Source organism: Poecile atricapillus, chromosome W, assembly GCF_030490865.1.
Source record: "Poecile atricapillus isolate bPoeAtr1 chromosome W, bPoeAtr1.hap1, whole genome shotgun sequence".
In the NCBI taxonomy this organism is placed as follows: domain Eukaryota; kingdom Metazoa; phylum Chordata; class Aves; order Passeriformes; family Paridae; genus Poecile; species Poecile atricapillus.
Window position 1 is genome coordinate 11,126,691 of NC_081288.1, and position 72,089 is coordinate 11,198,779.

At 37.6% G+C, this 72,089-nt stretch overlaps 1 protein-coding gene across 2 annotated transcripts; it reads right to left on the reverse strand.

Moving 5' to 3' along the window:
- Positions 1–17,350: 17,350 nt before the first annotated feature.
- Positions 17,351–49,609, reverse strand: LOC131591814 (guanine nucleotide-binding protein G(i) subunit alpha-1). 2 transcript variants are annotated; one of them, XM_058862884.1, is made up of 9 exons: positions 49,146–49,609; positions 30,242–30,284; positions 30,023–30,164; positions 25,493–25,650; positions 23,871–23,999; positions 21,700–21,829; positions 20,340–20,493; positions 19,263–19,467; positions 17,351–19,150 (listed from the first exon to the last, which is right to left on the reverse strand). In XM_058862884.1, exons 1-8 carry the CDS (start codon positions 49,261–49,263, stop codon positions 19,277–19,279), a joined length of 1,065 nt encoding a protein of 354 aa, XP_058718867.1. In that variant the 5' UTR covers positions 49,264–49,609; the 3' UTR covers positions 17,351–19,150; positions 19,263–19,276. The 2 variants fall into 2 exon arrangements, with proteins under 2 accessions (XP_058718867.1, XP_058718866.1); XM_058862883.1 differs by having other exon boundaries at positions 19,252–19,467; positions 49,146–49,608.
- Between the last annotated feature and the right edge of the window lie 22,480 nt (positions 49,610–72,089).

Here is a 72,089-nt window from a genome sequence, read left to right on the forward strand (position 1 = left end):
TCCAGAGGTGCTTTCAGAGCACCCTACCATGCTCCATATCCTCCCTCAGCTTTCCAAAGCTCTGACATGTCCGGGTACAGGCACGGGGTAGGGCCAAAGGCAGCCTTTGCCTGTTGTCTGTGTGCAGAAGCACTGTTTCTTGGAGACTCTACATAATAAAATTACTAGAAAGCCAGAAAGGGTTGAATCCCACCTCCTATTCTACAAGGCAGAGGACGAGGGCAAAAAATATTTCTTCTGTAACATCACCCACATTATGGGGAAGGCTTGGCTTATCACAAGAGCCTGTGTTGTCTCAAGAGGAGTCAGGAGTTTGGATCTACAGGAGCAGTATGGTTAGACCTACAGGACAACCTTTGGAGCTTGCAACTCTCCCACTCATCTTCAGTGGCATTTACTAGTGAGCAGCAAAGTTAGGTCAAAAAAAACTCAAACTTTGTTGGTCTGAAGAATTTTTAAAATAATTTTGTTCTTGAGGTGTGTGGAGTAGTCAAAGCAGAAAGGAAGGCTGCTGGGAAGAATTAAAGCAGATCAGAAAAAAAGGAAGAAAGAAAAAAGATGTTCTATTCCTTCACCAGTGCAGTTGTGCTGTTTTGCTTCAGCAAGATGTTTGTTCCTGCTGCGGAATAGGATCTTAATTAGAGAGAGGAGAAACAAGGAATCCAAATACCAAAATTGTTTAAGTATATCAGTTTTAGGGAATGTCTAGTCTAGAATATTCCAAAGAGCATTTGATCTTTTCTTCTCCCTCTCGCTCACAGACAGCTGTAAACCTAGGTCTGAAAAAACAAGGGTTTAGCTGCAAAAAGAAAAAGATTAGTTTTAAAAGCTGCTTTATGCCTCTTATTTTTGATTACCAGGCATGTTACTTATTTGCTTGGAGTACTTACTTTTACTTCGTTAAAGTATAGGTCCAGATTCATTAACATACTGTACTTGCTTTATTCTACCCCAAAGAAGAAAAGCAGCCATAAACTCTACAGAAAAACACTGATTACACTTGCTTTGTATGGAAAAAAATGAGAAAAAACAGCAAGAATGTATCAGCCAGCATGGACATAAAAATCTGTTTCTACTGGTAATAGATAATTTGCCATCCTAAAATTCTAAGCTTTAAACTGCAGATGTGTGTCATTGCTTCTGATGTAATTTCCATCTTTGCTACAACATCGAGATATGTCTTAAAAAATATATAGTATGATTGTAGTTCATGTTTTTTAAAGGTCACTTTTATCACATTTCCAAATTTGTTGATGATTGAGCTTAAACACCAGGGGAATGATTCCAGTAATGGCTTTGTCTGTTCAGTGTCTATTTCTCTCTACTTCCTGAGGGAAATCAAATCATGAGGAATATTTAAGTCCCTGGTCACATACGTGAAAAGTTCATAAGAGACTTCTGTATGTATTTTCCTAAGAGCAAGGAGATTCATCTCATCTGAATTACTCTGTTTATAAACTGTTACATCCAAAGCACACAAAAGTCAATTCAAGTGTTCTGAATAACATTATTAGACTTAACATCAGGCCTTAAAGTCATTTATAGAAGAACAAAGATGTCCTTATATGCCTGGATTTTTACATTGAAAGCCATTGAACTTGTTCATTGTGAATAAAGTTGATGATTTGAACATTATTTGTTGTACTTTCAACTCCAGATACAAGTCAAAGACATCTTGAAAGGCCACTTCATCATTTTCTCCTCATCTCCTTTACTGTTACACATTACAGCCCAAAGACACTGTCAGGTCTGTATGCAGCAAACTGGGGGAGTACACACAAGATAAATGTGTTATTCAGCTGTTTTCTCTATTGTTTGCAGCACTTTCCCTGAGCTGTTAATGGAAATGTCTGGGTACTGGCTCAGCCAAACCAAGAGCTGATTCCTTACCTTCCTCTCTCTGCTGGATCATCTACACTTTCACAGGAAGTAGATGATGAAAAGTTCTCAAAACTCTCTTTATGATTTAATATACTCACCTTTTAAAAAATGTAACATCTTGCAGATTTCAGTCATCATTAGCAATGCAATGTAGAGGTTGTTTAACTAGAACTGTCCCTTCACTGAAAGTCTCACAATATTTTAAAAAGTTTGGGAGGTTTTTAATTACCCTAGAGGTGAAAAAAAGAAAAAAACAAAATACAGTTTTTCCTCTCTCCTAACAGATAAGTGTCTTCATACCAGTTTCAAGATAGTGTTTTCTTTAGGAAAGACACAGTCAGCAGATCACCAGCTTTCAGTGTTCAAGGAACAGAAATGCATTTTTGGGAACCCTTCCTGCTAGACTTCAGCTGTGCTGCCTATTTAATGACATGATTTAGTCATGCAGTATTCCCTCCAGGACTCACCTGAAAGCAGCAATATTATGTTTAGAGGACAGAATTACAAGCAAACCTACCCTGAAGTAGTAATGATACCTGGCAGTGCAGTGCACATGATTTCCATCACCTTTGAGTGTAGTTGAAAGTATTAGACTGCAAAGATTGAGGAGAGTTTCCAACAGACCAGGTGCAATCTTCACTTTGGGCTTATTGGATCTCAAATCCCCAATACTGAATCAGTCTCAATCACCCTGAAAGCACCCTGAGTTAACAGCTTGTGCAGATCTATCAGCAGAAAGGGGCCTTCACTGAATACTCATTATTGCACTCTAACATTTGGATGCTGAAACCCTGGGAACTTCCCTTTTGTTCTCACAGTTTCTAAAAGAGCAGATCTTTTGCTTTTGACACTCAGAGCCAATGTAGCTTGTTAAAGAAGATGAACAGAGTTGGCATCAGACATGCAGAAACTCTGAGTCCTCATGTTAGACAGAACCAAGTCAGAGCTTCACCCATCCATATTCAACGTGACAGGACAGACATATCTCATTTGATCAGAACAATTATACAAAATATGAAATGTAGATATAAGGCCTCCTGAAGAGGGATTCATACACAGATAGGTTTTGGCTCTTTGCTCAGAAAACTTGCCATAATCTACAGGATTTTTGTCTTGTGTGTAGGACAGTGATAACCTTTAATTTCTGAACTTCTTTTTTTGCCTGTGGATTCTGGATCCCCCCTGTGTGGTAGGTACATATATCACCTACATGGATGATATGGGATACATTGACACTGAATTCTGAAAACAGGACAATCTTTCTGATTTTTACAATAGGCTGATGCATTTTCCCAGTGACCCTTTTCACTCTCTTCTCTTTCAGTTTTTCACTCATAGGGAGGAATAGCTATATATTTATTTTAAGAAATTACTTTGAATGAATATTAATATATTTATATTAATAAATTCTGCACCATGAGTAAACTAACACTGCACTGCCAATAATTTCTGTTACGTAAGTATTGTAACATTTATTTATAAAGAATTTAAGGATTAATAAGATTCATATGAATCTTGATGAAATGTTTGCATTAAGATAAAACACTTCACAATAATAAATAAATAAAATTCACAAAAATAAAATGGACACTGCGAAAAGGTAGCTGAAAATTATCAATACAATGAGGACAATCCTTTCTCTTAGAGCCAAGTACACATGAACATCAAACACTTCAAACAGTGTCAAAAATGTCTATTGCTTGGAAAAAAGGAAGTAAGAAAACAAATGGAATTCATTTGGGTTGGAATTTAATATTTTCTGAAGTAAGGCTTCTGTTGGGAATCTCATGTGCAGCTATTACACACTTAAGCAGACCTGACAAACCTGCTCAGGGGAGGGGGGAACAACCCCAAAACCCCAACAAACCAGCAAAAATAAGAAAACAAACTGGAATTTGGAATATAATTTATAATCTTCCTGCTAACACAAAAATATCATTGCTGTGAAAGTAATCTCCTTAAACAGGCTAGTGGTTTACAAATTTCATTTGAAATAAATACCTTTAGCTTGAATCAAGGCACTTCAAAAGATAATTTTTCATCTGTTAAAATTTAAATTATCACTATTTTCTAGAAAATAGGAGATTAATTAGAGAGACACTGAACATCTTTTATTGGGACACTAGAGTAGATTTTCTTCTTTTTCTTCTTTTTCTAGTTTGCTTGGTATTGCCGATTTTTAGCAACAAATAATTTTGAATGCCCAAAATTTGTTGTTTACATTATCAAGTGATTTCATTAACTGAAAAAATGAAGGGAATAGGACATGAAAAAAAAATTAACTCTGTTGACATAAGGAACACAACATTAATACCTGGGTTTATCACCAGCTTTATCACTTAAGGAAAGGCTATATGGTTAGGTATACATATTTTTTTTTCCAAATTACAACAGATGTCCCTGAAAAAAGCTCAAATGACCCTGCCTTCCAGTTTTCACTGCATGTTGGCTCAGCCTCATCGCTAACCAGAGGTCATTTCTCTGAAACACAGGATTGTGGAACAAAATCACTACTCCTGCTTTAAGGCCTAACCCTTGTTCTAGAAGGGTGACATCATTGCCAAGCACCAGTAAACTGAAATAAGACTGAGCTGATTTCCTGTTACTTTGTGTACCTCCCTGAAAGATGCACTTTACAGTCCAAGATCACTGCCTTGCAGGAAGAGGATGCTTATTTTTAGCAACATCCTTGAATGTTTCGACCAGTGTGCAGATATAGAAGCAAACAGAACAATTGCTAAATCTCATTGCTCTGGATTTTTTTGTTACTGAAGAACAAAGTTAAATAGGATACGATGGTGGATTTATATAACACAATCAAATACCAAAGACTGGAAAGAAAAGTATAATCATCTTATGTTCTTTATTAACTTTTTAATTAAAAAGGAAAAAATAAATAAAATAACAAAATAACAAATTGAGGTCACAACTTATTTTTTCAAATGGGATGATTCATATCTACAGTTATGCAAACATTACAAAATTCAGACTATGCAACCAAATCCTGTGGTAAGATGTAGATCAGCTTCAGAAGATTTGACTTCACAAACCTCCAGCAACAAATCTACCCTTTTCCTTTTCTTCCCACACCAACAGCATCTGTTCTGTCAAGGTATCTGCCATAAGATTCCTGAAAGGAATTCCATACTATTTCACTGGAGTTTTCTTGTCCCATCAGTTCAGAACCAGTATTTCTTGAATTGAGACAAAGACAGAAGTTGCAGATTCTCAGATTTGCCATTTGGCATCTCTGAATTCACATCTCTGTGGTAGTCTTCCTCTGCTTTGGGAAATTTTAAGTATTCCATATGCTATAACTGCATAGATTCACTATCTCTGGGGCCATTGAAGGACTTAAACACTCCAGCCCCATTATGGTAAGGAAAAAACCAGGAGCAGCCCTGCATGGCTTGGGTTGTGTTTGTGTGGGCAGGAGGATGTGCCAACAGCAGCTGCACTCATGGTATGGGATGAAAGCAAGCAGCTGTGGGAAAGGGACATCACAAAACATGAGTCACCCAGTATGGAACACCTGATTACTGCACCACTGGCCTCTTCTCTGGCCTCCACACTCCACCTTCTTCCCACAAGACTTCCCAAGTTTCTAAGGCTGCTTATCCTCTACCAAGACAGCCCCACCATGTTATGGATCCCAAATAATGACCTTCCCAGAAGGAATATCAGTAGATTTTCCTGCAGTGCCCATGCCAGGTATTTTGCTGCCACCAGGAAGAGAAGCAGATGCCATAGTTCCAGATGTGGCTGAGAAGAGCAACTCCCAGCAGAAGGGCATGTTTCCTCAAAGGATGATGTGGCTACTGTGATTAATGACAGCAAATCCTTATACCAGTGCAAAGGCATTAATCCAATCCCTCCTGAGCAGACAACAAGGGAAAAAACAGGAATGGACCAGTAGTATCAAGCCCTTCCCACAACAGACCCAGCCCAACACTCCCAAACCAATTGCTTTTCCTACAGAAAAATTAATTCCAGGTTCTTGTCTCTAGGCTGTTATGAAAACAACTTGATTCAGACTACACACAGGGCACTGCCATCCTCTCCCTCTCTACACTAAAGGACATTTAGCAGTAGTCAGTAAATCCCCTTAAAAGTAAAATAAAAGTAAAGACCCTCTCCAAGAAGGTTTTTTTAATTGTATTGTCATCAAACTGAATATTCTTACTAAAACTTTTGAGATCCCAGAAAGCTAAGCATAGATACTGGCAACACTGCATGTCTTCAGAATAAATCAGTTCCTCACCACAAAAATATCTGAGACTTTACTGTCACCTATCCCCAGGCTTGCACATACAATTCAGTGTGGGTCATCAACAGCAGGCTGATTGTCAAAATGTTGCAAAAATAAAAGAGAAGAGAGAACAATAGAAAAACAGACTGTCTGATGGGCTGCATTTGAAGGAAGGTTATGGACACAGAGAAAAGTGCAGTTCTTTGGTTGTGTTTTCTAATCTGGATCCCCTACCTCAGAAGACGGCATGGGAGGACACTTTTCTGGCTCTACAGGTGTAGCAGGCATCCATGCACGTCAAGTAGGGTGCCTTTAAGACAGCTGACAACCTCATCCCAGTCTCCTCCCCCCACAGGCTGGCTGGATCCTTATTTTAAAAAACGCCTTAAGAAAAAGTTTGTTTGAGTGTTTTGATGGGAGCGTTTTCTGCTCCTACACCTCTTACAAACATTAACTTTTTTTGCACCTAGAGCTCCTGAGGGGCACTCGGTCCAAAAGAGCAGCTGGTTCAAGGTAACATCCTGTGAAACAGAGACTTGGGCATTGCACCCTTAGCAACAGGCATTTCACTTGAACAAATCTGCTTCTTGTGCTGCTTGCTATCAGGTATAGCCAAGGTGAGTGTGGGACAAGTGACCCACGAGCACAGGGGGATGAGAGACACACTCCAGAAAGAGCCAGAGCTGGTGCTGCAGCTGAACCACAGCACAGCCCAGGCAAGCCACTGCAGAGCACAAGGAACAACACAGACAAGGCAGTCTGCAATACTTGGAAGGAGGACTTAAATGCCCTCCCTGATGCCTTCCCTACAGAAATTAGCAGAGACACAACTCTCCATAGATTCTTTCTATTTGCGAGGCATGTTACAAGTGCTCTGTTTTCCTCTAATGGATATAAAAAGCATGTCACGCTGGAACAGGTCTGGCAATTTCAGTTTCAGCTACCAGATGGTTTTAGTGCCAGCTTTTATGAATCCTTGAAAAGATATTCAATTTTGCTTTAACCGGATTGCTGACAGATCATATTGTAAAGCATTAGTACATAACATTTACTACCTTGCATCTGGATTTGAGAACACTATATTTGAAGAGAAGTTATGAAATCTATTTTCTATGGAGAAGTTAATACCACTCTGAAGTCAGCTATTTTTTATCAGGGAGAAAAACTGACTAATTTAAGATAAGGTTCAGATAAACATGTTTTCTAAAAGGACATAAGCACACATTTTCTGAGAAAAAGGTTACAGATCTAGTTTCTAAAGTAGTATTTTACTCTGTCTCTTTGGAAAGTTTAGACTGCTTTTCTAACATGCCTTTAAAGAAAGGCTCAGTACCTTTCCAGGATATGAGGATAATTAAATACTAAATAAGTGATTTTTACTACATCACTGCAGCTCAGAGATCCAGATCTCAGAGATGGCTGAGGGATAATAGTGCAGTTTTAAAGCTATCTAAAGAGAAAGGCTGAATATGACTATCTCATATTCACTTGCTCTGCCACAGATTTCACGTGCAACCTCAAGTAAGAAATTTATTATAATGAGTAAGGTATACCAGGAAATGGTCTTTCAGAGATTCTACAGAAGTCAGTTTTGGCTTGTTTTCACTAACAGAGTAATACTTCATGCAGTTTCTATCAGTGGAAAAGAAGTTCCAGTTTGTTCTTACAGAAAATAACACATGATAGCACATGACAGCATGAAAAGGGAGACTGTTTTACAGGTAGAAGAACCCTTCTCACCTATACTGCACATGGTATTCTTTATATAATCATACATAATAAACAAAAAACTGAACTCAGAATAAAAGGGGGATTTTAAAATATATAGAACCATCCTGTTGCTAGTATTACATAATGTTATGTTTATCACAGCATTTGGATTTTATTGCATGAGACTAAACAGAGACCTCTAAATGCTCACTGGATACTAAATACCATGCTAAAAAGTTCTGCTACTAAACCATTACACATCAGACAATATCCATTATTTGTCCTGCCATGTTAAAAGGTGGTTGCTCACTTGACCTACTGGCCAGCATGGGGTTTTGTGGTCATCACGAGTAAGTCAGCACTAGATTAGCTGGTCATCCTCTACCCTTAGTGGAAGCAGAATTCAGCTGTGTGGGACAGATAATGCTGAACACAAAACTCCCGTCTGTGTTGCAGCAAAGCAATGGGCAGCAGTGTCAGGCATGTTTTAGCATTGTATTCTAGTACAGTTACAGTACCTTTTTCTTGTGTCTCGAGAGAAATTCCCAACCTCTGATGCTGGTTTTGAGTGATGAAATGTGATGTGTTCTGATGCTTGTGAGCTTTTTTCCTAAAGAGGATTTGTATCCTTTGTATCCCTGGTCTTGTATCCAGACCAGACTAACATCTCAGGCTTTTTACTGCAGTGAAACCCTGTCTGACTGGTAAATCATGATGTCCCCTGCACATGCTGCAGACTTCTTTGGCTGTGATTCACTTTGTGGAATGACTTCTTACATGTCCCAGATAACTGTGGGGAACTGAATACTACCCATGTCTTACTCTCATTAAATGTTATTCCAGATAATTCACCTCAAATGATCATTTATGGGGACAAAGAAAAAGAGGTCTGCATTTGTGGTCAGAGCAGGTATTCGTGTAGGAAGTCAGGCAACTTCCAATTCAGAATGAGTTTGTTCACTTTAAATGGGAAAGATCTAGAAAGTCTGGTTTTGGCAGTCCTCTAACTCGTCTTGGACCATCACTGCTTCATCCCTGATTAAGCATGGTTTCACACTTGGCACTCCACTGCCTTGGGTCAGGCTGACCAGCTGTGTCTCCCACCATTAAAACAGCAGCCAGGCAGGAGTTTTTGTTCCAACAGCAGGGTAAGAGTGACTGAAAACAACACTTTTCAAAGTGCTGACCCAAATAAAGCCACATGATTACAGTTTATAGTGGGGTATAAAGCATTTAAGAACAAAATACAGCAAGTGCTAAAAAAAACCTTCCTCGATCATACATAAGACATGTAGCTCAGGAGTAGCCTGCAGGACAGCCAGAGGCTGCATATATGACCATGTAATCATCATAGGAAGCTGTTACAGAAGAGGAAGCACATAAGGATTCTACACTGCTTTAAAAGGGCTTATTCTTTATCTTTCCACAGCGTGCAGATCTGACAGCCTCTTTCCCTCTGCCTCCCCTCCAAAACACTAAATATAGCATTCACAAGACAGATGTTAAAATCTTATTTTTCAGCTATAACACATCCCACAGCCACCAGTATCCCCAGCTGCTTCCTCTTCCCCAAGATCTGCTCACTGCATTTCCTGTTACCTCCCTCTTCTAATAAAAATCCCCCTAAATCAATTCATCACTTGGCAAGTGCATTTACTGTAGCTGTAGAAAAATAACAAGAGAGGGGGGAAAAAAGCCCTGTAAATAGAAAGGTATACTGGTCACAGCTTCATGGCACTACTCAGCTTTTATCAAAGTGTGTTTTGTGAGCTAATGGCCCAAGTTAAACTACAGAGACACTTCAGGCAGCCTGAACTAAAAAATAATTTTAAAAAGCACTCAAGGCTTCAAGTACAGTATTAAAACAGAAAAAGAAAACATGCATGACATTTCTAAACTGCAGAGGAAACAATTACTGTGGTCCATAATAATCGATGTATCAGCAAGACTATAAATACTTGTGGAGTTTTTTTTAACAGTATCTTTAGGACAGCTGCAGTACTATAGATCATAGAAAAGAGTGCAACAACAGAAAAAAAAATTTAAAAAGGAAACCACAGAAGGAAAAAAGACCTCTAAATTAGACCCATTAAATATTTAAACCCATAGCAAGACAATGAGAAAGCTTAGTATAGATATTTGAGGCATTTTCCACATATTGCATAAGATCGTAGCTCTAGAAGAGAGATAGTGATGAGGGAAAACTTCCCAACAAAGACAGTATGAAATTTTTTTACAGCATTACAAACTACCAAGGCCACAAAACTACCTACCTGTCTCTCGAGCTGAAGAGCCCCCAGGGAGCAGCAGGCAGCTCAGATCTAAAGCAAAGTCCCATTGGACAAAGCTATTCAAATATCCCACGGAACTACCGAGTTCTGCCACTTAGCTCTGGCTCCTCCATTATCTACAGTCTTTGACATCAGAAGCAAACTCATCCTTGTGACAAAATACATTCTGATGATGCTGTTTCATGATTAACATTCTCTGTGGCATGACCTCCAGGCTGTTTGACAGCAGCAAAAAAACAAATCAGATATTAAAGATTAATCAATATAGGAGAATAAATGATTGTACTTTTTCACCATACTTCTCATGGCATTTCTCTTTCAAAGAATTCAGCATCACTGGGCACCTAACAAAGAATACAAGTGAAGAGGTGTGCTGACAGAATGGCTAACAAAGTACTTTTATTTTGGTATAATGAAATGCTAAAAGCATCACTTTGCTCTGTTTAAAGTACAGAAACCTGTGTAGACACATTAACTCCACAAATTTGCCTTCCAGAGCAAATCTCATAAGAAAGGTCTGCCTTAGAAGTCCAGCTTATACCTCCTGAGCCATTGGAAAATTGACTTCCTCTGAGTCTTTTTGAACACAGCAAAGATTAATGGCTCTAAACCAGAACAGTGGTTGGCAATGAGGCAAAGAAATGCCTTCACAGCAGCCTTTAGTTAGAGTCAATTCAGGCAAGGGACAAACACCTTTCAAGGAAGCTGCATGCCTTTATTCGGAAATTTAAAAGTGTTCCATTATGCAGTTAAACTCCTGCAGTCATGTTTCATCATTCAGCCTTTCCTCAGTGTGCTACCTGAACTCTTTCAGAATGAACACAGTATTCTGATTTTTGTCTGTCTCCCCCTGGTCTAATGGCATCATGAGTTAATGAAGCCATCAATTAGCTAATCTGTCTGACCAGAAATAGAACAGAAGCAAAAAGGGGTTTTAGAATTTTATCAGTTTTCTTTTCAATCAGATTTTTTTTTTTTTGTAAAAAAGTGTATTAAATTGTTAAGTAATCAACAAGCCTCTCAAGTAATGTCTAATCTTTAGGAATGGAAAATTTTGAAGCTTGTTGAGATGATTCAAACTGGTATTTTTTAGTAAAACACTCATTTTGTATTCCATCCCCATCAGTCCTACCAAAAGGGAAATTAAAAAAGAAAAAAAAGCTTTCCACTTTTAAACCCCTTTCATTCATATATAAATATCTTACATATAAATATGTAAGATATTTATATATCTTCATAATTCAAGATACACATGGAGAAATGGAAACTGATGCAACAAAAAACTGCATGAATGAATGGACTAAAAACACATTGTACAGAAAGTCCCCTCAGGCCAAATCCAGCTCAAAAGAGAAACAGCTAAAGGATGATCAAGTCAGTCTTAAGTGAGCTGGCAGCTCAAAAAATGATTAATTTCAAATTGAATTAGACATTGTGAACTATTATAAATAAGATGTTACCTCTGGTGGAAAAAAAAAGTGTGAAAGGATGATTTTATCATCCAAAGGTGAAGAGAAGGGAAGGCAATGTTCTCATAAAACAGAGCACCACCGGCTCAGGTCCTCCCTCAGGATGGCAACAGAGTTCAGCTTCAGTTCAGAGCAAGGAGCTGAGTAAGGGTCTCACTCTGAGACCTTCTATTGAACCTACTTTACTTAGTAGAAGATACAGACATTTGTTGCGAAGGAATGAATAATAAAAATAATAAGTAACTGTAACACAGATTCTAGTCCTTGCAGGAGGCCAGTACCATATAAATGAAATCAGATCAATGTGACAAAGTAAAAATAACAATTTCAGAATATTTATTTGCCCAGAATGTTAGGAAGATTTTCTCAGATTTCAGCAGGCCAAATGTAATTCAAAAACCAGACTGAGTCTGAGACTTGGCATCCCAAATTCCAGCTGAACATCCTTGCAACTTGGACCTTAGAAAATACTATTAGTGTCATTATCCCCTCACTTCTGTAGAAATCATGGCAATGAGAAATGCTACCTGGCATAGATTTCAAAAACAGAGCTGAAATGCTGGCATAGTATGATGATATAAGTGTTATAGAAGAATGCAAGTCTTAGTTACCTAATATGCAATTTTAATTTTGCAAATCATTTCCTTAGAGATCATGCCTTCCTTACTTCTCAGAAGTACAAATTTTGTTGCTTTAAATAATGTGAACTATCCTGCATTTGCCAAAGGACCAGAAAACATATTACCCCATGCCAGCTGACTGGCAATCACTTGAAAAACTTTTTTAATTCACTTGAAATGATGAACAATAAAGTGAAGCAAATTATGCATTTCTAGCAGAACTGCTCATTTCTTTCTGCAGTCCTTTTAAGGTGATGAAACAGGTAACTCCTTCCACAGCTTTCTCTGAGAGTTTGTGTAAATAATCCATCTGCAGCAGCCATCACAGGTTGGCCTCAAACGATCTTGTACTGTAATTTAGGGTCCTACATCATTGATACTATTCCAGTATTTCTTTCCTCTTTGCCAAGGATGTCAACTGTCCATGTACTGGATTAAAAACACCAGTGTTAACAGCAAGTGCTATCAGTTCTTTATTGAGATTCCACAGGAGACACAAATTCTTCATATTCTCTTCTCTTACAGCTTAAGGAAGCATCGTAATTCCAGACTGGTCTCGGGATCTCTTGGAGTTCATCTCTATTCATCTTCATTTCACAGATTTACTGGGGGGAAAATGAAGTGATATAAAATAGCTTGTTCCTGTCGCTGCACTTTAATATTTAAAACACTATAAAACTCATTTAACCTCATTTATCTTTCAGATCATCTTTGAAATGCTGCAACACTAATACTTCTGGTGGTGAAGACAAAACTCTTTCAAGACTAGCAAACTATTCCTCTGCAGCTCTACTAGCATTTCTTTCTGGCACTGCTTTTAACTTAAAGGAAGAAAGATCTTGAAGGACTGAGAATCTGCATAGAACAACATGCTCCAAGATTAAGTGTACAACATACCAACAACTGTCTCCTAGCAGCACCCAAATACATCATCTCTACTTGGAAAATTGTATTAAGCCCTGATAGTGTTCAAATACAAGCTTAATAGACACCAGAAGTGCAGCTGTGTCCCTCCTCCTCCCCCTCTCTTCACTCTGCTCAAGAGTGCTCCCTCTCTCCTCTCCAGGAGGTTCAGGGTGTCTCCCAGCCATTTCATTTTGCTGACTATCTTAGAACTCTTTCCCTCATTATACGGAAGATCAGGCTGCTTGGGCCTTTAACACATCAACAGCCTCACCCAGGAAAAGGATAAGTAGCTGAGCAACTGCACATCCCTCACTGTTATTGCCTCACAGTTAGAGCTCCAGAGAACAAAAGCAGGCAAGAGCACACCAAAAAGACAACTTTATGCCACAACACTCTCTCAAAGCTGCTTTCTTCAAATGTTGGACAGAGCTGTGAAGATCATCGCTGAATAGTTTCTTTAATGCTTTCCCAGAACACTAATCTCATATATGCCCAACTACCTACAAACATTTTGAAAATGTTTGTCTCAGTAGATGATAGAATTTATAACTTTCTTCCATTCCTTAAATCGAGTCAGAGGGCCAAAGACTGAGAACTTTACAAAGAATTAAGTTAATAGGTAGAAAAACAAGGGAAACTAACATTTAAGCCAAACCAATGCAACTCAGCTATGAAAGATACTAGCAGAATCTACATGCAACAACTTCAGAATTTGATCAAATGTACTCATCTCCATATGCAGTCCCTAACAAATTCAATTGTTCTTCAATAATCTGTCTAGAATTATGAAGGATTACAATCAGATTTTCATTAAATGCCAAAAATAGTAGAAAGGCATCATTAGAAACTGGATGTAATGAAGTATCCTTGTTGACTTACAGACCAACAGGCCAAATTCACATCTTCAGTATGTTCTAATGTTTACAACAAAATTACAATGTAGTTTTTTTTCCTGGTTGTTGTGTTCAGTTTTACATTCTAAATTATGCAGTTGATAACTACAGTCTGGGGTTTTTAAAATAAATTCACCTTTAATTGTCATTAACAAGAACAGAAATATAATTTTTGGCAATTCACATAAAGATAACAGTAGTCTCACAAAAGGAAAAGAACTGTATTTTTAAAAAGCACTTGAAAGTTAGACAAGGTATAAGTTTGTGATTTATGGAATCAAAACAGGAATAGCATGATCTTCTATTTAATCTATTTAAAAAATCCTGAATTACAGGACAAGTATTAGTATTTTTAAATCAAAACTATTTAACATTCTTAGGATGACAGTTTTACAGCATTTTTAGACTAGATTTTGTGGGTTGGGGTTTTTTTAATCACATTTCAAGAGAATCATGACACTGGAACAGAGGAAGAGTAAAAAATTTGTGACCATACTTCCCCATATTTTTTTCAGAGGAAGATGTTACTGAAGTTCCTGAGACAAATTATTATGAAGCTATGTACAAAATAAAGGTTTATTCATTTCATTTAGTCTAGAAAACTGTTTCTTTACTTTGACAAATGGAGAAAACCTAGAAGTATGATTCTATTTGCAATGTGTTTCCCTCTCAGTCACTTGTACTGTACTGTCTCAAAGCACATTCTGATTTTGTAGGCAGGAGGATACTTGTAAGAGGTAGTTGAGATGTGCTGCTTATAAGGACTTCTGATCAGACTGTGGATCACTGTGAAACTGTAAACCACAGAATTAAAAAGCTTCACCTGCTCAGGTTCCTGGTTTCCTACTTTTCTTCATGCTTTTCAATACAAACACATGCAGTTTTAAGTACACTTATTTTCTTATCAATCTGCATATTCTTACATTACCATATTAATAGTAATCTTACATCAGACATCTGCATATTCTTTATCTGCAAAAGAATGTACAGATCAGCATATTCTGCACGATTCAAGGTACCCATTCCTCAGATGTCGACACAAATAGCACAACCCGTGAGGGAAAGCACAGTGACACCACCTCTCCCCAAACTTCTCTTAGTGGGAGGACAGAAAAGGAGGAAGACTAAGGTAGCAGGGAACAGCTAGTTCTGTGAAGCTGCAGTGACTTCCAGTGACAATGTATTTGGTTTTAAATGCCTTTTGTTCCACTGCAATTAAAAAGAGTCAGATTTCAGATAGCACATTTTTATCAGTACATCCTTGCACACATAAATCTTTCTTCTGGAACAGATGCTCTGAAATTCCTTTCAGAATTGACACAGCACTAGAGAAATACAGTTCTGCTAGAGAAGTGTATTTCTACACTGTGGGGTCAATTTTTCGTCCCAATACTCAAGAGTATGACCAAAAATGGTATAGCATTACACCACCCCATATAGATCTCAACCTATTGACTGCAGTTTTAAAAATAAGCCTAACTATGCCTTAGTTCAAATAAATTACTCCTACAATAAACTGCTCAATAATCCTGATCTCTGCTGTATCAGGTAACAGTCAAAGTCGCACTACCACAAAAAAGAAAACAAAAGCAGAGCAAACCAGCCAGAAGTGCCTTGGTCTGGCATCATGACCATCTTCAAAAAGCACTGCTTCTAAATACACCAAGGAAAAAAAAGCTTGGTAAATGCATTTTTAAGTTCAGCATATTTTCATGACTTGGAAATATAACTAAGTAAAACTCTGGTCATAGTTCCCTCTATGCCAAGCCAGCTTCTTTGCAAGAACCCCAGAGACAAAACCACAAAATGGCTTTCTTGCACCTATGCAATTGAAATTTCAATATTACAGAGTTGAAAAAAACACTTTTGCAAAAACTATAAGCACTCCTTACAGCCCATGATTGATTAAGTTCTTCTTTTACCAGTCTCATCTTCCACATCCATGGCCCATGAGTGCACTTCCACAGGCTATGAATTATTCAAGGTGAGGTGCTTAAGGACTCTTGTTGCACCTTCTACAATTTTTTAAAATGAAATAAAGTCAAGGCTTTGAAGCCAACAACCCTGGCATTACTCTTTGACCCACAGGATCTTAGTTACTAATATTAAGCATAACAACTGTAAGATACATTCACACAGTAGGATAGCCAGCATCTTGGTAGGGTTCCCTTTTTGCTTGATTTGAACAGACAATTATCCTTTAATTTTCCACAATTCTGAATTCACACCAGCCACCATGCTGTTCAGCATGCTGCAGATTGATCTGTTTTGCTCCCTAAGGTTTTATGTAGATTTTAAATCATGACTCTGCTAATTGCCTACACGGAACCAGAAACAGCAATCCAGCAAATCTACATTGTTCCCATGCTGTAATCCTGGACCTTGTTTTAGTTAATGAGAGGTTACTACATTTAACATCAAATTACCTCCAGATTCCATACGTGGCATAATGAAGCCAAATAGCAAATTTTCTAAATTACCCTTCCACAGTGTTAAGCCTCTTAAAAATAACTACATGTTTAATGACAGTCGCATTTTACCAAGAGTTCAACCACTGATGTGCACAAGACCACGGGGCTGGAGAAGTCTCCACAAAGGTCTGTTTTTTTTCATGTGCTACTTTTCCAATAGCCTGAAGGAATTTCTAAGGTAATAGAGGGAGCTTCTTTGTGTCATGCTAGACAAAGCAGTTTGCCTGCACAGTCTGTGTGAAGAAATCAGAGGAATGGGGAACTGGAAGAGAGCAGAGCTCAGGCTGCTGAGGGACAAAACTGTCCCCCTTAGTGGTGTACCTGCAGTATTTCCTCCATTCTCTGCAGTGCTCTGACAGAGATTCAGGCTCCTCATGGAACAGAGATGTAGAGATTTATTACAGCTGCAGTGAAAGCTAAATGTGTGGTTCCCACCACAGCTGCATGCAAATCCTCTTGTAGCTTTTCCTAGAGAAGTGGCCTAGGCTGACAACTTTATCTCTGGAGGAAGATTGTGCAGCACTTCTACAAGGAAACATCCCCACTGGCCATGCATCAGGTCAGAAAAAAAACCAAACCCCATTATCTGTGGACTAGTAAGGCAAATTAGTTCACAACTTTGTTCTGTGTTAATATACAAATACTTCATAAACCGTTAGCTATAAAATTCCAAAAATTCTCCAGCTGAAGGTGTTAAGAAAAGTATGAACTAATTAATAAAAAAATTAATGTTTCTAGCACAAAGGTTTTACATTTACTCTTGACTTTCTATCTTCTCATTTTTACTGCCCAGTTACCTCCACAGAATGCATGCAAAAAGATTTCCATCAGCACATTTAATGAAAAGCATTTCTTTCAAGCAAGGCACAAAATTTAGATTTATTTTATTTGATTAATCCCAATTTTTGTTTTACATTAAGTACAAAAACCAGCTGGAACGTAGGTGTAAATACAATTCCACAAAGTAGTTCAGTGAGATTTGAAATCATATCCAGAACTGTAAAGCACAATTAAAAGCAGCCCAGGATATACAGATTGCTTACCATAACTGCTAAAAGAGCTCATAATGTATCAACATATATAACAACCTCCAGCAATAACTTATCTCCTTTCTAATCTTTCATTTAAAATGCATTTAGCAATTCTGTACCTAACAAAGAAAACATTAAAGAATGAGAAGGACAGGTAAGTTTTACTCAAGCAGAGGCCTAACTTAAACACATACACAATCAAAAATTAAACAACAGAACAATGACTTCATTATTTTGAACATTTCTAAGAACATAAATGCTAAGATAATATAGAAAAATAGCCACAGGCTCCAAGACTTATTTACTTCCCAAAGAACTTATGGTGTACTGTAGCTGCCTGAAATATTTTAACAATTATAGAAAATTGTATCTCCAGGTTTGGTACGTCCGTGTTTTCTAGATGACAACATACATTTAAGACAACCATCAACTTATTTACAGCTAGAAGCTTACTCCTTTTAAAATCTGTATTAAAAATTCGGTTTTGGCACTATCCCTAAGGCAATGGATGATAGGTACCTAAGACAGCAAATCACATAATGAATGCATAACCAGAAGAAAATAATTTTTAACTTATAAGAAACTGTGAGGCTATAATTAAAGAGGAAATTAAAGAATCAGCACTCCTAAGTCACTAAAACGCCCTACCCAAAACACTGAAGATTCTCGCTATAGGCAACAGGATTTTGCTTTAAACTGTGAAGCTCCCTTGTCTTGTGGGAGAATCAAATATTTCTACCCTTATTAAGTTATCCAACTAGTTTTATTACCAGAAAATAGCAAAAAGTTTAAGGAGAACATGAATTTATGTTTTAAGTAAGCAGAAAAAAACATTACTCTGAAGTCAAGCCTTTGCTGTCTATTAAAAACACCCCAAAGGTAATTTTTCCATTCACTCCATTGAGTAAAGCCCACAGCATCATTTTTTTTTTTTACTGATATAAATAGTTTTAACAATTCCTTTTTGCATTTCCATCAGCTTCAGTGATAGCTGACACTTAAACATCTATTTCCCAGTGTTGCCACATTTCCACTGCAAAGACTTCAAGCCTAGATTTAATAAACTGTGGATTTCATTTAAATTTTAAAATAATTTTGTATTTATCCTAAATTTATAAAAAGATGTTTTTTCAAAACTTAAGGCATAAAATAAGTTTATTGTGTTTCTTTAAGTCTGAGAAGGTGTGTGAGGCTGTTTAAATATCAAAAAAGCTAATGCCATATACAATATTACCAACAAAAGTAAGGAATAAGGCAGCATGCACCCTTAAGATGAAAAGAAAATTTAATTTCACAAGATGTTTAAATAATCCAAAGGCAAAGAGTGTCTGTCTCCTCTACGAGTATCTTCATAAAACATGGAAAATTTAGAGGAATGTTTTAGAGGACATCAAGTTACTAAAATATTCCGTTCAACGTTTATACAAATACATTACTACAATTGTAAGTTTACATACAATCAACTGACATCTCAGTGTTAACTAATTACTTAAATTTACAAGACAAACATAAATAAAGCTGTTAAAACAGGCAAGTACAGTACTGATCTATCATTGAGCACACTGCATTTTGTACTTCTTTCACCTTGAAAAGAATCAGATTAGAATTGTGCGAAGTCGATCTCCAAACCTAAAAATAAAATAAAAGAGAATTAAGTATATCTATGCAGGTTTTACACAGCGTGGGCATATTCCAAATGTTTAAGTCCTGTTTTCAGGCATGTAATTTACCATTTAACAACCTTTAGTCTTGTTTTCAGAAGAGGCCACAGTCTTTAAGGTTGTTTTTAATAATGACATCAGTTACAGCATCAAAAACAAACTGCACATTTTTTGTGTCTGTGGCACATGTGAAGTGAGTGTAGATTTCCTTTGTGTCTTTTCTCTTGTTCAGATCTTCAAACTGACACTGAATGTAAGCAGCTGCCTCTTCATAAGTGTTTGACCCTAGAAGAAGAAAACTGCTCAGTAAGTCTCTTCCAACAGAGGAAGAACAAGACATGCACACTCTCTTTGAAGGAAGGGATTCTTTGGAAACAGTTAACTTAAACCTGAAGAGGACAAATTCCAGAGCCATTGCTTTAAGATACCATTAAAAAAACCTTGAAAGGAGACCTTTTGGATGCATCTGTAATAATAAAAACTTAACACTCAACTCAGTTCCAGGTGCAGGAATAGTCTTTCCATTTACTTCAGCACCAGAGGAACAAGTCATTCATGACCCATCCCTTTCCTAGTTTAGGATATTTTGTGTCCTTCATTTAAGTTAGTTGCTTTCAATTTTTATGTTTTTAAAAGGTTTGGGGTTTTCCCACAGTCAGTTAAAGATGCTTGGATTATATGTTTCTCCCAAGCTTTCTAATTCTAATATGCTATCTTCTGTCTGTAATTACAATGCAAATCATATATAAAAATGCTATGACTTATTAAATGAATTCATGCTCTTTTGCTGTATATTTTCTGAATAAACCACAATATCAAAACCTATGTAAACTCCCTGTTCATAAACCTCTCATGTATCTCAGGAATTCCCACTTATATCACAGTACAAAAGTAGAAGAACATCAGAAATAAGAATGTACTAAATGAACCTGACCAGTTGCAGCAGAACATGCTATCAGTGGACCAGCATTATTTCACCTGGTTAAAAAGACTTAAGCAATGTTTTATTTGTGATCCATTAAAGCAATCCTTATCTTAATTTTTAGGTCACATAAATATTTTAGATGCCTAGAGTTATACAAATCCTTGTGACCTATGCCTCAAAAATTAGGTATTTTAACAAAAAAACCCTCTTGACATCTGCATCCTTCCAATACCTGCATATTCAGGGTAGCAAATAGTGAGAGGACTTCTTTTGATTTTTTCTTCAAAAAGATCTTTCTTGTTCAGGAATAGAATAATAGAAGTGTCTGTGAACCATTTATTGTTGCAGATACTGTCAAACAACTTCATGCTCTCATGCATCCGATTCTGTAATTGAAGAAAAAGCCATCACTTTCTATTTTATCAGACTTCAGTAGTAAAATAAGGATACATATTTTTGATTACTTAGAAATGAACCAGTTACAAAACTAAGTTTTAGCAAACAAAATCACATTTTACCGCAGGGAAATACAGAAAGGCTAAGACTACCACAGAGATCACTTCCACAAGCAGGGTTTAAGCAACTACTTTTTCTCATTTCCAGGTCTTATTTTTTAATATTTCAGACATTTTTTGTGTGTTTTGACATTTTGCAATACAGATAGTCTACAAGAATTGCTGAGTTACCTGAAATTTTCTTAACACTGATTAGATCTTCTGGAAATTGAAAATAAATTCTGCACCTAGCTGATATTCCAAAATAAGGAAAAAAGTTCTACAAAGCTAGACAATCAAGTAAGCAGGTATTTTAACTCTTACCATAATATTTAACTCTGTAGAAAAATTATCCAACATGTAAGTACTTTGGCCAAGTTCCAGTCATTTAAGTAGCAGGATGCTAGCTATGACCTTCTTTGACTATATTTGACTTGAAAGGTTCTTATTTCTCTTTCCTCCCCAAATTATATTTTATAGAAAGTTGCAGAACACAAGGAAGAGCACAGAGTCTGTTAATGATTCACATACAGAGGTAAGCATCACTTCAGACCACTCAAGATAGTAAAATGTACCCTGTGCACAGTGACACGGAAGGAGTAAACTCTTGAAAGAGGAGAAAGGAGCCGAGGGTGTTGGAAAGGAAAAGGAAGAGAAACATTTCTGCAACTAAGACAAGAGATTGGAGAAACACAGTTAGAAAGAAACAAAAACTGAAGACTGAGGAAGGAAAGGAAAACAAAATGTGGTAAAGCAGACACAGGTAAGTAAAAAAAATTCTTACTATGTACTTCTAGCATCCATAAAGAGAGAGACTAAAATGTGTATTACTGACAATGTAGCCTCGTTAATTTATGTTTCCTTTAAAACACAAAAAAGTGTAGCTAGAAGAATACTTATCTCTTATTATTCCTTCTGAGAATATGAGGAAATACTTTGGAACCCAAAAGAATGAATTCTATCACCATTTCACTGAGATGTTTTGCACAAACCCCATACATCTTATAAAAAGCAATACTTCAAAAGACCCATTTACAACTTTCCCTTCAAGCTTAGCTTCTGTCCAACAACTATTCCCTTCAACATCATGGTACTTGCCATTTCCTCGTCTTCAGCCAAGACCAAATCATAATCACTTAGTGCCACACAAAAAATAATTGCTGTTACACCCTCAAAACAATGAATCCACTTCTTCCGCTCTGATCTTTGGCCTCCAACATCAAACATTCTGCAAAACAGAAGTAAAAAGCAGTGAATGAACTTTAAAATTTTTTGCTTTCTGAATATTAACCAAAATCTGGACTTATCAGCTGTGTAAGTCTGAGAAAAATATCTTAAAAATAATGCAAAAAAAACCCCCCGTATCATCAATTACTATTTTTTTCAGCATACACCTCACTTTTAATAAAGCCTTAAAAATCTTCCTGTAAATTTTAGAGACCATGAGAAGTATGAGAAGGATGATGATGAAAGAACAAAATTAACTATTTTCAATATTATATTTAATTAACAAAGTTAATTGTAATCAGTATAATATAAAAATATACAGTTAGCTTTACTAAAAAGTCTACCATAATAAAAGATACTAATGAACAATATGGACTGTAGACTGTCAGTCCTGGTGAGTGTAGCTCCTCTCTCCACTAAGCCAAATTAGAACTTAAATCTATTCTTCAACTGACCACGTTTAAAGTAAGATTGTAAGTACAGAGCAGGTAAAAAACCCTACTGATTTAATGTTAGTGCACTACACTAACACTGTAAATTGCACTTGAAGGGATTCAATTACAGTTGTTATTTTTAGGTATCTTCAAGTGTTCCAAGTTGCTAGGTTTTAATTTGAAAAAAAAACCACAGTAAAAGTAAGTAGAGAAGGAAACAAATTGGAAGAAAAAGAAAGACCCTTTGCTTTCTCATGGAAAATGGTCAGAAACACTGAAACCTCTAACAAGGTCTTCTACTCAGGTAAACTTCTGAGAAGTGACAATACTCACTGCCCTTTTAATGTTCTCAATTTTAATTGAGATAATACCATATCAAAAACACTTGAAAGATTATTCCTGCTCAAAAAAAAGGATTCCTTAGAGGTGCTCCTTACCTTCAGAAAAATCATTGAAGGGAAGTTTTAGCATATCACCCTATACAAATGTGAGCCAGCCACCTACTACTCCTACTTAGTTCTCAAATAATTAGCAATGGCTGTACCCAGAGAATATATTTTGTACTTGCATATCTTAACAATTAATCCCCTAAATTTTAGTAATTACTTCTGTCAGTTTTAATGCTATGCTTTATAACTTTATACTGAGACCTCATTTTCCATAAGAATTAACACTTCTACAAAAAACAGTGTTCTTTGGACACAAAAGTAGTAAATAATCAGATTCAACTTTTGGACAAGTCTATAGAAACAGGATGAAGGTGACTTGCCATTTGCATTTTGGATTGAATAAATAATCAAAGCTATGCTAATTGTTTTATAGAGAAGGCTGAATTGAGGCTTAACCCGAAGGAATCTAAACACACACAGCAGAACAGAAAAGAAAAGATAATGAAAGAAATTGAACCAGTGTAGCTAGTCATAGTTGTGAATCCTTGTCTTAGTATAATCAAGCCTTTCATATGTTTGGATGATCTTAAAAGTTATTTTCAAGGTTATGTAAGAGTGTACCTCAAGCCCTCCCAATAACTCATTAAGCCTATTGCCTAAGGCACAGGTACAGGAGTTTGAATGTACAACATTACAGATAAAAATTTCCGCGGGCCTGGCTCAAAGACACATTTTACACAAGTGTAACCATATGGTCCTTGTAACAGTCCAAATAATCTGTACAGACTGGACCAATCTACAGTAGGTAAAAAGAAACAGCAAATTAAATGAGAAGATGGAGAGCCCCTTAGAATACTGAAGTCCTCCCTTCAGGCTTGGCTAAGGACTACTTTCTTAAGGTTTGCAAGGGGTTCATTACAATTTATCAGCTATTCTTTTGTGGATTAACACAAATTTTGTATTCTTAAACCCTAAAATAAGGAAACAAAACAGATTTCCACAGTATTGACTGTCCAGAAGTACCCGTATTTCAGTATTTGTCATGCATTTTCCTTCAGAAAACTGAGTCAAGCACAAGAACTTTTTTTTCCTAAAAAGAGGGGGGAAATAATCAAACTTGTGGGTAGACAAATTTGTTAAATTACACCATTGAATTCCGTATCCCATAATTTTACAGGAAATTTGATAGACAGATAACCATGCAGCATGATTTACATACTTAAAATGAAGATCTTTGAAAGTAAAGTGAGTTTCCACTATTCCTGTAGTTTTCACTCTAGTCCTGAGAACATCCTGTTGAGTTGGAATGTAGCTGGTTTGTGCTATCCTGTCCAAGTCATTCAGGTAACTAAAGGTAAAAATAAACACTGCTTTCAGTTATTCATAAAACAGCAACAAAATAATTACAAAGAATTACAGAAGTTCTAAGTCCATTTATTACACTGTGCTTGAATTTTATAAAATAGTTTTCTCTGAGACACAAGACACAGCATTCTACTCAAATTTCCAAGTTTTTTTCAAAATAAGCTTTTGAGACACAATCTTTCATCCCAGATGAAAGAAAACTTACGAAATTTATTCCAGTAGAAAGAATTCTTCTTTAGAAATTCCGAAATGCAAACACAGTTCCATAAACATCAGTGTTACTGGCACTAATTAGAACATCTTCATCTTTGCAACTTACTGAACTGCAGGTTACTTTGAACCATAAACAAAGCCCAAAATCACTCTATTTGATAACAGATATGAAAAGAATAACTCAGTATTTTGGCCAGAATTAATGTGTTTAAGAAATGCCTAATACATAACAATTAACTTTCTATTGAGAATTCCTAATTGCACATATTTTTTAAAATTAGTATGCTTTCATTGCCAAAATCCTTGTAATGTAGGCCAAGCCCAGTGTTTCCAAAAAACTATACATCTCTTATTTGTACTTTTTCCATAGTAAATAGGGAAGGCATTGTGTTCTATTTTAGGTGTAACAAGAAGTTCACAATTTTACAGATACATTTATATGACCAGAAGAACAGTTTTCTTATGAAACTTGAGTCACAGTTGTCTAAAACAACAAATAGAACACAGGAGGTTACCACAGGAGAGTATGTGAATCTCTAAATGAAGAGCTCCATATACAACTGAGAAACAACTTCAAGCATTACAAAATACTTCAGAATCATAAAAAATTGCACTACAAGGCAGGATCACTGCTACTGCCACTCTTTACCATCTTATATCTCCTTCAGCGCACTCCTTTCCTTGACTGACTTACCATTACTTACTGCCACACCATCTCATTATTGCCTTCCCAGTTCCTTAATATTTTATTTTCTTACTGAAGTGCCCTGGCATAAAAGATACATTCTAATTGTTTCTCAGCTCAACGTATTTCCAATAGAGACCATTAATTAAAAATGAAAACAGAGCAATGTTGAAATAGGGAAAAACTCTATTACAAAAAAAAAGTAATATTCTTGGTAACACCGACACAGATCATGTCATCACATTTTTTGGACACATTCAGATACTAAAAAGGTACTTTTGTCATGCTTTCATAATAGAAAACCTATTACAGCACCTGACATCCATTTTTGTCTTCTTTAAGGGAGTGAAACACCTGGTCAAAACATGACAAGTTCATAATTACACTACACCTTTTCCTTTCCAACCCCAAAGCTTTCCTGCAGCACTTTGAGCCAAGCAGACTATCTTGCTACCTTTGTCCAGATACCGGTGGCTTCCATCTGCATGGGAGCAGAACTTGTCAAAAGATGACACCTCATACTGCTTTAGCTACTAGTTAGAAGGCAAAGAGAATCTTGTCTGTCACACTGTACTTACTAGGCAGCAGAGTCATTGAGCTGGTATTCTCGAGATCTGTTGAAACAGGCTTGAACCCCACTGTCTTTCCACAATCTCTTGATAACTCCTGCAAGCTCTGAAGTCATAAATCCTTCTTCTGCTGCTCCAGCCAATACAAAGAGCTGACGAGCATCATCCTTTAGGATGTAAAAACAAGGTGAAGAGAGAAGTATTGAAAAACACAACAGAAGTATTATCACCTAAGAATCAGATTCAACAAATGCATTACCTAACCTGGTAATGTGAATGTTTGGTGAATGCAACTAAACAAAAAAATGTGAAAGAAAACAAGTTATTTTAGTGTTCTGCACTGGATATTAATTCCCATATTTTTCAACAACAGAAAAAGACTAGAAAATTGAATTTATCATTAGCTGATAAAGCTTCTGGTCTGTTTATAATTTGAGTGAGGTTTTTATGAACAGGAGTAGTAACATTTTGTGCTCAAACCTAAAGTTAGCCACATTTGCTCATAAAATACTACATACTGGATAAAATGATTACAATATAGATTATACCCTTCATAAGGGTAGCTGTATATTGAACAACTGAAGAAAACACATTATTTGCTTAATTTTAATTAATTATACAACTTTGAAAGTGTCAAATAATCACCTCTTCCCAAATTATGCATCAAAAATTAGAAAAACACTTCTAAAAACTTTTCCAGATAAATCAGCCACAAATATCCGTTGACTAATTATTCTACAGAGACCAAGTTCTCTTGGTAATGCAAACATCAAGATTTTTAAGAGCAAATGCTGGATTTTAAAACTATATATAATAACTGGCTTTGAGAGTGAGGCTAATGGAGTGCAGGATGTAAACCCACCATTCCCCTTTTATCAGCATTTGACCAGTGACATCCAAGTTTGACTGAGCAATGGAACTTAGTATTTTATTTCCTGAAGTATTTCTATTGTATTTATACCTGTAAGGCACTGAAGGAAAGACAGCAGATGGGTATAAAGTCCCCATTAGTACTCTCCTGTGAGTAGCTGCTCTACCTTGATTATTAGCAGAACAAAATCCAATGCCAAGGTACATCAGCCAGAAAAATCAGCTTGTAGCTACTACCCACAGCATGTACTATTTTTCCAGTAATTAAAAGAAACAGAACAATGAATCTGGAAAGGAGCAAGGAGAAACAGGGAGACTCAGACCTGTCAGCTGGGAACTAAAGTATTTCAAGAAAGAGGAGGATTTAAAAAGGCAACATATAAGGTTATTCTAACAAAACAGTAAGTGAAGACACATGCAAATCTGTAAAAAAAATCTGTCACTTTGCTATTCCAACACTAAGCTGTGGGGAAAAAATACACATTTTCAGGATAAGCACAAAAAGCAGTGCTTGTTCTAAAGATACTGTCCACTGTAGACTTAAATAATCAAAGATCATGTGAGCTAACAGGGAAAATGTTTACAGATGGATTGGGTAATACTAAATTTCAGAGGCTGAAAACAAAAGGCTTGCAGTTCAGTGAACTCAATCCAAACTTGAAGAGACTTAAACATATATATATATATATATATCTGTAGGTACACATATGAAGAACAGGTTGTTGATGTATAGTTGAAGGTGTCTTTTGAAAGCTAGAGTAGGTAGAAATCTAAAAGAACATTCATCAAACAAAAATACTGTATACTACACATACACAGGATAAATTGTGGACAAATAATACAAATTTAATACATTGCAATAATAATTACATAAAAAACTCAGAGCTGTAAAGATCAAAGGGTTGGATAGTCAGATTTCAGGGGCTTTAATTTGAACACTATGCCCACATCAAAGAAATCTGAATGACAGCTCTGGACTTGAATACTGTTTGTGAATGCAAATGCAAGGACCTACAACTCACAAAAGCAGCAAACCTTTAAGAAGGGACAATATTAAAACACATGATGGAAACTGCTTAGAAACTGACAGTTTTGTCACAAAAGATGGTAGGATTTTATACCTAAGAAGGTCTGATTTTCATGTGTCTCTACATGCTCTCAAACAGGGGAGTAGGGAAAGGGAAGATAGAACAAGAGAATTGATTTCAGCTTTTTAAAAGGCCAAACATTAAACTGAAAGATGGTCTCTGTTACCCCATCTTCCTTTTTGCTAAAATGGCAACTATACAGACACCACAAGCGAGGCAGTAAGCAATAATCAAGTCCTATTTCCATTATTAATCAATGCTAGATACTTTCCTTTAGTTATACTGAAATAGGACAGCTTCCTCTACAGGTGTCACTTTTGAAACCAGATTCCATACATAAGGTAATGTAAAAAAATTAACTTCACCATTTCTCCAACTAGTGCAAATCTCACATTCAGAAAGTGGCCTACAGTCCTTTGAACCACATTCACAAATGTTTCTCAAAACAGTTCCTACTTAAACTGTCCTGTAGCACAGAGGAAGATACACCAGATTTACAACTGACCTGCTGGTGTTATCTGTGCTCCCTTGATTCAATAACTTGAAGAAAAAGAATGTTCAACTCACTGCTCTACCATTAGTCTTACGACAGAAATAAGAGTATGTGATTTTCAAAGAAACCTTACCCCATTTAGAGTAAAACCCTCAGAAATTCACCTCAGAAATTTACGAAAAATAATCCAAATATAACAGTTTACACCAGAAGTTACAATTTTGAGCTATTTTTTCTGCAAAAGACAACAAAATTTAAAATAATTGAGGTATAAACATACTACTACTGACATCTAATGCTAATATTTCATAGCAATGTTCCTCTGAAAAAAAGAATTTGGACCACCAAGACCTGACTAAGTATAAAGGGATGTACAACTATTTTAAGATTGCTCCTGACACAAGTTTGCCTCATCATTTATACAGTTCTCTGAAGTCAAGAAACTCAGATGACTTAAAACTGACATCATATATAACATAGCCCTCAAAATCTTCTTGTTAGTCATTTTATCTGCCAACACCTAAATTTACTCCTCCTCCGTTTTCTCTTACTATGCATTTAGTAACATAAGTCTACCATCTGCCTCTTTCTAACATTAACTGCCAGACTCCAGAGAGGACTGCACAAACACTGAACTAACAAGCAGTGAAATATCGTCAGTGCTCTGGAAAACTTTAGTCTTCAGGGCAGACTACAGAAAACATGAGAACAAATGTAGAGAGGAGTAACCAATAAAATTGAAGCTTTTACTAGTTAGGCTTAAAACTGAAGAGACATCAGGTAGAAGTAACGCATGTACATAAAATGATGGCTATAATTGGCTGTCAATCAGATTTAGACTTCAGATACAACTTCATGACTCACTATACATAATTTTACAAATGTCTTCCTTATGACAACCATACATACTGCTTTCATAAGGTTACTGAATGAATACCGTCTAATGCTTATAAACTGCTCTTCAAGCAACCAATAAAATCTTCAAGACTGTCAGGAATGAAGAATCTACATACTGTTCCTTATTTTTAAAAACCCTCATCTCCTTCCAAATTGTAATTCCACCTTAAAGTGATGGAAAGAACTTATAACAAAATATTGCTCTGACTACCTCACATATACTTATGAACATGAACATGCTCATAAACAACAAAATTCTTCCTCCATCTTTCCTATGAGATAGCTGGCTTCAAAACTGTTACTGGTGAGCATTCTGCACTCTGATTTCTGTGGGGAGGAGATAACAGCACACATCCTGAACCAACTTTAACTGCTGTTCAGAGTAACAGCTCTGGGGATCAGTTTCAGCACTGCAACATAGACTGTACAGAGTCTTGTAATGAGACCACAAGCAAAAACACAAACTTAGCCTTCTACAGAGAAATTCCAAACTTCTCCCTGCCTGACTAAATGTGGATGTAATCAGGGTCACCAGAGATAAGAGCATAGGATTAGGACTGGAGGTCCCAATAGGCAGGATGGCAAATAAACTCATCAGAGCTTTACACGCAGGACATTAGACAAGATAAGATGGAAAAGGTACAGAGAAGCTTAGGAAAAGGTCTCATTTCCTGGGAAAAGTTCCAGGATTAGTATCATGAAAAAATAAGATCCCAGCAGCAGGTGCATGCCCATGTCTCCTTGTGCAAAATAAAGTTCTCAACACTGGAAATCAGTATGAAACAGCTCAGAGGCTGGCAATGTTTCAGGCACTGCTCTATGACCTAATAGAGGAGTGCAGGCAACACAGAGCAGAAGTGGCTAGATGCCTCCCTATTTAAGCTGTATTTTTTAAGATGTCTAACTTAAATGACCTACCTAAAAGCTCACAAGTCCATACAAATTAGAGACATAACTGTGGACTCCTTAAGATTCAGATGTTTAGTTCTCCAGATTTAGACAGAATCCAGAAAATAGTATCTAAACCAAATAGTTGTGAATCAACCCAGTGCTGACTGCTCCACAGGTCACCTTGCCATGTAAAGGCCAAAGGCATTTAGCTATCAAACAAACACGTATCTCACAAAGATTTCTGAAGGAAATAGTATGGGTATTTCAGCTGTATATCTGTGTGTGTACTTCAATACTCACAGCCCTGATTGGATCACCAAAGTCTATCTTCAACCTCCCCATTGCTCTAATGATAGCAATAATGGACTGAATGGTGTTACTGTAGACAACAGCTTTGTACTGTTTACATTCATCTTCTGAATAACCAGCTTCATGGATAATCCTATGGAAGAAAAAAAAAATAAATTCTCTATTCAAATTCAAAAATATTTCTCTATCACAGTATTTCACCACACTTACTTCATTTGCTTGACAATTGTGCTTTTCCCCGATTCACCAGCTCCTGAAAAATAAATGTGTGAAAATTCAACATTAGGCTTTTACTGATCTTGGAAAATATATTTTGATTCTATACTTCACATATCTAACAAATATAAAAACCTTCAACAGATAAAAGAACATGTTACAAACTGATTTTAATATAAAATCATCAGCTGGAAACTTCAAAACCAAGCCATTCCAAGAACAAATCTCAGTTCTCAAAAGTCTTTTCTTTTTACTGAAGTGAGCATAATCTTTACACAGTTTGCTGGTGTTTCTAATATCAACAGATGATAAGTTGCTCAACTTCAAAGGGATCTAAAGCTTAATTCCTCTAACTGCCTTTTAATCAAAACCTAACCAAAATCCATTCTTCACACTGTATTAATGGTCTTCCGTGTTGCAAATGAACACCTTTTCACCATTGCATGAATAAACCAACAGTCAGCCTACTTCTTGTTAGAACAGATGGCATGAGGTTTACCAGTCAACCTGATATCATTTTAAGTGCTGCACAACAAAACAAAACAAAATCTATGTTAAAATACAAAGCTTAGAAAAACAGTATTCTGTCAACAGACAGGGAGAAAGATGCAGTTTTTGCCATCTCAATCTATCTTTATTATGCTTCCTACTCTGAAAAATATATGAAACTCTTACAGCTGTGGTCTAATCCCTTTAGATAGCACCCTCTCGGTTTGTCTGTGACTTGTGCTGACTTCTACCTCTCACAGTTCCCCTGTCTCAATATAGCTTTGCAGAAGTGACTCTCATCTTCATACAGTCTACAGGTATTTCTAATGCAGAGATCACCCATTGTCCAATTCCAATTACCAAAGAAAACTGACCACAGAAAGACACTGATAAAGTCTGCACTTACTCATCTCCAAAAAAAAGGGCAAGAACTTGACACGATAGTCAACCCCATTTTGGACAAAATAAAGGTTATTGAGAAGTGCTGACACAGGTTTACAAAGTACAAACTTCATTTAGTAAGTTCTCATGAGGAAAGAGATGGGTTTGGGTTGAAGGACACTAACAGCTGTAAATTACTTTGACTCTAATAAGGCTTCCAATGCCACCTTCCATGGCAGCCCTTTTACCAAGTGAATAAGTACCAACTTTAGGGTGCCTGAAAATCTGCCCAGACAGCCACAGTCAAAGGCTTGTGTCATTGGTTCAAAACACTAACCGAAGGCATTTAGGCAATCTCCAGGAGACAACACTGAGCTAATAGAGTTTAGAATCTTCACCAATGACCTGAAAGCAAAGGTAGAATGCACTGACATCAAGTTTGCAGCTGACATGAGCCCAGGAGTCCAGGAAGCGGTTGCCAGTGTTACAGAACAGAGGTGCTATTTAGAAGGTCCTCAATATGCTAGAAGACTGAGCTGACGAATCTCATGACAGTGAACACAGACAATTGTGAAGTCCTTCAAGTTGCACAGAATAACACATCCAACTCATTTGCGACTAATGGGTTAGGAAAACTGTGGGGCTCAGGAACAGTAGGCAGTGGGCCTTATGGTGATGAAGGTCAATCACATTCCAGGCCACTGCACTGGGACTGTCTGGGACAAAGTTAACTCTCTTCACAGCAGCCCTGCTGGATTGCAGGTTTGTAGCTAAACCAGTGCTGGTAACACTCATTAGCAAGAGAAATCGATGGTTGTCTTATAGCTGAAAAATGCAAGCACAGCATCAAGGCATTTTCTCTTTTCCACCACATCCCCACCCTTAACGAGTAGGCTGGGTGTAGACAAGACCTTGAGAAGGGACACAGCTGGGACAGCTGACAAAAGACAACCAAAGGGATATTCCATGCTCAGCAGCAAAACCTCAGGGAAGGGAGGGAAGAAGAGAGGCAGTAATTTGTTCTCAGTGTTTGTATGAACCTTCTTTTGTTACAACCTTTGGAACTGCGGTTACAGTGATGGATCTGAGACACAATTCATATAAGGAATGAGGGAACTGGGGTTCTTTAGTCTGGATAACAGGAGGCTCAGGGGAGACCTGAACACTCTCTACAACTACCTTAAGGATGTTTTAGCCAGGTGAAGTCAGTCTCTTCTCTGAGGTAATAAGCGATAGGGCAATAGGAAATGGCATCAGGCTGTACCAGGAGAGGTTGAGACTGGAAAAATGTCTTCATCAAAAGCACTGTCAACCATTGAAACAGGCTGCCCAGGAAAGTGGTGGTGCCACCATACCTGGAGGTATTTAAAAACTTTAGATCTGGCACCTGGGGACATGGTTCAGTGGTGGGCTTGACAATGCCGGGTTAATGGTTGGACACAATGACATTATAAGCTTTTTCCAAACTAAACAATTCTATGATTCTTTCCAGACAAACCTTAAGCATGCCAAGGCCCTGCTTTCCAGGAAGTGGCCAAACACCTGCATCCCAGTGAGAAGGAAGGAATTAACTCTTCTTTCTACTTTGCTAGTGTGTGCCAGCTATGGCTTTCACTATTAAAACATCATTACCTTGATCCATGACTGTACTTGCCTTCCTTCTATTTTTTCCTTATCCCAAGGGAGAGGAGAGTGATCACACAGCTGTGTGGGTGTTTGGGCTGATCCTGACCAACAGACTCCACTGCTGCAGTGGCAAAAGCACAGACAAGTCAAAGGGCGCTGTTTCTCCCCAGCAGTCAGTATTCATTACACTGTATCCGAGTACTGTATACAATTCTACCCCGCAGAGCCCAGTAAATGAGACAGACAAAAAACAGTTGAAGGTCACCTAGTTGTTTAGAGGGCAATGACATTCAAGGAAAAGCTACAAGGAACTGGACACTTTAATCCTAGAAAGATTGGTGTGAGGAGAAGGTCAGATGTCTTTAAGTTTCTGTCCTTCCCATAACACCCACTTAAGACAGCTTAAAGCAGAAGTAAACTTGCACACAACAAAGAGATGTGAGGCAGTTAACCTCTAGCACAGTCAGTTTCAGTGAGATATAAGGAAGGAGGTACAAGGAACCTTTTCCATGGAAGAGGTTGTACTGCACACGGAGGAAGCAGAAACTCAGCCTCAGAGATCTTCAAATTCAACTGGACAAGGCTCTGAGCAAGCTTACCTGTTTTGATGTTAGTCTGGCTTTGAGCCAAGGGATACTAGATGACCTCTAAGAGCCTCTAGACCTCTAAGAGGTTTCTTCCAACTTAAGTATTTAATTTCTGTAGAACAGAGTATTTCTATACTTAAATACTATAAAGTGCTGCTTTTAGGATATTCCTGTTTTTAAAACAAGTATGTAACTTCAGGACAGGCTCAGGCCAATTTAAGACTGGCTGTTAAAAGTTGTCCCACCTCCTCCCCAGCACTGCTACGATGTGGTTACGAGCGCTGGAACCAAGACAGACATTGAGCTCAGAGGAACAGAGCTGAGGAATAAAGTAGGCCTGTCAGCATCAATCTAGATTGCTTAATGCCATCTGTAGCTCATGTCAAAGCAAAAGACTTAGTTTTTTATAAATCTGCAACTTTCTTTACAGAGCAGCAAAAGTTCTCCAGAGTCTGAGTGGCCATGGAAGTACATTAATATAAACAGAAATTAATATAAACAGAAATCAGAGACACCAGTACAAAAGTCATTTGTTATTTAGACACCTGAAGCATTTATAAACCAAATTAAAAATCTCAAAACAGCTAATTATGCACTTAAGCACAAATAGGTGACAAAAGTTTAAAGATTAGCTTTATTAATTAAATTACTATAATTTGCTTTGGATTAATGTTTTTATTCAAATAATTTGAAGATGGTATATTCCCTGAATTCAACAGCAACTTTAGAGATATTAAGACATATACTACAGCATTTAATTTACACAACCTCATAAAATGTTCTGTTAAAAATTTATCACATTTGAATAACCAAGAATGTCAGTGTCAGGACTAGTTACAGTATAAAAATGTAATTATTTTTGTCATACACTTTGTACTCCATTTTTTGAGTACATGCTCCTCTATGGTGTTAGAATTCACATGTACCAAACACCTACAATTATCATAAAAGCATTCTCAGTAACATAACCACAAACACCCATAATACTCATAAAGAATAATTAAGTCATTTATTACAGAGTACCTAACATCAGCAGTGAGTTCCTGGAAGGTGCATTCCCCTATATTATTTAAAGGAAAATAGAAATGGTTGTGCTTGGTTTGGGTTTCTCCTTTAACTGCATGCTGAAATAACTGCAGCATTCCTAATAATCTTTGCAAAGGACATGGGAAAATTTAACCTTACTCATTGTCCCATAATGAAAGGAAATTCATTATTTTTGAACTGCTGAATGCAGAACTCTGCCAGCTTTTCTGACAGATACACTTCATAAAATTTCCTCCTTTATCTCAGCATAAATTGCCTGTACAGCAAAATGAGAACTAACTTTGGTTTAGAAAGTTTCAGATAGAAGCAAGCAGCATTAAATATTCCACATGACAGTTGCATATAAAATGTCAGAGCTAGCTATACTGTCACAACCAAGCACTACATAAACTTAGACAGACTTGATTTTATATTCCTCAATCATCTAGTAAATTATGCTATTTATTGCTTGCTATTTAAATGTGACACTTGATTTCAGATCACTACTGTCAATAATTTGAACATTCTTATTGGCTCAGTTACAATTTATTTATAACAAAAATATTAAAAAGACATGACAGGTCCGCTTAGACTGCTAGACAGCAGCATGTAATTTCTGAATTTAAGAGAGCAGTGGGCATTTTCTGTTTGTTCACTTTTAAATGTAAGTCTAAATTTACTGTTAAGTCATTACATTAATGGAAGTTTTAATACCTGATTAGTCCTTTCTTCTCCTTCCACACTTTATATCCTTCATATTCTCCTCAAAAAAGGGCAACACAATCTACAAAAATCTAAACTAAAGAATTTTAAAACTTTTGTTCACATAGTTGACTAAGAACATAACTTGAATTAAATCTAATACTCTTCCTACACAAAGCAGGTAGATGTTTATGCTTCATTATGCAGACTGCCAAAGTATGGGAGCAAAGCACATCCAACTTAAATAGCAAAATTTCACATTTTCCCCAGAGATTCCACTATAATCTGAAGGGTCTTCTGCATCAAAGTTTAATACTCAGGCTCTACCTTCAGATGTCATTATTTCCCAGCTAGTATTGTACTATGCATAGCAGTCATTTACCTGGATCCAGCATGAACTCTGACTGCACCCCATGACTCCAGAGCCAGCACATAAACCCAGGCCTGTGACTTAACCCTACTGCACCACGGTGAAGCTAATGCTCAGCTAAATAAGAAGGACTAAGTGCACATTATGATTTTTCTTTCAAAGACAACTCTCTGCTTTGGAAATAGAAAAAAATCAAAGTATCTTGTTCAAAAAAATCCCCCAATCAAAAAAACACTTAGCACATCAGTCTTAATGCATCTTCCCTTTGAAGGAACCAAGTAATAAGCCAAGCAGAGTTCAAATAAATTTAAGAAACAGCTAAAGCAGTATTTGATTCTCCAAGCTGTGTTTGGTCAATTACAGGAGAAAAAAAAAAAAAAAAAAAAAAAAAAGACTGGCTTGGACTCAATCTTTATTTTATCACAGGGTGATAAAATCATTTAGGTTCTTTTCCAATCTAAATGATTTTATCACCCTATGACTCACTACTAGTGAATTGTAGCAAACACCATCTTAGATTGAACATTCTTTTCCAATTAAGCAAATCCCTGTTTAAAATTAATTGAAACATTTAATAATTTGATTAAAATTAACAGGTAAGCAAAAATGCTACTTTAAAATACTAGAATGTCTCATGATTTAGTATCCCACACACTGCCTACATAGCAAGGATTCCAGAACTACTAATTTCTGGAACAAATGTTTTATGCATCCAAGTACCAAAAACACTGCTTGGAAAGGCTGAGATCTTAACAGTAACATTTCTAACTTCCAACATTTTTGCTAATTGTTTACTGAAGAAACCAATTAAATACCAAAATAAAAAGCAAGGCAAATTTCTAGTTCACAGTATCCCTCTTTGGACAAAATTAACTGTCAAGTATAACTATTCTCTAATAGAATAAATATACTCCTTGTAATATGAACATGGAAAAAAAATGCAGACTAAATTAAAATAACTTAAGCATTAGATAAAATCTGAAGAGAAAAAATTGGGTTGGCTTTGAAATAGCACCAAATAAGTCAGACTAAGGAACACAATCCACAAAAAAGTAGAACAGCCTTGTATGTTGCCAGAAGAGAGTTCATGTATGGGCAAGAGTAATTAATTTAAAACTTTCAACAGATATTTGCCAGCTTTCCAGCCTGTAGAATAGGACACTTAGACCAGATTAATTTAAGCATAAAGACAAATGTGAAATTTAAAATAAAATACATGGACTTGTACAGTTTTGGGTTGAGGTACTGTCAAGTTCTCTCCCCACAACTTTCCTATCCAATTCTGTCAGACACTTGAACTTCACAATAGAAAACACAAGCTGGATGGTGCCTGCTTCTCAGCTGCCAAGAGAGGTGCTGGTCACAGCAGAAGCTAAACACTCAGTGATTTCTACTCTTTCTGCTATAGGGTCAGTAATCTCTTACAAAAACACATGGCTTTGTATGTGGAAGCATAATCTCTTAAATTTATCAGCTTATGACACATTATCAGACAAGAGATTAAATTAGAATGCAAGCTGCTAATCAGTGTTACTATACTCAAAATACATCAATGCTGGTACAAGAAACCCACAGTGGAAACTTTGCTACAACACACTCCAGACAGGTTGAAAACAAAATGAAACATTCTCTGAAACCCACACTGCTCTATCTGCCTGAATTTTCTAATTTCGTCCACTCCCCTTTTTGAAGTCATCCAAAAGTAGCAGTTACCTACACCATCTGGTATTATTCTTATTCTGGGGTAGCTGCTGGCCCTGGCAGTTTATGTCCCTTTTCCCCTTCCCAAGTGTTCTCATACAGTCAACCAAAGGTAGATAGCACTCATTACATCTAAAGTGGCAATAATCTTGGAATTTCCACAGCTACTGGAATTTGAATGTGCCAGGAATCTTTCAACAAATTAAGTATCTGTATGATTAGTATCTTGCAGAAAATTAGCCATGTAGTAATAGTGTGAATCCCAGGTTACATCACTGATTTGAACCAGAGAAGTGACAGACTAAAATTATGGCACTGATTTAGATAAAAGACCTGAAATAATTCTCCAGTTTTCAGTAGCTGCATGCTTAGTCCTACAGAAGCAGTATCATTTACACCCATACACCACTGCTACTATTGTAAATTCCCTAACAAATCAAAAATTAATTACAACTAATTATTTCTTTCCCAGGTCGTTGGTATTGCTATTGGTAGATGTTTGAAATCAACTGTGTACAATAAAATAGTTGATCTGTTACACATAAAACCACATTTAACAAAACTGTTAAGATAAAATGTCACCTTGAGAATCAATCAAGTATAAACTCATGGTAGCATCCTGTATGTTTATTCAGGTCTAGATGTCTAATAGACTGCTCTGAGTTTCTTAAATAACTAGGCTGTAACTAGAGCAGTGATTAAGCACATAAACAAATGATAATTAGTTTAGTACTGAAACAATAAGTAGAAAATATAAGTTTATATTCAGTATAACCTCTGGAACCCAATGAATTCTAAAAATAAATTTACAGTGAAACAAAGAGGGCACAGACTCCATTTTGCAAACCTTAAGGTAACTTTTTTTCACATCTTTATCCTTAGAAGTATGAATTGAGTTTTCAGTTACTTTCAGCTACTAATCTTCAATTAGTGCTTCATATCTTTTTATGATAAAGGTGTTATGAAATGTTATTTTTCCTTAGAATTCAATCATGTGATAAGCAGATACCTCAGCAGAAATTATGTGCAATTTTATGAACCACACAAAATTAAACACAAGCAGCTTTTGCATACAAATTCTACCTAGCTTTTCAAAAACATTTCTGTATTCCTCAGCTGTTTTAAATAACTAGCTCCTGCTACATAGTAGGAACCCTTCTATCATTATGTGCATCACTTATAGCATAACTGTACTGGGGAGTTGCCTCATTCTAAAGGAGAGCACCAGTACAATGCCAAGTGTCATATTTCAGAAACTTTGTAAGACATTTAAAAGAAAATGTGGTGCCTTGGAATTGAAGCTACTTTAAAAAGACGTCCAGAATGTACAACAGAACTCTTAAACACCAGTATCTCTGCCTTAGACAAGGACAGTGCCAATGCAATTTTCCTCTTCAATTCAGACAGAGGCGCAGCCTCCTTCCTGTGAAGTGTCAAACCCAGCAGGACCATGACAGGCTAAGAGACAAAGGTTTGAAAATAAACCTCTCACTTATGCCAGAAATTAAATACAGGTGTGAATGCAACTTTGGAGATGAAAACCACTTGGTAATCATGCTTGCTACCTGACAACTACATGGCACACCACCAGCAGCTAAACATTTGTGGCTTCAGGTTTATCTAAAATGTCAATACTGACACCAGTTTGATCAGATTAGCCGTCGGCTACTTAAATGTATCAAAAGCCAGCACCCACACTACTATCATCCAATATACTTGGGAACCTCTTCAAAATTCAAAGCCCAAAAACTTGCTAGTATTTTGAACGGAACTTCAATATAGCAAATAACTGTCTCCTCTAGAAAACTGAAGAAACATTTTAATTTGCAACTTAAAATTCAAGTGGCTTTCTTCTTCCATACAAAGTAGTGTGCTGAGAAGCAATTACTGCATAATTTAAAATCATGGTATGACAGAATATGATTAAAGTCCTTCTTGAATATTAGTTTCAGTGGTTATTGTATGTGAGCCCAATCTAGAAGATAAATGCTGACTGCTGCAATAGAAAGAACCAAGTCCTTTACTCTTTCAATGTCTATCAAGAGAGTTACCATCAGTTTTTGCCAAGAGTACAGCATGCCTCATCCAGACCTTCAAATATATATCTAATACACCTTCCAAAAATCTAGAGTGCCTTGACATTGCTCCTCACAGTGTGGTTGGCCTTCATGGCCTTTTACAGTGCAACATGCTATAAATACGGTGTGCTATAAAAACTGTGTGTGCATTTCTATCAAAGCAGGAAAAAGATCGCACACGTATCTCTACTGATTTTATTCAAAGCTCTACTTGTTACGTAACACCAAGGCATTAGTTGCAAATGTGATAAATGGGTACTGTCGAAGTTTATACCAGGGAAAATGCAATTACACTAAAAGCTGTCCCATTATTGTAGAAACAAAGCAATAAACTTCAGTTCATGTAAATTTTCAGTATTCATCCCCACCTAACTTAAAAGTGTTTTTCATCCTGTAGCTCAATGACTAAGATCTACAAAAATAAGGAGAATAAGCATATTGAAAGCTGACCTAAATTCACTTCAATGTCTCCAACTCCAAGAGAACCTGAATGGACTTAAAGTGACAGAGATTAAAATGTTAAGGATCCTAGACATCAGTGAATGATTTCTTTCAAATACAAGTACTTTCATAAGTCCTATTTGTATTTGAAGCAAGAAAGAAAATTAATGAGCATAGTCAACCTTTTTTTTTGTTATATGCACATACATTTTGCACACAAAACTACCCTCAAGTAGGGTGAGCAGTACTTAATATATATATATATATATGTCTTTTTTGGGATTTTATTGTTGTTTAAATAGAATTTGTATTTAACCAGTCTCATATTAAACAGACAGCTTTGAAGTATATAAAAATGTCAGTCCCCTCCAAGACAGTTGCACCCAATAATCCCAGAAGCAAGGAGTAAGACAGACACCTACCTAAATAGCAGCCTGTTAGGCTTCAAACAAGTATGGGATCAAAGGCTGATGTAACATAACCCCAAACACTTCTATGTCCCAGAGCAGCAGACAGAGAAAATAACATAAATAGACCCTCATCAAGGAATTAGATGACAGTGTTTGCTAGCTAACACTGCAGCCCTAAAGCATATTAGAAGGGATCCATGTCAACAATTTGAGAGCTTTATGCTTAAGTATTTATATGCTTTAGAAAGTATGTAAAGGTTTTGCCAAGAGTTTACCAGATTTATTAAGGATCTGCATACAGCTGAGAAATCCACTTTCAAAATGCTTCAAGAAATATTTAATGCATCAAGAATACAGACAGCACTTCAGTGAGACTTCGCAACTTATTTTCAGTCCACCACTGTATAAAACATTATTGGTAGATATGAAGTCAAAAAGATTCAAAATAACATTTCTTTAACTAAAATCTATAAATAATCAAAACAATTGTCTGGTTTACTCTCAATTTGTTTATTGCAAGACCCGCATCTCCAGTAATAGAAAGTTTTAAAACCGCATTCCAACACTTCATTCACACTGTATTCTATTTTAATATTACTACAACTTTACTGTTGCCTTCATTCTCTTCTCTATTCCCTGTTTGGACACGGGGCTGGCAGTACTTCCTGCCCACTTGCATTCTTCACCAAGAACTGCCAGGTAGGAGAGGATTTTTCCTAGCCAAGCCTACAACCTCCTAAACAGAAGAGCATGAAGAAGCACAGATCTGATACTCCCTGGACTTGGAATGAAAAGAAACTCCTACCTCTAACTTGCAATCAGTACATTCCTTAAGGTAGGCTGTCTCTACCTCCTATTGTAGCAAATAAGTCTTAAGAAAGTGAGTTTTGAATAGTTTAATGTGTCTACCAAGTGGACCTTGCAGGTGAACACAATTTCACATTATTCCTAATTCATTTCTACAGTGAACTGTACACAGAAATACAGAAATTGAAAGTATCCTATTCTGCATCCTATTCTGCATCCATTTCCCCCTCCTGCTACTCGGCATTTCCAGTACTCCATCTGCATCCAGCACATATCTCTGCTCCTCATCATGCTTTGAGTCAGGTCCTCATCAGACCATTATGAAATATCAGTTGAACTGATCACTCTAGCAGCAAACGAAGTCCAATCAGGACAGCCAGTTTGACTATTCAACCAGCAAAGAACTGAACAACGCATTTAAAAGTGACAGGGAGAGTGCAAAGCTATTCAAGCCAGATGCTGCAAGTGCGCTTTCCTTTTTAGCAAGGCAGAGCTTCTAGAATAGCTCTGCTGCTTGTAAGATAACATCCACTGCTTATTTCCAGCATTCCAATACAGATTTAGAAAGTAGGCAAGACTCTCTTGAGTTTTACTGGAAACCATTAAAAACACCCAGAGATTCAGAATATCCTTACAACTGTGATTGACAAAAACTTCCAATATGATTCAAATACCTACAACAGCTTCATCCATGTAAAAAACCCAAAGTTGTATGCAAAAAATTATTTTATCAACTTTGGAAAAGGGAGATGGGATTACAGGTAGCCATTTGATTGCAACAGTACTTTCAATTCAAGAAACAGGTCATATAAAATTCTAGAATATTAATTATAAACCCGCTTCACATTTTCAACAGGAATTTTCATTACAGTACATTGATTACTTCTATAAAAACAATCTGCTTAGAGCAATGATTGTAAAGACCTCCCATCCATTCTGGTTGCCTAGATACTGTTATATTTCATTAAAGATTTAATCAGGTACTTTTGCTAAGTATATTACTCACTACAAAAGCAGCACTACATATCTATTAGAATATTTGAAAAAGTAATGAAGTCTGGTCTATTTCATAAGTTGAAGCACAGCACATTTGAATGGTGCTGATTCCTTTAAATAAGTTGCTTCACAAAAAGAATTCTCTAATTTCAGTATCAATTTTACAGGTACATACAATATTGAAATTTACATATATTGGTATAAATACAAACTACCCATATAAACATACATCTATAAGTCAACACAGCAACTTGATTACAAGTTGATACCAAATCATACCAGAGGTGCTCTTGTTTAAAGCTTTAATAACCGTTCAATTACCAAAGCCAGAAAACTAATTTACTTGCTTATCACATGTTTAACAAAGCCCTTACTTAAAGAATTGGTTCGTAACTCCTTTCTGTCAATTAGCCCCATCAGAGATACTGAAAGAATTGTGCCAAAAGTAACTTTTAAAAAGTAACACAGAAATATGTTTCAAAGGAAGGGGTAGTCAGCAATTGAACCAAAATGAAACAAAGTCAAAATCTAACTTCAACTGGTAAGACACTTTGAAATCAAGGATTGGTGAATATGGGTATCTGTGACTCGAAGTGATACTTAGGCCTATAAATTTTAAGATATAGATAACCCCAGAGACCTTGAAGTTGGCTCCATAGCTTTGCAAACTCTAAGGGAAAGCTGTGATGATGGGAAGCATCTTCCAAATCTTCAACTCTAAATATTCCTTACACCTGTACTGTAAAAGACTATGAGCAGTCACAAACAAGGGTAATTAGTCTACAAAAATCACTCTTTTACTTCCCATCTTTACTAAGAAATGTTATTTTGTCTTGTCTACGCCTACTTAATTGTCAAGGAGAACAAATGTTCAGCATTAAGAAGAGTTCAAATCACTTACTGCAGAAGCATACAGTCCCGGTACACAAAAGTGGCTCAGCAAAACCAGTTTATTTTTGTCCTAATAGCCTAATTTCAAAATCTTAGTTATCCTTCCACTCAGAAATGTCACTTAGTTAAGCCACGTAAAAAATTGGACTTCTGAGAGTGAAAAGTTTTGAGTGTGAAAAATCCAAAGTTCTGATACTTCCAACTACTCTATATACCTTACCAATTTCAATACTTTGTGGATAGAAAATCTCTCAGGAAAAACCAACCAAGCTCCATTTATAAAATAATTGTGCAATTTACACAAAGCATGAGGTAACAGCAGAGCACTGAGCAAACAAGGGGAATAAATAGAACAGCAAACCTAGGCAAAAGCTGCACAATGACTAAGATTCAGAATACGAAGTTTTTATTAATACAGGTTCTCCTATACATGTCTGGGGAAAAAACCTCAAACTTTTAATAGCTAATTATCTAGTCAGTTAAGATCTTTACTTCAGTGTTTCCATGGCAAAAAAAAACCCTCATCCTCACACCTAACAGAACACCTTAAATACCTCTTTTCTACATCCAGTTTTGCTGTACCACAACATTTGCCAGATAGCATGTTACAGGAAATACAGCAGACATCCATCAGCTGGACAGCAAAACTGACTTCAGAATTTTATGCCCTCTGAGCCAGACTCATGGCTTGGTTTCAAATTATTTAGCCAGACTTTAGGATGTGCTGGCTACTCAATTATTCCTCCTCAGAGAACCAAAACAACTAAAGGGTAAAACGTAGCACCAAAAGAACAACCCACTTTGGCAATATGAGTATATAAATCACTACAGCCTAACTGCAGCACAAAGCCCCAAGTTCAAGTTGTGCCAACACAACTATGCAGGGAGCTGTACTGTAAAGTCTAGTTCTGATGCAAGCTAAAAGTAACTTCACAAAAGGAGGCTAGCTGAAACACACAACCACTTCAGTAATATAATCCACAGGACAGAATAAACTGTCATATATGACAATGATGATACAACAAACTGTGTTGCCAAAAAAAGTAGGAAGGTACCAATTACACTATAGTGTATTACAAAATTTATGAGTGATCTTGAGGTACCACTGCTACTGGGAGTGGACAGTTTACCAAAAAAGTACCTTGTAAGAGCCCCCAGTTCAGAAGGGGAAAAAAAAAATAGAAAAAAAAGGAGGGAAAAAAAAGCAGCAGTTTTATATTGTTTTTGAATGAAAATTTGAAGAAAAATCATTTCTCAAGCTTAAAATGTTTTCTGACTCTTAAAACTTTAAAAAAAAAATCCTTAATACCTGGTACAACACAACTAATTTTTATGTATCTATAATTAGACTTTTTAATCAAGATTTTATAAAAGCAAAGTCACTGATACTAGTATCACAAGATGGCACAATGCAGCTTCTCTTTAACCCTTTCTAAAACAGTATGTACTTAAGCAAATTTTGTCTTAAGAATGCTGAAGAACTAAAATCATGATATAATCATAATAGTGATTTTATAAAGTGACTTCCAAAAAGAAGAAATATAAGGCAATAGAAGACCTGAAATCTCTAAGATAATTTGTATTAAAGTCTATACACACATTAAAGACCAATATTATGATGTTGCAAACTTTTACACCAATATTCAAATAGATGGAGACAAGCATAAAAACTCACACTGCAATTGTACAAACACAACCATAACTAAATGGGTGTGCTTTCTGCACATCCCTGAGTCTCCTTTCACAAATGCAAGGGGGATTATTGCTCTATGAGAATCTAGTCACTCAACATAAATAACATCCTGAATGGCAGAGTCCAGCTGTACCATACTAAAATGCAAGAGAGCTCCTCGTTCAGAACTCCTTCTAAATCTAAGGAGACAGGAAGGAATGGGGAGGTGGCGGTGTTCACAATAACATGAACAAGATCAACAAGTGAAAAACCAAACACTAACATTCAACACTTCTTTTAGGTATCACAAATCAGTTTTTAAATAAGAGGTGAACTTTGTAAGCATCTGCAGATAGCTGTCTCTGAAGGCATGACAGGAAATAGTTTGTTAGAAATGTTTTAGACTAGGCTGGTATAGTTCATGAGGATAAGGTCAACATCTCCAAAACGTGCAATACTTGTTTGTGAGAAAAAGGCTTTTTTGAGAGATCCCTTAAGTTTCCACTTCTAAAGTCTTGCCTGCAAGTGTGGAGAAAAAGAATATTCTGGAGGAAAGGCAAGAGAAGTAATGGTACAAACAGCACAAATCTATTTTTTTCTGTCCAACGTGCAACAGGGTCTGGGAGAAGCTAGGTACTTCTGCCAAGCACTGTGAAGATCATGCTACTGAGAAGATGAGTATGCAGCAGGAGTCAGTTTGGCTGAACAGACAGAAAGATGCAGGTCTGGAACAAAAGGAAAGCAAATGGAAAAAGATGCCCAAGATGTGAAGAATTAAAAAAACAATTAAATTGAATAGTTCTAGTTACCATCTTAAGCAACAGGAAGCTGAAATGGAAAAGATTAAATGCAGCACTGCCTGAAGTTAAATGTCACTTATCTTTAAGAACATGGCATGCACACATTCCAGTATGAATCACAAGGTTCTATTCAAGAACAGAATAGTGGCTCTGCTAGTCATGAAGACGAAGGTATCCAGTGAGCTTAAATCTACAACTGTGATTATCCAGAAAGGGCACAAACAATGACAGCTGTCAAACACATGGCCTGCGACTTCTTGGATCCCAGGACCCAGTCCTAAAGAATGTTTAAGACCTATCTATTGCCTTTCTCATCCAAGATACAAAGAACATTAACACCAAATTTGCTATTTGCAAAATGTTAGGTGAAGGATGCAATAATTCAAAAGACAAAGTGCTAATCCTGTAAACTTATGGTGAAAATTTGAATGTATTCATAAAATCTAATGAGTTTAACCTCATACAAGGAGGCATTCTACCAAACTGGGTACTGCCTGTTCTCCTGCTGTTGGCATAAATTCAGTCCTATGTGCTCTAGCTAATTCAACAGAAATGTGCTTGCAGATGCACACCTGACCAGGATCACGTGTCTATTAAATTCAGCCCACAGACCCACCACTCAGAATCACCACCTCCCAGCATGAGTAGAATTACATTCATCCTGCAAGCATCACTAGAATTTTTATTTGTTGAATATTAAAAGTTAGGATGAGGAACCATGGAAGAAAAAGCCAACTTGAATCTACTATTTTCTTATAAACTGCTGTTCCAAAATCTTAGACTGAGTTTATCTGTTAAAAAAAAAATAGAAAATACAAGAAAAGAAAATATTACTTCAATTAGAACACAAGTTTAGGAACTGTCAAGTTCCTAAATAAACAAATATACTTCTGAACAAAAGTATGCACTTTTGTATGTTGAACATTTGGTGATGGCCAATATACTATACTGCACTTATAAATTTTGTTAAGTTCTCATGAAACTTAAGTATTTCTTTCTTATACATTGATTGAAAATAGTACCAAAATAAATAAACTTGTTTACGTAATGGTTTTAAAAGATAAAACCATCAAATCCGATGTATAAACAAGCATTTTCCATCTGGCCTACCAACTACAAGCACAAATTCAGCTTACTTCTAAGAATGACAGTTCTCAGAAGTTTTCCAGGAAAGGCTCTCATGCTGTTGGGATAGCACATTGAAGTGCATAGAATTACAAGGTTAAAACAGATATACATAGATAATGTTTAGAATCCAATATTTTTTTATTCCTAATACCTGCATTCCAAATTTTATGAAGTGATGAATCAATTTACAGACATGACAAAAGAACTTAGATAATCCAATTCAATAGTACGTTCTACAGATTAAATATATCTTATTCCTAGAGAAAGGACAACAAAAAATAAAACTAGCATGGATCAGTGATATTGTTCACAGTGATGGTGCAGGTACAGCAATGTCACATCCCTCTCAATTAAATCCTTGCAATTTTCTGGTTTTTTTTTAAAAAAACAAAACTAGAAAAGTATATAATAGAAGAAATTAAATTTCCGGTCTAGAAATACACTGATTTTATGAACACATCTTCTCTCAATTGAGCATTCTAGCTCAAACTTCAGTAGGATTCTGTAATCACCATGCAAAAATAAAATTTTTATATATGCTGGAATAAATCCAATTTATTGGGTCAATAATGATATGTGTACTGATACATGACCTTTTCCTACATAAACAAGGGGTTTCAGATGCCACTCACACATTGCATTTTCCTGGCAGCAGACCACAATTTGTACTTTTCCTTTTATTCCAGTATCTTTTTAGCAGAACAAACCCATAAATAGATGTAGGAGTACAACCGAGTAGATGATAAACTATGACATGTGGGCGGAACAAGCAATTGGGAAAGTGAGTGGTGAGAAGAAAGTGACTCTAGTGGAAATAACTTTAAATAGTTTTGCCATCAGATAAAGAATGCACATCACATTCAAGACATCTGACAGACTTGCAAGGAAGAGGAAAAGAAAAACTTTCATTCCAAAACATGTGAAATACATACATGCATCTGTGGGTATATGCACAAAACCTCATCCAGAGTTCACTAAACATTTAGGTAATCATTATTTAAACCATCATCCCACCACTGGTCCCAGGAGAAGACAGGCTGCCAGCCTTCACACCTCCTTTTAGTAGGGGAGAGGGAAATGCTAACCCAAGTGAGCTGCTGCTCAGAACACCGTGAGAGCCCACATGTATTGGACCATTTGCTCCACATTCTTAGATCTCATGACAGCCCAGCAGAAAGGCTTTCCAGCGTTAGAAACAGAGAAATTTATGAAATTTAAGCTCATAACATAGGACTTAGTATGTAAGAGCATTAAAATAGTGACAAAATCCATTCTTAAGTTCAAAGCATCTTTAAACAGACGTCACCTATATCCAAGAATCATGATGAAAAATTACAGGCACTACAAGTTCCATACAGAAGGGCAAAACATTGAAAATTAATTTCAAATGCTTTGCCACACGACACAAATTGTTACCTTGCCACTTTTTAAAACTGTAGTAATATCAGCAGTATTGCTATTAACACAGGAAAACCTTTCTGTACAACAAACTGAGGATTCCAAAGGTGGTCAGGACTAGGCACAGTACCAGCCCAAAACCTAACAGATTTAGGTTTCCACTAATAGGCTTCCACTTCCACTTCCTGGAAAACAATTAAAGCTTTTGTTTCTGGCTTATCTCACAAGTTAAATTTTAAATCTAGAAAACCATTAGGATCTTTGTTTTTTCCCATGCTAGGTTTGCTTCATTTCTTCATCTACAATAAAAGTTTCTCAGTCTTTTGTCCCTTTCTGGAGCCATCTTAGAATTTAGCAACAGAAAGTTATTTAAGAGGTCTATTACGTTTGTAGTGAATAGAGCACTGCAGGAGAGCAAAATCAATGTCGAGGGGAGTGAGAAACTGTGCATCATTTAAAAAATTTGCCCAAAACGTCACCTCTGAGAGGGAAGCTGCAACTCAACAGCTATTTTAACTTGCTATTAGAAGGATCCAGTCTGGTTTAGTTATACAGAATATACTGCAAAACTTCCTACATTAATTCAATGCAGTCTTGCAGCATTCAGCTGTCCTCAGTCTACAGTAGTTTTAGTCTTATACAAATGTATTCTAACTAAATTCTAACTAAAATATTCTAACTTTCTTTTTTCTTGTAATTTTTAAAATAACCTTATCTTCACACACAAGGATATCTTAAAATATACAAAAAGTCAAGCTTCAAGTACTTTGAGCAAAACTGAAGAACACATGATGGTACACTATAAGTCGTTATATTACACACCTAGTAGCTCCATCAGGGTGGTATTTCTTGGTTGTAAGATCTCAGAAACATATGCAAGTTACACAAAAATTAAAAAAAATAACCGAAAAAAAAAATACACCAAAAAGTTGAATGTTGCTTTGCCTTTTGTTCTTTTGACACTTTTCTATACTTTACTCTCACAGCAACAGTTAAGGAGTTATCCGGGTCTACAAGAAAAAATTAAGAATAAATATCCCCCAACGTAACATATTTCCTTCCTTTCAACAGAGGAACAGAGAATCCAGGTTAAAAGTTTCAGGCGTTATCCCCTTCCTATGAAGTCAGGGCCCGGACAGCCCACGCCGTGCCGCTTCCCCGGGCCGCTGCCTCCAATCCCTCAAGCAGCCGAGGCGCCCACCTGCTCCAGGAAGCTGCTGCGCCTTCCGCAACCCCAAAACTTCTGAGGGGCCCCGAGCACGTACCCCGGGGTCCGAGGGCAGCACCGCCCCTCTCCCAGCCGGCGGGTTCCTATAAAAGTATACCCCTCGGCAGGCGAGAGAACATCGCGGGGCGGCTGCCTCAAGAGGAGCCTCCTCTCACGGCATCCCTTACCTAAGAGGAGCAGCTTGACCTCCCTGGCCGCCTTCTCGCCGTCCTCCCGCAGGTTTCTGTCGATCATCTTGCTCCTCTCCACCGCCGCCTTGTCCTCGGCGCTCAGCGTGCAGCCCATCTTGGGAAGGGGCTGTTTGGCTCCGCCGGGAGAAGTGAAGCACGGAGCGGCGGGGTTCGGCGCCGGGAGCGGCGGGGAGGCGCTGAGGAGGGAGGGGGAGCGAGCGCTCCCCGCTCGCTCTCTCCGTCCCCCGCTCCCTCACCTGGGGCGCAGCGGCGTCGCGGGCACCGCACGCCGGGTTCGCCTCGGGGCCAAGACTGCAGGCAGCGAGCGGGAAGGGGCGCGGGTAGGCTCGGCCGGGGGAGCGCGGAGCGGGGGCAGCGGGGCTGCGGACGGGCGGACCGAGGCCTCACACCGGGGCCGCCGCTCCCGCCGCCGGCCCTGAGGCTGCTGCGCGCGGCACCGCCCCCGCCCCGCCGGAGGCGCGCGACCGCGCGCGCACCGCCCACGCCGGGAGGGGAGAGAGGAGGGGCGCGGGCGCGGGGAGCGCGTGCACGGCGGGAAGCGCGGCGGGCGCGGCCGCGCGTGCGCACAGCGGTGGCGAGGCGTTTTGGGGCGGGGGGCGGGATGGGGGGAGCGCAGCGGGAGCGGAACGTAAACGAGGCTGGAAACCGGGGCACGGCGGGATGCGAACGCGAATGGGGCTGGAAACGGGGGCACAGCGGGAGCGGAACGCGAACGGGGCTGGGAGCGGCACGGGCGCCGGGCACCTGCCAGGGTGGGGCTCCAATTTAAACTGCTCGCGCGCGGGAGGTTCCATTGCTCGGTGGGGCGGGGGAGCTCCGGGCAGGGCTCTACCAATGGGTACCCCAGGGGGGTTGCAGGAGCCGGGCTCCTTGTCCCCTCCCGCCCTGTCCCGCTGTTCCCGCTGCTGGGACCCAGGGAAGCACCTCGGGACCCAGCCCCGCCGGCACTGGGTGCTGCCTCTGCTTTCGACAGGGGCAGGAGCAGGGCTGGCTCTTACAGCAGTACTTTACCCCACGAGGCCGAAGCCAAACGAACTGTCCCACCTCACGGCTCAAGGCTGCTCACGTCGCTCTCTTTTCCTATGGACCTTATTTCATCCATGTATACGAGTATTTAAATGGGGAAGGGGGTGCCAGGAGCATGGAGCCGGGCTGTTCCCGGTGGTACCAAGCAGTAGGACGAGGGGTAACAGGAGGAAATTGGTGCACACATCGTTCTACCTGAACATGAGAAAGAGCTTCACTGTGCAGTGACCGAGCACTGGAAGATTGCCCAGAGAGGCTGTGGAGCCTTCCTCATGGAGGTACTTCAGCACCATTTGGATGCAATCCTGGGCCATGTGCTCTGGGATGACCCTGCTTGAGCAGGGAGGTTGGAACAGATGCCCCTCTTGTGGTCCCCTCCAACCTGACACTGATTCTCTGCCGTATCTCAGAGCTCAGGCTTGGGGCGGTCAGTACATCTGTGACCTGTTAGAGCTTGTTTTATGATTTGTTTTGCTCTTTAATGTAAAAACGCTAAAAAAACTGCAATGTTTACAAGTGGTTCCTCACCATGCACATGTTGCGCTGTTTGGATTGCAAAAGAAAGATCCCGTTACCCGATAATAGGATCACAAATGAGCAAATGAGGTTGAAGGGACCTCGGGATAATCCAGCCCAAGGTCAGCTGAGCTGCGGTATGACTGGGACCCACCACCCTGGCTGTGAGCACCGATGGGGTGAAGCAGTGATTTCACTGAAATTCATAGATAAAACTGTGCACAGCCGATAAAACTTTGTGAATCTCGGAAAAAACTTCAGTCAAAACATAAGGCACAAAAGCCTACAAGGCAAATCTGTTAAATTAAGATTCATCATTCCAGTGAGTCCTTAGGATTTTTTGTTTCTATAGAATCTCAAGAACTTCTGCCCCCAGAATGAGCTCAAAAAGAGCAGCATTTTACAGCACAGAAGGTGTTTTAGCATTAGAGTGCAAAGACTTTAAGTCAGATGCAGCTATTACTATACTAAGCAAATCAAAAGGCTTTTTTTCCTGTAATGCTCAATGGAAAAGTGTATCAAATGTTCTATTTTTATTGAATGTGTTGGCTTTTCTTCTTTGCAAGGGTCTTTGGATGCTGACAATGAATAAACCATAAGTAATGGTGTAAAAAATGAAGTAGATAACACCCAAACTATAACTTAAATATTTTTCACGTCTTCTGGTTGGTAGGCATGCTCTCAGCCCTAGCAAAGGATGGTATAGAACTCTTTCCTAAAGAAATCCCAAAAACCATCAGTTCTCAAGATTTTGTAAGATCTCTGAGATATTTTATTTGGCCATCTTAATTGTCCTGCTTCTAGGATAGCCTTTAATTCTAGGAAAATGCCAGGGCACCTGAGAGGCGTCTCTTTCTTCTCTGCTCTCCTGAGTTGTCCATTTTGTGTACTCTTGGGCAGACTTCCACCCTGGTACTGACTGTTACAAACCAGTCCATCTCACATATGGAAACCTAGTCTTTTTTCAGGATTCCTGGCCTCTCCTGTGGTAGAGGGAGCAAAGTCAACTGCTGCTCAGGACAGAACAGAGTTAGCAGAGATGAAAATTAATAAGCTTAGGGATACTTTTCTGATATGGAAATCCTGGATAAAGAATGATTTCTGAGATAAACAACACATGGTTAGGATATTTGCAAGTGAAAGTACAGATTAAGGGATAAGAAAGTAGTAAACAGAGATTATAGTAGGTGGAAATAAGGTGATAATGAGAGCGGCAGATGTTACAAAGATGGAGATACTACAAGTAGGATGCCTCAACTTTGCATGGATTTTGTTCATTTAATCATGTGCATAGAGCACACATTTCTGCTGCAACATGGCAGGATGCAACACACTTCTATACTTTTGACCAGGAGTATTTTCTATTCTCTCTGTCCTTTTTCCCATTTAACATTGTCTCTGCATTCATTGGTAAAAAGCATGAAATAAACCCAAGTTCCTTTTCTTTTTATCACCCTGTATCTGAAAAACAGAACTGTATAGTATCTCCTCTTTTGCACACATAGCTTAGTCTTAAAAATAAAGACTGAATTGTCCTTTTAGTTCTATTAAACCCAAGCCCACTTTATTTCATAATTAGGACTTTTCTACTACCTTTTCCTATTGCAAACCTGTGGATAAATTGTACCTTGTTGTACATGGACAATATTACAAAAAACAGGGCAACTCCTGAGTATCTAACGTGCATTCATTTGAAATTTGAAGCCAATTTCTATTGATTTTTAAGTTTTCAGAAGTGGAAGTACTACATGGTACAGATTCACTAATATTATTTCCTTATGTCTTCTTTGAAATGGTAATAGATCTTTTCAACAGTTTTCAGCAATGTCAGTTGTTTAGTTCTATTTATGCAATAATGGCCCAGGGGATAAATTATTGTATTCTGATTGCATCACACACATAGCAGCTCTCATGGTCATGGAATAGCAGAAACTTTTTATGGTGCCCAAGAAGGCTGAGGAATGATTGTGGTAGCTTTGTTGTGGCCAGGAAACTCCCAATATTCAGAACAAGGTTGTCAGTGCAGTGCTTTATACCAAATAATGTCTTACATGGTGCAGTAGAGCAGATTAGGCCTGAATCACTATCTGGAGCTACCACAGACCTGTACTTGATGTCTGAAAATATTTTCTTCTAAGATAAAACAGTCTACTAGATAGTGAAAGAAACTATAGTTAAATAGATAAATCTAGTCTGTATTTGGACAGGACAGCAATGATCCCTTTTTTCCAAAAGATAGGGGATGTGTAAGCTCTAAGTTACAGATTAGCATTACTTCACAGCAGTATGGTTATGTGAGACAGTTATTTCATCCCTGGAGTTAGAACTGTACAGCTTTTACCTTCATCTGAGAAGCTGTGAGATTGCTCAGGAGCTGTGTGTTTCATGGCCTCATTCCTGAGAGGCGATTATTTCAAGAGATTTTGTTGTTTTGCTTGGTCTAACAACAAATAGCTGTTGTTTGATATGACCTCCTTTTGAGTCTGCATCACCAGCTCTTGGGCTCATTTTTCTGTAAGATTATCTTTAGCTGCTGCTGCATAGGCTTAATAGATAAATTCCTTGTGTTTGGTATGGAATACAGTGTTTTATGGGGATAATGATCAGTCTTCGGCCTTCTATTTTGCTGCTTTTCAGATTTTAATTTAAGTTATCTGATTTAGTCATCTTATTTGCTCTTGTCTTTAACCAGACACAGAAAAACATGTATGAGAAATTGAATATAGTTGTTACAAAAGAAATAGAGGAAAGTGGGCAAGTATTTGAATTTCTGCCTTTGAAAAAGTAAGTAAAGCAAGGTAAAATACTTTCTGACTAAAGCATGTAACTAAATGTATATCTCAATGCTCGAACTATAATATTTTTTCTTATTTAATTTCCTTTTGTCCAAAGAAAATAAAATGTTCACAAAGTATGGTGCAAGGTTTCTTCCATACTGCTCATTCCAACCCTTCTGCCATGGGCAGAGACACCCTCCACTAGACCAAGTTGCTCAAAGCCCCATCCAGCCTGACCTTGAACACTTCCAGGGATGGGGCATCCACAGCTTCCCTGGGCATGTTGTTCCAGTGCTTCACTGCCCTCACAGTAAAGAATTTCTTCCTAACATCCAGTCTAAACCTATTCTCTGTCAGTTGGAACCCCTTCACCGTTGTCCTGTCACTATCCACTCTTGAGAAAAGTCCCTGTCCCTCTTCCTTGTAGGATTCCTTCAAGTCCTGAAAGGCCACAATGAGGTCACCCCAAAGCTGCCTCTTTTCCAGGCTCAACAAACCCAGTTCTCTCAGCCTTTCCTCAGGGAAGCAGTGCTCCATCCATCTGATCAACTTGGTATCCCTCCTCTGAACTCGCTCCAACAGGTCCATTGGTCTTCCTGTGCTGGGGACCCCAGACCTGGATGTAGTGCTCAAGGTGGGGCAGAATCCCCTCCTGACCTGCTGCCCACACTGCTCCAGATGCAGCCCGGGACACAGTTGGCTTTCTGAATCTAAAACAACAGCTGTATTACACCATTTGAAACTTAAACAGATGAAAAAGTAATTAAACAGAGCAAATAAAAACCCTCCATGTGAATTAAATGTCAAAGACCCCTCTGCCCCATTGTTTAGTCTTCTGGCAAAGTGCTTGCAGTCCATCTTGAAGAACCTCTGGATTACACTGTATGAATACACAACGCTGATTCTTCTCTCACATTACTGTGATTAATTAATGGATAGTGGATACTTGGTATATTAATTAGCTAGGATAATGTCTCTGTTCAGCAATGTCACTAATGACAGGGCAGAGCTCATGCAACACCTCTGTGAAGGGCCTTTCTGACTAAGAGATTTTATACCCTTAATTCAAAATGAAATTTTTCTTGGAACCACAAAACAAGTTTGGCTTTAAAATTTCCCAGCACTGTAGCTGAGCAATACTGAATTGATTAAGCTGTAGCTTGGTGGCATGCTAACACCTATAGTGCTTGTAAATATGGATGCAAATAATTGTTGTCAGCGCCCTGGGGGATTCCAAGGTGTATGTTGTGTGAGGGGGGTGCTGTGTATGCCAGTGAGCTCTGTGCACAGCCTACTACTCACTGTTGTCTTGAAATAAACAGTGAGAATTCTGTTAATTTTAATGAAGGCAGTGTAATTACAGTGATGTGGGAAGAAAATCAGCTTTGTGTATGCACACCATGTAACCCAGAGGTCCTTGGAGGTGGACTGCATGTATTTTGCTAGGAGAAGGCTGAGCAATGGGGAAGAGGGGAATTTGACACTTCATTCATTTTATGTCTGCCTTTCCAAGAGACCGGGTTTCCAACGAGTTTTGCAAATATCTAAGTTGATTTCAATGTTCAAAACACTGTAGGTAAGTCCTCTACTAGAATATGATAGAACCAGGAATAAATGTTCAGCAAAGCAGATGTCTTTTTGTGAAGTTGGCATGTTTTTGAAATATTTCCATATTAGATTTAATTAGATTTAATTCTGAGTAGTTATAGCAGAAGAAACTATATGCAAATGAACTAATCATGGTATAGACTTCATAGTATAAATAAAGGAAAAACTAACTGAAAAATTGAGCACTTTATTAATAAGGATTGTATTAATTTATATGAGAAAGAGAGACACACACAGATAGACTTTTGTTTCCACAGTGCTAAGAGGCCAGCACAAAATCCTGTAAAATTTCAGGACATAATGTCTTTAATATATCCATAACAGAAATGGATTATACATAAATTAAACCACAAAAAATGAACTAAACCTATAATATCATGAAATACATGGCTTTTTGGGATGTGATCCAGGCAGTTACGTTATGTTTTCCTTTGTACATATTAGTAAACTGAAATTATTTTACAGTTAGTGTGAAGCATCACTGAAACACTGTTTTATTTGTAAATGTTATTGCATGTTAATAAAAATTAGATGTATAAATAATTACATTCATGCGCTATTGTCACACCAGCAAAAATTAAAATTATAAAGTGGAAATAATTTAATTCCTGTGTACTCTTTTTTTATAGCGACCGTATCCATTTTGAATTGTAGGAAGTAAACATCAGCATTTATAAGCAAAACTATCAACCAGTATAATATTTCCTGTTACAATGCTAGGTCTTCACAAATTGGTGTCTTTTTAAATTATTTTACAATAATGTATATTTATTAAAGATTCATAAAAGTACAGTAAATGAAATAGCTGCATAAGATGTTACACTAAATGAGATATTCAGGAAAATTGCTGCAGGAATGGTCAATTTTTATCTCAGATAAGCACAACATAACTATAAGACAATACAAAACTTTTTGACTGCCATATCCAAGTGTCTTCACACATGGTCTGAAAGGCACCTCATATCAGAAGATACCATGAATAGTCAGTTTTCTTTTACTGCATTTGAAAATATGTGAACATTACTTATTTTGATAAATTAATTCTAGAATTTATCAATACAAACATTTAATTCCAGTAATAAATATAGTATAAATCCAGTAATGATTTTGCTGACAAAGCATATCAACAAACCAAAGAACAGCACTGATTACTTATGGAAATTCAGAGTTTTTCAATAATTGTAATTTTAAAATAAATTGTAGGCTAAATGTACTGATGGAAAGGAGTGGATTTTGACCATGTTATCCAATAAATATTATTTGTTTTGTTCAAATAAAAGTTGAACAATATTTACATAGAAATGAAAAGTGCTTTTTTAATAAGTCCTTTTTATTTTTGCAACTGTTTATGTGTGGGCTATGGCAGTGATCTTTCCATTTTAGAATGTTGAACAACTGTGAATGCTGATCTATAAATACCAAGTAAAATAACTTTGAAATATTTATCAAAGTTTATCTCCCTAAGTACAATGACAGAGACTCTAATACTAGACCTTGGGATTTTTGTTCTATAACTCTTAAGAATTCTCCTGAATACAAAAGATGGACAAGAAACAAAGTGCTAAAACTGCCTGACTTCCTCCATGATTGTTGTGGAGCATTGGCACAAAGCAGGTCTGAAGGAAGGCCTTTGCTGTGATTTTATGTTTACATGTTTGCTGAATCTTCAAAATGTTCCTTTCATTCTCAGGTCCCAGATTCAATCCGGAGTTATACTTACACCCATGCTTTCTTTTACTCTCAGCTTGTAATTATCTCTGAATTCTGCATCTTCTGAAGAAGGGCTTGTGTATGCCACATCTTGTCTTTTTTCCTGAGCTATAGTTAATATAAATAAAACAAGCCTTAGCTTTGGGCGCTTTATTGGAAGGAATGAAGTTTGTGGTTCTGGGTACACTAGAGTCAATGGAAATGTGACTATTGCTGTTACTTTACCATTACTGTATGTAAATACAGCCAGAATTTCTCTTTTGGAGCTTCTCAAGTGCTTCAAGTTACACATGTGTTTAAGTGCATTCCCGATCTACAGCCAGACTCCTCAGCATCTTTCAAAACTGTTTTGTGGTTAAACAAATTATGCTGACACTGTGTTGCAAAAACATTGCTTTTACTAGGTGAATGAAAAATATACTATACTTACTATACTTTTTGTCTAGAATTAGATCCTGAGTTATTTGGTAGGAAAGATACAATTAAAGTTTAGAACTTGAAATAGGAACATCTAAGTTTATTTCCATTCAAAATGTCATGGTTTTGTTGACTGAGTGATTTTCTCATTTAATTTTCCTTAAATGGCCTAAAAAAAGCATAACACTTCGTGTCATCACAGACCTGGATAGATATGCAGGGTATTCTCTAATTCAGTGACAAGACTGGTTATATATTGTTTGTTTATCTGAAAGTAATAATTCCTCAGAGCAAAGCAGGTATGAGCCTTATTGCAGGAAATAGCGGTTTTGAATGTTACTTCCTTTGTCTTGCAAACAGGAACACATAAACCCAGCACATATTTGGTTTTATTCCAGTGCCCCTTTGTTTGTTTTGGCATTTGCTTTGCTTTTATATAAATTAGTAGAAGTTTCCTGGGTAATGTTTTTCATACTATTGTTTGTTTACATGTCCAATGTCCTTAAAGCTTGTAGAAATAATGGGCTGTTACATTTTTTTCTCTAGTAGACTAGTTAATTTTTCTCATATCTATGCAGAATACAGAAAATCAATAGTAGCAAAGTTATTAATTTTTAATTTTTATTGTGAATTGGATACAATTATGGTGTTCAGCTGAATAATACATTATGTCTAATGGTGCCTGGTATTATAAATTGCATTTTGAACATAATATTTACTTTGAAAGCAAAGCAGTTTTGCCTTGGAGTACTCTGTTTATCTGTTTAAATCTCACCCCTCCACCCCCCCAAAAAACCTACATGTGCCAGAGGAGGATCCTGAAAGAAGGTTTTCTTTTCTAGAGTAAAGTTTGTAAAGCCGATTGTGTGAACAAAATGAAATTAAGCAACACAAGTAATGTGTTTATATAAAAACACTAAGGTGAAAAAAGTCATGACATCTAATTGTAAAAAAAATGAAAATATGTTCAGAAATGTTTTGTCTTAAAAATATTATTATCAATAATATGTATACAATAGAAATAAAATACATTAGCTAAACACTGTCAACATAATTAATGCCAAATCGCAGGTCCACTGTAAGGAAAGATGATCACTGTCATCAATATCCGTAAGACTTGGTTGTAGCTTTGCATTGCACAACATTGGAGACAGTGGTAAAAGAAGCTAGAAAAAAAAAACCAAATAGTTTCTTCTTTCCAGTGGGCAAAATTAATTCTTCCTTGTCTGTCACAAGATCACCTGATTGAATAATCTGGAAAACTACTCTACACAGTTTACTCCATCATTTTGAGTTCTGGCTAGTACATCTAGGATTTGTTCCCAAGAAAATAGATGCTGTTTTCAAGCTTCTCTCATGAGGGATATTTGGAAGATCCTGATATATCCCTGGCTGAGCAGAACTGTAAAACTGAGTTGTGAGCCTCTGCTGCAAGAATTTGGAGAACCCAGATTAAGAAAACTATGCATTGATAAAACTGTCTAAGGGAACAAAAACAGGAAATGTTTTTTGATGAGACAGAACTATCAGGAATTTAAACAGGAAAGGCTGAGTACTGTTTGTTACTGCAGAATGCTAATGCTGTGTGCAGAATGGCCATTGCCCTGACTATGAGAGCTGACAGACACTCTGTCCAAATGATAGGCACTCCAGATCAGCAGTGCAAATTTGCCCACAAGGTGCTTCACTGGTTAAAAAAACTTAAAATGGAATTGGACTCAAGGGAGTCAAGCATCCAACTATCCCCTTAATTACTAGGACGAAGTTGCAAACAAGAAATATGACCAGAAAAAAAAGATCTTGGTCATGTTAAAAAAGCACAATATTGTAGCTGAGGTCAGAGAAGTCAGAGGCAAAGTGAGGGAACCCGACAAGCAGTGAGCTCCATCTGGAGCTGAGTGTTAGACTACAGAGAGAGTATTCCAGAGCTGGTTGCAGATGGAGATAGGAGCAGGTACGGCGCTGGCACTCGGAATGGTTTCTCATCTGTGGACAGGGAGCCTTGCCAAGCAGGAGGAGGAGGGCTCAATGCCATCCTGGCAGGTGCTCTGTGCTCTGAGTGCAGAGCTGCACTGCCCAGGGCTGTCGCAGGTGGGCTATGGACAGGCACATGTTGGGCCAGGGGCTCACAAGCCCACTCATCCCTTGTGGCTCTGAAACTGGCCAGCTGAGACAGCTGTGCAGGTCTCAGAGGCTCCTCCGATGGATAAGGATGGTTCTGTCAATAAATAGCTGCAGTTCTCAGGTTTCAGTTCCTGAAGATCGCAGCAGTTCTTCTTGGGGTGAAGGGCTGGGGCAGAGCTCTGGTTTCCTAGTAGACCTGAAAGCCATTGGCAGTTTTCCCCCAGAACAATCTTAGTAGTGAAGGATGTGAGCAAAAGAATTCAGAATCCAAAAACTGCATTTTTACAAAAAAAATCCAAAACAACCAAAGAAAAAAATCAAACCACAACCAACCTCCAACCCCACGTCTTCCCCCAACCCTCATAACATTTTAAGAAGTTCTAAACTGGCTTCTTTGGCAGGTTTCCTTCGTATTAAAAAAATCTTCTTGCTCACTGACCTTTGCATCCTTTGTATATTGGAGCAAGATGAGAGTAAGTCTCAGCCCAACTCTTAGTTTTGCTAGGCAAAGCTGGCATGAGTTTGGGCTATATTGTGGTTTTCTGTTTCTGAAGTACTTTCAATTAATGTATAAACAATAGGTCTCTACAAGTGTCTGTCCCTACAAAACCAGATTTGGTGCTATTGTATTATCTGTCATAAAAGCAACAATGAGATTATACATATAGAAAAGTTATTTTTTGAAAAATTATGGTAATAACATTGCAGTAGGGCTGCTAAGATACCCCCTGCTCCAGTAGGCTGGTCAGTCTGACCAAAAATAACAGAAAAAAGATGCACAATTAACTTCTTTATGAAGTAAAAAGGAGGAATAAAATCAGTTCCAAGCAACATTTTACTGAATTTTGTTTTCCAAAAATGAATCTTTTTACTTTTGTGGTGAAAATGGGTAAGTTTTTTGACTAAGTATTCCATGACATTCAGACTTAAAATGCAGCAAAATGAATTTTCCATGATTCAGACCTTAGAGGGATTGCAGAGAAGTGAGCTGGCAGATTTTTAAAATGTATATGAAATGTTATGTCTTTATATAGGTATGTATTTTTCTTGTTTGTGACATATATGTAAATAGTTTGTCCAGATTTTCATGGATGGATGAAATCTGTAGAAGGGCTCTGCAGAAAGCAGGATTCATTTCTGTTCTGTTCATCATAGTACATCATAACTTCAAATTAGTTATCATATCATATCTGATAAAATGTGCATATGACACACAGGCCAACAAAACATTAAGTAATAATGAGGCTAAAGCAGTTATTTGCAGTATCCTAAAATTCTTATTCTGCAGGGCCCTGGGAAGGGGAGCAAAAGTTGTTTATATAGCTAAACAAGTGTATGAAGAGGCAGTTTTATCTCTCCTTGAGGTTTTAATGAGACCAATATTGAAATACTACTTAGAGAACTAATGGTGATACACCAAAAAATAGGAAATTGAAAGCCTACAGTCAAATCATCATTTAAATGCCCAGAGAGAATTCTGTAATAAAAAGGATGAAGAACATGGGCTGCAGCAGAAGGAACTGGCTCTCCTGAATTTGGCAGCAGCTTGGACAGGCTCTCAGAAGGTGTCACCCATCCAAGTGGTACCAGGGAACAGGCAGGGATGGATGTGAAGTGGCTGCCTCATGCCAGGCAGGGCACTGAGGAGACCACTGAAACTTTCTCATATGGCAAGTACACAATTTAAGGGTCAGCAAGAGATGGAATATTAAACTAGATAATCTGTTTTTTATACTTCCTTAATGTCAGTATGCATATAAATAATAAGTAAAATAATATAGGAATAAACTGTAACAAATCTCTGATTAGAGATTAGAGATTGCTTCATTGTGATCTTGCAAAGAAAGATCTGCCAAGTGAAGCAGATTCTCAGAGCGGCATGATTGTCTCCTAGTTGAAATAAAGCTGGGTGACTTGCCACAGAGAGCTGTGATACAGAATTCTGTAATTTGAATAAAAGGAACCTTTTAGTTCATTCCAAAATGTGGTGTAGATACCTGGCAACTTTGATGTTCCTTTGAACTCCCTTTTATCTCATTGCTAGCCAAATGGCTGCTGGGCCTTGCAGATATAGTTCAAAGCCTGATTTATGTTACTGATTAAAAATTATCATGAAAAAAATGATTAAAAAGCCTCTGGAAAAGAGAAGTATGGGGACATAATAATGCAGTATAGGGCTATCCACCAGCTTTACTGAGCCTTTTACTGGATCTGGCTGCTGAGTTTTGATTCTTACTTCGTAGTTTCATATATTGGTGAGTGGCAGGAAAAAGTTGGTGTTGACAGTAGAAGCCCACTTTGGTAGTGATATTATTGTGCAGAGTAGTCCAGCTCCTCAGTCTCTCATGTGATATCTAAACAGGATAATGTATGTAGCTGAATAAAAGTGGCAGTGGGGAGAGAAGAGGTAGTGCCCTCACGGGTGAACATGCGGTGTGGCTGTGTGACTTGACTGGTGGTTACAGGCACAGACGCCAGTATCACCAGCACTGGCAGGGAGCTGCCTTTGCACAGGGGTCCCACACTGTGCCCTGCAGGAGCAGGGCCAGTTCTGAGCTAACGGGGCTGTGCAAGGCGAACACTGCATTATTGTTCTCCAAGGAGGGCTCCTAAGGCCAGGCAGTGCTGCCATACCTGGCCTGCACTGCAGAACTGGCTCCCTGGCCCCTCTGGCCCCTCAGCACTGTTTGAAAGTGTCTGTGTGACCTGGACACCCTCTGCTAGTGTCCACAGTACAAACAGTAATGAATGCTTGTGGCTTGCTGTGCCCTATTTAAGGCCATAATAAGACAGCAAACAAGCGAGATTTGAGGGATGAGGAACTATCAAGGTATCACAGAACCACGGCCTTTTTCTTAGGAATAGGTGTTCTTCAGTACTGCCTTGGCCACAGCAGTCTAGCCCATCCAAACATAAATGTTATTTTTCGCACCAAACTTCTTAATTTTAACTTCCTCTTTATGTATGTGTATATATTGTTTATTCACAATCATGTCACAGCTTCCAGTGGGTTGAAGCAGGCGGTGGGGTATCTCTATTCATACATTTCTGCTTTTTAATAGGATCTATTCAGAGCAAGACAAAAGGCTGATTGAATGCTGGGAGAAATTTTGTGTCGTAGAGTCATTTAAATGTGAACTAGGACATTCTCTGGAAAATTACATAAAAATGGCAAGTGCCCCTGTGTACAATACTTGCTTTCAACATTATCCAAGGCCAAGACAGGCTTTTGACAGTTACACAATGAGATGGGTCATGATCAGCCAACTCAGAAATGTTCAGCATTGTGCAAAATGAGAATCACATTTGACAAAGTTGAAACAAAAAAAGGACAAAAAACCCTTTCATTTTCAGTGTGCTAATCAATTTTCTAATTAATAATATCCAAATTCAGAATTTTTTACAATCATAGAGTCACGAAGACTGAAAAGACCACCAAGATTATTGAGCCCAACTTTTAAAACTTTGTTTGATATTTGAAATCTAAATACTTGTAGAAAGACTGGAAAAAGCTCAGATAAAAAATCTGGGAGGTCTTCAGCCTTTGACACACCTGTTTGCCAAAACATCTACAATATATTGTAAATGTTTGTGAAGCTAGAGATGAGTGATTATATCTGTTATTGATCTCTATTAAATACATATACCTGGACTTAGAGATATTTTACTCTGAATCTAAAATAGCCGTATTTTTTGTTACAGAACTGAATTCCAGAATTCACAAATCCAAATAATTCAGCTCACTGTTAAATCATCCTGCCACTCCTGCTTTTCTTCCTGCTTTTTCCACTGCAAAAAATGATGCTTAAGATTTGTCTTAATGCTTATTTGCTCTTTCTTATGCCAAAACAGTAATTTCACAGAAAAATATCAACAAAAAACTGCACTTGCTTCTGTAAACACCACATGGCATCAGTGTGAGTTTTCTCCCACTGGTGATAAGTTCATAAACTACATAGAATTGTGGTGTTTCAGTGTACACAATTTGTACTGTGTAACCCAAAGGCTTTACACACACATATATATATATATAGATATATAAATATATAGGTATATTGATATTAATATAGAAATAAAAATAAACTTCAGTAAAAAGCCTTATAGATGTGTATATATATACATTTTCTGCAGGGGAATTATAGCATAAGCTTCGTTGATATTTCTGCTATTATTTTTTCACTGTAGCCTGAAGAGTAATCTATTGGTGCTGAAGGATAATTTATGGTCTTCCTTTGCATTCTCTCTTTTTCTTCCAGGATAAGATGAAGAATTTTTGTTACTAACATGCAGCAATTGTAATATTATCTCAAATTAATTGTACTTTTGTGGCATTCCTTCCTTGAGAATAGCTGGCTCTTAATATTCCCCAGTAAGTATTCCAAAATACTGTAATGGACAATCTGGTAAGAACACATCAACATGGCAACCTTGTGGCTGAGACTACTAAATGGTTTGTTTATATAAACTGGTGCTGCAAGTATTAGTATCTTGATTTTGTGTGACTAAAGACAGTATTTTATTATTCACTCTGGTCTACTTTCCCCTTCCTTAAACCTTCTTATACTTCTTACTTTATAGTAGTAAAGAAGTGAAAGTTGCAGTGAAAACAATATTTCCATATCTGCCTTTAGGTTTCTGGTTTTAATATGTATAAACTGAATTAGAGTGATGAATTTTATCAGAAAGTGGGGTTTTTATGTTAAATCCTTAAAAAAGCCTCTACTTCTTGTCATGCAGTCTTCTGCTTCAAGGCTAGCTAGTTTGGATTGCTACTGCTTTTTGGCAAGATGTGTGCTGTCAATCTGGAACAAGTATACAAAAGACTGAATGTAAGGAAAGTTAAAATTAAATTTGATCCAAAACAACACTGAACATTGAAGAAGTTTTGTTTAATACAAAATGTTTTTTGTAACTTGGGTTGTCAAACAGTGCTTCTTACCAATATGATTGTCCTGAATTTGATGCTAATTAGTGTTTTGAGGCTGTTTTTGTCAGAGCTTTTCTTTCTAAAGCCTAGTTTGGTAGGGAATAACCCCAAGATACTTGCATCTGTCAACACAGTATATATGCAGAGATTTAAACTTTCATTCCTTCATGGAGCCTTCCTTACTCAAGTAACAGCAGCTACTTATCTTCTTGCTAAAAGTGGCTTGTTTCCAAACCCTATTTCTGCTCTCTGAAATTTATTTCCTCCTTGTGGGCTCCTAGGGCAGTGAAGGAAACAGCATAACAAGAGCTACATCTTTTTCCAGAACCCTGGTCCTGGTCCTTAACTGGAGCAGTGCATCATCTCTGCATTTCAGTGTAGAACTGTGGAGTCAGGGCAGTAACAAGCACAAATTCAGGCTGAGTGAAAAATGGATTGAGAGCAGTCCTGAGGACTTGAGGATGTTGATGAGGTCATGACATGCCTGACATGACCCAGCAATGTGCTTTTGGAGCCCAGAAAGCCAGCTGTGTCCTGGGCAGCGTCCAAAGCAGTGTGGGCAGCAGGGAGAGGGTGGGAGGATCCTGCCCCTCTGCTCTGTTCTTGTAAGACCCCACCTGGAGTTCTGCGTTCTGGTCTGGGGTCTCCAACGTAGAAAGGACAGGGACCTGCTGGAGCAAGACTGGAGCAGGCAACAAAGGTGTTCAGGGGGCTGCAGATTTCCTATGGAGGCAGGCTGAAAGAGTTGGGGCCATTCAGACTGGAGAAGAGGACTCTGGGGAGGCTTTGTTGCAGTCTTTCAGTAGATAAAGGGGCTACAAAAAAGCCTAAAAGTCATTTTTACAAAGGGCGTGGGAACAAGATTAAGAAGACTGTAGTGCTTTACAACAGAAAGGATATGAAAATCTTAATATAAAGACTTTTATCTTGATCCCAATGAACTAATAATTAAGAGAATTGAAGTGAACTTCTGATAGTGCTGTTGTTGCATTTATTATTAATATTTAATAGTGGCCTTCATCTACTTCAAGTCAAAGCAAAAGTACAGATTTACAAATATTTAATCCTTTTCATTTTGTTTAGGTGAATTAATCTGTGTAATATAGTGTTTAATAACACGGTACCCTTTGCTGTATTTTTTGAAAGCAGGTATTACAATGCTACCTGAACTCACTTTGGGTCATTAGCCTCCATTTAAATTTTCCCTGTGGTTCTTCACAGTTGAAAATGTTATACTTCGCTAACCTCTTTGGGGACTCAGCTTGATTTTTCCATATCAAATGTAACTTTTCTATCCATTTTCTGCCAGCCTTTTTTGATTTTGCTGCTGCACTCTATTATTATATGTAAAACTGTCCACCCCTAATGTAATGTTGTTGTATAAAGTTTAGTCAAGGCTCATGCTAGAGAGGAAACTAACCAAGGCAGAGCCTAATGCCCACCGTGTTCCAAAGAACCATCCAGTCTTAATTCAGTCTATAAGTAGTAATACAAAATACAAATCACCTTGTGGTGACAGAAGTGTCATTTTTCCATTCCAGCTGCTACATTATAGCAATCTAGCAACATTGCAATCAATGGTGTGTACATTACTCAGCTTTGTTCTTTGTAGTAAGCTCTAAATATAGGTTGCCGTTTCTGTTAATACACAAAGACTGTTTCAATGTGGAAGCAGAACCTTGGATGAAGCAGAGATAGAACATCCAATCCCTTGGATGATGTTCTTAACATACCCATACAAAAATGTATTTTTTTTCTCACAAGTATAGGATGAGTTGTGAAGGATTCAAGGAAATAGATGTATACTGTTGTCAGCTGTGAAGAGAAAGTGAACTTTCTTGGTATTAACAATACTGGTTTGTTGTTAAAAAAATGCACAAAAATTGGAAAATATATAGCAAAGGCTTGTGGGAGGAAGAGTCCTTATTCACCTGTTGCCTAGAGAATTTAACCAAGTGATTTCCCCCCACACCATGGGAAGGAAAATCTGTAAAGGCCTTTTAAGACATATAGTGTAAATGTAAAATTGTATGAGGAAAGCAGCCTGATGAGAACATCATTAAATTTATATTGATTATAAAATGTGAACAGAGCCAATGTTAAAGTCAGTCATGATAAATGAGAATTTGCAAATGGCTGATGAAACATGAATATTGAAAAAATAATACACACAGTGATGATGTCCAAAAGTGTCAGAAGTGCTGTATTCCCTGCTGTTTGCACTGCTGAAAGCATTAAAATAACACCTTGCATCTCAAGTCACAATTACCAGGCCTCTTCTTTTGCTTTTGTGCAGAGCAGAAGAGAGGGATTGCTATGGAGACAATATATAGCTAATAGCTGGAGGGTAGGTGGAATAAATTCAATAAATAAACAGTCACAGCTGAAAAGAAGGAACGAGGGATGACAACCAAGTCTGACAAAAAGCTTCTGATTTTGTATTGAAAATTTGAAAAGGATTTAGAAATCAAATGTTGTCACTAAAAGCTGATAAAGCCATTAAATCAACCTGGGGAAAACATCAGGGATTGATCTAGTGTTCAAAACAAGAAGCTAACAGAGAATCATAGGACCTTTTGCTAAACTCTGCAGCTGTTTCTATGGATTTGAATGGGTCATTTATATTATTACATTCTCTGTACATCAGATTACTATGAAATCCCTCCGGGTTTTCAGTCTGGGCATTGTGTGAACACTTGCTCTCTCTATTTAGCCAGTTCATTTCTTCTGTGCTCTTAAAACCAGCATAAAGCTGGGCTGGTATGACAGCTGACTCCAGGGGATACAATCAAATAACATTACAAATCACCTGCTAATCTTAAAAAGCAATTATATGTCTGAGAAAGGTCATTAAATAATGCATAGTATGGCAGGTGACATAGAGTCATGTTAATGGAAACACTTAACACTGTTACCATGGTTAGTGTGAAAAACATGCCCAAAAGGGGCTGGTGCTGTTGACTGCCAGTATTGATTCCAGAAAACCTCATTAGTTCTGCTTCTCAATTAATTATGAAATACTGGAGAAATGCCTGTCATTGTTCTTCTGTCAATTAGAATTAAATATAACAAAAGCTTAATCTGTTTTTTGTTTCTGTATTTCTGCCCTGTATAAAGCTTCTGCCCACAGTGTTATTTACTGTTGATTGACAGAAATATTTTAATGGTGGGAAAGGAAAACTCTGCAATCATTACCTTCCAGTTGACTTTCTGGGTACCTGGTCTAGCTTCACTTCTTTCATTGCACAGCCACATCATAAATATTTTTCTTTCAGTCACTTTCCCCTCTATCAATCAGATGATTCTTAATCGCTATCTTGTGCAGTTTTATGTTGCCTTTCCTCAGATTCACAACCTAGTTCTGGCTCTGGTTCTTTCACTCTTCCACATCTCACGTCTCAGGAAAGGAGAAGGGTCATTTTGGTAGGCAGGAAGAGAAGGGTGGAAAGATTGAAAGGTTGTTGAGGTTTTTTTCCTAGAGCCTCCAATTCTCCACATCTCTTCTGTCCCAGTTATTCACCCAAACTGTAACAAATCATCATGACAACTTTGTTATAAAAATGTTGTTATTTGTAAGAAATAGTTTTTTTGCTTTTTATTAACACAGAGACTGAGTTCTCAGAGTTCATTTGAGTTTATCATTACTCCTATGTAAAATAATACAAATCTTCTAATAATTTGCAAGTATATCTGACAGAACTATGGTTAGAAGATTGTGTTCAGCTCATTTTTCTCCCTGTCATCACCCAGTATCCTTCTAATCAAACGTGGCTGGCAGTGATCTGTAGCAGTTGAGAAGCTGATATACCTTGACTTTTGCTCCTCCTATTGCAGATGCAATAACCTGCTGCAAAGGAAATGTAGTGACTGCTGAGGGCAGTAATAGGCTGAGATGTCTAGATCCAGTAAGTGCTACTAACCAGGGAAACTCGTGAGCCCTTCATTTTATTTGCTGTTGTAATTGGTGGAAGTGAGAAAGTGGGTGTTTGAGGTCAAAGGAGGAAATAGGAGGGAGGAAATAGAAAATACTGCTAACACATCTTCATTTTAATGCAAAAGGTATCAAGAGGAGCTATATTACTCAAGATGTGTTGGTATGTAGTGGATGTGAACATGCATTGTAGAATTTTCTATACGGAGAAATGCAAAGAATTCTCAAATTCTTCCAGGACAATAAAAGCTAGATGTTCTCAGTTCAGTGAACACTGATGTGCAGTAGTACTCCCACTGTTCTCAGACCTGTATCTCAGCCTACACTTTCCATCTCTCTCATCTCTACACTTGGCTGGCACTACAGACATTGCAGCAGCACATGGCCTGTCCCTTGACCTGTGCTCGGTGCCTGTAGGAGCACAGAGAGAGCACCCTGGAGCTGGCCACAGGTTCACCTTCCTTTTGGCTCAGGTGGGTTCACAGTGCATGCTGGTGTCTGTGCTGCCATAGTGGTTAAAGATGCCTCCAAACTCCCCTCCTGTTACTAATGGATCAAGACTTTTTTTTTTCTTCTCATTTTAGCTGTCTAGAAATGAGCTATCTAATCCAAGCAATTTATCTAGTCAGTGTTACCTGGATATAAGCAATGTGGAAGAGACACTTCTGAAACACATTTTGTCTCCTATTGTGTTCAATCATTTGGGAATTAGATGAGTCACTCCTCAGATTTATCAGACCCTTTACAGCGATTACAAAGGAAACCAGTATGACTAACCTAGATTGCAACACTTTTCAGATGCTAAAGCTTGAACACAGGAATTCCACCTAACCTGCATGACAAGGAAAATGGTAGAAAAAATATTTCGGTAGAGGAAGCTGAAATATAGGGCAGCACAGAAGGCAACAAGAAAAATAATAGAAGTACTAAAATAATAGCTCCACATATCATTGTAGCAAAGTATTGGAAATGAGTTTGTAGTGTAATGAAGCTTTGTTACAAAATGCCCTACTGCATACCCCGAAAGTGGAGACATCACGTGGTATGTTAAAACTTTTATGTTTCCACTAAAAATAAAGATCCTCAAAGTTAATTAGCTTTATGGTTAATTATTGTTTATCAATAATTTTAATGATTGTTAATTATTAATATTTTAATTAGTAATGTGTATTTTGTATTTTTTATTTGCACTGGTAATATTTGACAATATTTTAATGGAGTTGAGCTATGGATATGTCTAGGCACAACAGCTCTGTGAGCAAATTATCAGCTTTACAAATAAATAGAATTCCACTAAGCACAGCAAAACTGATTTATACCAACTGTGAATTTGAAACTATGTATTTTGATGGAAAGCTTTGAAAAAAATAATTCCATTATTTAAAAGGTATAAAGAGAAATCTGAAAACAGAAATAATTGCTCCATTTAACTGTCCAAGATGAAACACAATTGGATCTTTTCTTCTTCTGTGCATTCTTATTTATAGCACACAGTAAACAAACAGCATATTGTGTAGCTTTGAATAGTGGCTGACACTACTTCAAATAGATGATCTTGACAGCATGCCCAAAGAAATGTTCAGCTTTACAGCCTAAAAAGATGTGTTTTGGTTTTTTTTTCTGTGAACTAGGTGCCCATATAGAAACATCTTTTAAATTAGGAACAGAGTGTTTATTTCATTGTTCAAGCTTGTGGTCCTACAGGAACGACAAGGAGATCTCAGACAAATTAGTGGAGCGCTGGTTGAACCTCACTGCTCATCTGAAATAGCATGAAAACTGTTCATACAGCTGGAGAGGCTGACTCAGTCCTGTGTTTTCATCTCTTAGAACGCAGCAGGCATGACCCAGTCTCCAGACTCCCCAGGTGAGGCTGTGTGAGCTCTCCAGGTCTGTGCCAGGGTGGTGGCAAGGTCCAGACTGCAGCTGCAGGGTGACCAGGGATCAGGCTCCGGGGCTGTGGCATGAATGCTTGTGAGCACACAGGTCTGCGGGTTCAGGAGTGTCAACTCCAAAACCAAACTGTGGAAATAAAATACGTTCAAGAAGCCTGATTGTATCAGGCTGTGGATATTTTAAAGATGTTAGGTCATAGGTTGGACTTGATGATCTCAAAGGTCTTTTCCAACATAGTTAATTCTGTGATTCTGTGAAATGTTAAATAGTTTGGTCAAACAAATCACGTTTGTCAAGCACTATTAAAAAACGTTTGCTCAAAGCAATTCTAATTAATACAGAAGCATGTGAATAGACCAAATTCTTCTGATAGTTTTTCATCCCAAGTATCAAAGTTAACATTAATTCTCTAAGTAACATTCCCCTTCAGTCAAAGGGAAAAGGAATCCAAACATTGCACTGCAAAAGGCTGCAGATCAATCACCTTCACAGAAGCCATGTGGACAAGGTGTGGCCCGAAAGGTGTGTTGGGTTTACAGTAAACTGACAGGATCAACAACCGGTTCTGCTCGTGACCTTGGTGTTCTGGACAGAGCAACAACTGCCAGAGCTTGTATTTCCCATCAGTTTTTTTAAGAAATGCTGCGCCTGTGATGTGTCTAAGTATAAATTTGACTTATTTTAAATGAGTAAATACTCACTCCTGTCAGAGTGTTCAATGAAAAATAACTATGAAATGGTGTAATATGACACAGTCTGACATTCAATTTTTTGAAAGCATTCAACTGTTTAATAAAACACTAAGAAGCAATATTTGAAGTAACATACAATGTTACATTAGCTATATGCATTTAGTTATTAACATGAGTATATCTATTAAAATGATTTGTTGTGATAATTCAGACTATGAGTCACTTTCAGACACATTGCAAGTCTGTACTAACTGATGGGTGTTTGAAGGACAACCAAGTTGTCCATTACTCTGCTGAAGCAGGATGCATTGTGGCATGTAGAAAGTGCAGCACAGCCTAAAGGGGAAGTTTTAAGCGGCAGCTAGCTAGTTATTTCTGGCTTCAGCTCCATCAAGTACTGGATTTATGATTCCAGGATTCTTGCTTACTCTTTGACCAGCTCTGTTTTTTCACAAAACCTGCCTGTGGCTGCTCTCACCCTGACAGCTCCAGTTGTGGCTGCAAGGTTGGAACCTTTTCACCTCTGAGGCTCTGGTGACTACTGGCAACTAAGTCAGACCCCAGTCCTGTAAACCTGCTCTAATAGAGGGCTAAAACTCAGACAACTTCTAAAGTCACCTAGTTATAATCATCACTAGGACACTGAAGTTCCCAGAATGCATCACAGCCACTGTTTTTTGTTATGAACATAATTTCAATATAATGCATGTATGTTCTTCTGGCACCATGAGGTCAGGTGATGTCAGGTCAGATAAATGAAACCTGCATTTTCAGCCTTTGTAAAGATATGGTATGATTGGGATTACAGGAATAAAAAAAAAAAAAAATTAGACTTAATTGTAAGGTGGTTATTATTTTTAGGAAGGTCAGTATTTTATTTCATTCAAATTTTCATGTTCCAGGCATTTTTAGAAAACAGGTTTTTATTCAGTATGCCCACTCAAGAGAGAACAGACTTGCCATTAGCATGTCCTAATTAAGAAGGTTTTCTAGTAGATTACAAATGGGACGTTTTAGCTGAACTATGTAGAATAATATCGACTGATTCAGCTCTGCATCTGCCAGTGCAGTCTTTGCTGCAGACTCATTCCCTGATTTTCTGTAATGTGAGTACTCTGCAAATAAGACCAGTCCCTTTGTTCCTGGGAGGGAACAGACCTGCCTGGGGCTTGTTGTGATTATCAATGTTTGGGTTGTTTTCTCAGAAACATACCGGCCTAAACATACTGGTAAGTGAGGCAGATCTGATGAAAATAATTTACCCACCTGACACAATCATGGAATCTCTTCATCTTC

Excerpts from the sequence above, each read along its gene's own strand:
- LOC131591814 (XM_058862884.1), bottom strand. The coding sequence starts at position 49,263 with ATGGGCTGCACGCTGAGCGCCGAGGACAAGGCGGCGGTGGAGAGGAGC. Across the intron at positions 21,830-23,870 it reads TTCAAAGATCTTCATTTTAA|AATGTTTGATGTTGGAGGCC; the intron begins GTATGTAAATCA and ends TCTGTTTTGCAG. Across the intron at positions 19,468-20,339 it reads TTGCTACCCTGAATATGCAG|GGTCAAACACTTATGAAGAG; the intron begins GTATTGGAAGGA and ends TTCTTCTTCTAG.